This window comes from Lytechinus variegatus, chromosome 1 (genome assembly GCF_018143015.1).
Source record: "Lytechinus variegatus isolate NC3 chromosome 1, Lvar_3.0, whole genome shotgun sequence".
In the NCBI taxonomy this organism is placed as follows: Eukaryota; Metazoa; Echinodermata; class Echinoidea; order Temnopleuroida; family Toxopneustidae; genus Lytechinus; species Lytechinus variegatus.
The window spans coordinates 6946294-6998057 of NC_054740.1; the positions used below are offsets into that span (position 1 = coordinate 6946294).

The window sequence follows — 51764 nt, forward strand, 5'->3', positions numbered from 1 at the left end:
TATTCGTAATTCCATAGCTGAATTGAATTTCTGAAAAACAGGGAAGCTCTTAAATCATGCCTTGCCTTATTTGAAACCTGTGTGACTATAATTATCAATTATGAATTGGAATTTTTCTATTAGGCGTTCTTGTTCATTGCACAGTGTAAACAAATTTTTCATTTCATTTCATTTATTGGTTTCTGCAACACTTTTTCATGAACATATTAACAAAGAAAATACAATAATGATATACATATAACTGACAAGCAAAACATACAAAAAATAATAATAATGCATTTTCTATTAAAACATCGATTATTAGAAGGTTGCAAATTTCGACCCAGTACTAGAAAAACAATGCAACGCGTATACTGAAGGACTTTCAACTTGCTTTTATCTCGTATAGTATTTGACTCCGAACCTCGAAAGTCCTTTAGGATTTGAAGTGCAGTGTAATTGTGGTTCAGCATTTCAAAATCTTTCATTTTTTTACTCACATTGTCAGTTGCGGCACCAGGATTTTTAAAGGCTAATACCTTTTTCAGTAACTCTTTATTTTGGTCCGCATTACCTTAGCAGCCCCGCACTTAAATAGTACGCTCTGGCACATACCAGTAAGAGATCTGCGCTATACTTTTACGATGGCGCTGGTCTAGTGCTGATAAAAGCAACACTACATTGCTCGGGAATGGCGCGGGCGCCATTCGTAAACTCAAAATTTTACGACTTAGTCCAGGCCTGGTCTGGACCAACGAGGTACTGAAAGGGGTATTGAACAACTGGCACGATGGTTCGAATTGGGGGCATTATGTCCCAATGTCCACCTCCTCTTGGTGCCGCCATTGCGCATTTATATTCATCAGCATACAGTCATGATTGTTATTATCTTGAGAATAAATATCTGTTTATCTGCTCGCACAATAAAATGTATCAATATCACCTGAGAGTAATAAATTTGTATATATATTTGAACTCCGATATTGGTATAGATATTCTTCTTTTTCAAGTTATTTCCCCCGTTATACTAAATCGTATAATATTAGCAATTTTGGTATATTTTTTTAAATCAACGCAAAATAGATAAAGATATTTCATTTTCATGAAGAGTAGAGAAAAAAAAGCCGACTGTGACGCATGCCACGGTTTCCAATTTTGATGACTTATTTTGACCTAAAGTGATAGAATGTTGGAACCAGTGGCGTACCCAGGATTTTCCAAATGGGGGGGGGGGCAAATTCGTCCGCCAAAAAATTGACAAGCAAAAAAAAGTCCAAAAGAGGGGGCCGCTTGTGGCTCGTCAAGGGGGGGGGGGCGTCTGCCCCTACCCCCCTTATGGGTACACTAGTGGTTGGAACTATATGGAACTTTAAATCACCCTGTTGTCTTTTTTTCTGGATATCAGCCTTTTGCAGTTTTGAGATCATTTTTTGTAAAAGACGCTTTTAATGGTGAGTTTGCTGTGAGTTAAAAAAACTTAATGGGTTCTCTTGATTGATATACACGGGAGATCGCCTATACTACTATACATCATTGAATCTGAGTGGGCATTCTAAATACATTTTTTATCATTAAAATCGATAAAGTGAGCACGAAACGCGAGCTTAAAATATTTGATATGCCGATCTGAAAAGGGTCAATTTGAGCTCTGTATTTCAAGCACTTTGTAGGAAAATTGTAAGGTGGATATGGATCACATTAAAAAAAAGAGCTTATATGTTTCATTATCATTACTTTGAGTTTTGACATAAAACTATACATTCCAAGAACATTATGTCATCATATGAAAATTATGACTTTATCTTCTGATTTCTCTTCCTAAGCTCGAGATGAAACTTGTCGATATTCCAGTCTAAAAAAGGGGACAATTTTATTATTCAATTAATATCTTATTTATTAATCTAATAAGCCTAAAGTGAGAGCGTGAAATCTGTTAATATTATAGCCTGAAAACAGGATATTTAAAGCACTTTTGTATTTATGAATAAGATGCATGAGTTAATATATTTTCAACAATCAATGCGAGCGCAAATCGCGAGCGGGAATTTTAATATTCAGACCATAAAACAAAATGTTTTACAGAGCACTCTTTAAAGATCAATTTGCAAATCAAACAAAATAATGAAAGTTCGATTTCCGAGCTGAAATATCTTTTCTATGTTGACTTCAAATTTTTGATATTTCAAGCTCCGTATTTGTCAAGATATGACTGTATTCATTGTATGTATCATGTGATAATGAGTTTATAATTGTGTAATTATAACTGTGTATTAATTATAAGACTGTTCATATCATGTGTTATATGAAATGTTATTACTGCAAATGTATAACATTCTGTTATGTATTTGATTTTTTCTATATGTATCATCTATGTTATTGTATGTTCTATAATGTAGTAGTAAACATTCCAATGTTATGAATGAAATTCATAAGAAGGAAATAGAAAGCTTCCGGTGGAAGGTTTTCCCAGTAATTATGACGATGGTCAAACGTCATACAGGTACCACTTGTGAGTCAGGTTTTCTTAGCATTTATCCCTGAATAGGAAGCCTCATGACCATAAAAGGAGAAAGGCCCAACATCAATGGGGTAAAACGTAAACATTTACTGTTAGACGGGTCAGACACTTTCCAAGAAGAATCAGAGTTCTGTTTCTGACCATTTCCGGGGGTAGAGAGTAAATAGCTCTTAACCAATCAAATGCAAGGGACAGAATGAGTGACCCAGCATTAGCCAATGATATTTAGAGGGGCGTATACTTCAGAAAACTTTCCAAGAATATCAGAGTTCCAAACTCTTGACCATTAGGTCTATGGGATAAAATTATTATAAATTTAGCTAAAATTTGATTCTAAATCAGAAGCTGCTGTAATTCAACAGAGATACTACTTGTTAGAGATACTGCACAAAAGTATTACAAGTTTTCATCAGAATACTATATTCAGCTCTCGGTGAATACAACAAGGTGTTGTTAAGGACAACCTGATAGTCCGGGTCTTGGGATTCCACATTGGCAAAATTGGAATCGTTATAAATCAGTAACACCAACGAGAAGTTGGTGTTTAGATTTATGATCTGTAACTGGAGTTAAAGAGACGGGGACGGAATCATTGGTCTAGGTCTATATCCAGGAGACAGGAGCTGACGTCAGACAGATAGTCATCGTCAGGGAACTCAAGTGTGAAACCAAGAATCAAAGAAGAAGAAGAATAAGCTAAGCATCGTCATTATCATTGAATTGTAGAAACTGTTAATATTTCATATGTTTATACTTCGTTCATAATCTGTAACCCTTGTTAGAGTAGTTTGTTGTAATAAAGGTTTTCATAAACCTAATTACTGGTGTGAATTGGTATTCTGTTTAACAAGTTTATAAGAGTCTGTGGGGTGGAATAACACTGCAGTTAAAACGATCCCATCACAAGGTGGATCAAGTTCAAATTGAAAGTAGACCCTGTGACAGTATTGATGTGTTAATCACTAAACAGTCAGTGCGAGCGCGAAGCACAATCGATTTTTTTATAGTGACATGAAAGATTTTTGAAATTATTTTTTAATTCTTTCCCTTTATTGACTCGTCTTCCTCTTTTTGTGCTTCCTCTTCATTTTCTTCTCTCTTTCCCTTCTTTTTCCCCCCTTTCTTTCCCCCTTTTTCTTTTGCTCTGCCAATGGGGGGGGGGGGGGGATGGCTCGGTCCCCCTGGATCCGCCTATGTTTTTTTTATATACGTTCTGGCATGATCCAAAGGGTACCTTTTAAAAGGCTGGTTGCCGTTAGCCATGAAGATGATACATAATGCGAGCGCGAAGCGCGAGCTGATAATTTTTAACATTCCGTCCTAAAATGGACATTCTAAGCACTTTTTGAAATCATAAACAGGATATAGGTATATTTGTATAGCTAAACAAAGCAAACGCGAACGGAAAAAAGAGATTTAGATCTAAAAACGGGGCACGGCTATTTGTATTTTGTAAATCATGAAAAGGATGGGTAATTGGGTATCTCCCTACATTAATAGTGCGAGCGCGAACCGCGAGCAGAAGATTTTTTATATTCTGATCTGAAACTGGATAATTTAAGCACGTTTTAAGTAAAGAACAAGATGCGTATCTCAATATAGATGAACATGCGTGCGCGTGTTTTGGATTTAGACCTAAAATCTGGGCATTTTACGTGCATTTTTTATCATGAAAATCAATAATGCGAGCGCGAGTTAAAAATATTTGATATTCCGCTCTGAAAAAGGTCAATTAGAGTTTTTATTCAAGCACAGTGTAGGAAAAAACTGGATATGGATCGCACTTAATAAACAATGCGAGTTGATATATTTATTATTATTTTGATCTAGGACCAGGACATTTTAAGGACATATTGTTATCATAATATATAGGCGGATGCAGGGGGGCCGAGGGGCCTGCCCCCCCTTCCCCCCTTATTGGCGGAGCAAAAAAATAAGAAAAAAAGGGAAGGAAAAGAGAGGAGAAAAGAAGAAGGGAAAGACGAGTGAATAAAATAAGATGAGGGGAAGACCTGAAAAATTTAAAGAATCTTTCATGTCACTATATAAAATTTTTGCTCGCGCTTCGCGCTCGCATTGCCTGTTTGGTGATTTTCATATCTTGTTCAATATGGAATTTAAATATTCGGAAGTCAATACACAAAACATATATTAGTATTTCATCTCTGAAATCGAACTTTCATTATTTTGTGTGATTTACAAATTGATTTTTAAAAAGTGCTCTGTAAATATGTCAGTTTTATGATCTGAATATTAACATTTTCTGCTCGCGCTGCGCGCTCGCAAATTTTAATTCATCACGTACCTATTGTTTTCGTGTATTCCATAACGTTTTCAAAATATCCCTTCTCGGGTCTGATTGTCAAAACGTATCAGCTAGCGCTGCACGCTTGCCCTTTGATTGGCGAGTTATGTATGTCTCAATATTGATTATACAACAAATTACTTAACATCTCCTTTTCATGACAGTGTATAAAAAAATTAGGCTTGCAATTTGCGCTCACATTAATGGTTAAAATATATTAACTGATGCATCCTATTTATAATTACAAAAGTGCTTGAAATGTCCAATTTTCAGGACATAATGTCATCAGATTTCGAGGCCTCATTAGGCATTAATGAATAAGATATTGATGTAATGATTGAATTGTCTCTTTTGTTTCATCTCGCGCTTAGCAGTTAACAAGAATGAGAAGACAGTCATCATTTTCATATGATGACGTGTCCTAAAGGATGTCCCGGTCCTATGTCAAAAGTCAAAGTAATCATAATGAAAAATATTAGCTCTTTATTAAGTGCGATCTATATCCACCTCATCATTTTCCTACAAATTGCTTGAAATATAGAGCTGAAATTGACTTTTTTCAGATCTTCCAGTTTCAGATCACGATATGAATTTTTTTTTCTGCTCGTGATTTGTGGTCGCATTATTAATGTAGGAAGACATCCTATCACTCATTCTTTTCAAGAATTACAAAAACATGAATAGAGTGTCCCGTTTTTAGGTCTAAATCTCGATTTTTTTCCCGCTCGCATTAATTCTTTAGTTTAGAGGTATCTTGTTTACGATTACAAAATTTGATTGAAATTTTCCATTCTTTATGTAGAAATGTCATAAATCTTCTGCTCGCGCTTTGCTCTCGCATTATTTGATAGCTGAAATGTGTAACGTCTTCATGGCTAAGTGCAAGCAGTCCTTTTCGATCAGTTCAAAACGTATAAAAAAATTCTGCTCGCGCTTTACGCTCGCATTATCAATGTAAGGAAAGTCCCCAATTACTCATCCTTTTCATGATTTGCAAAACATAAATAGAGTGTCTCGTTCAGTAGGTCTAAATCTTGAAATATTCTGTTTAAGTTACAAAAAGTGCTTAGAATTTCAATTTTTTAGGTAAAAATGTCAAAAATTTCAGTTCGCGCTTCGCGCTCTCATTATTCGTTTTTAAAATATGTTTTCATGACTTACTGCATGCACTTTTAACAGGTACCTATTCCATCAATTCCACAAACATATTGCTCAGAATGTTCGAATTTTAGGAAAAAATACACAAGATTTCCAAAAATTTTAGCTTGTGCTTCGCGCTCGCATTATATATTTATACTGATTTATAAGAATAAAGCGAAAAAGTGACTATTAGGACTACCCCTTCAAAGAAACCCAAAACCATCTTCGAGTGGCCGATCGGGGAAAATATGGCTGAAAAAAATTCTGGGTCCCCCTATTGGCGAAGGCTGGATCCGCCCCTGAATCACTAATATAACTAGATATTTTCATTTGTCAGTGATTTATTGCTGTAATTCAAATTTCTTTGAGTTTTAATATTTTTGTATTTTTTGTATGAAAAACAAATTCACCTGCACGTGCATGTACGGTGATGGAAACATAGTAAAATTATCTTGAATTTAAATATGAAAATGGAGTTTAGACTAGGTATAGACAAAGCAGTAAAACTGATAATGAGGATAATGAACACTAGTGGCCACTTTGATTTGATATTAAATAGCAAAGATCCAATATTCAGTGCCAAAATGTGGATAAGGAAAAAGATTCTGTTTAGAATCCCACATTCTCATAGACGTAAGAAGCAGATATAATATGCCCAGATGATAATTTTCGTAGTTCTTGTTCGGCTGTTTGAAGCTATGACAACGGTCCTATGCACAATCCCACACACATAAATCTGGATTCTGGAGATCTTTAATCTCTCTTTTTCTTATTTCCTTTTCCATTTTAATTTCCCCTTTTTCGTTTTAATTTAACTATGCTCAAGTTGTTATCTTGATTTGTATATGCTATGTAATTACAAGAATATTTATTAGGAGGCTGCACTCTACAAGCTCCGCTTTTTAGCAGCCTCCTCCATTTCCAACCTGATATGTAATACTCATTGATTGTTGTACAGGGATACTTGAAATATGTTTTGGTATTTTTATGTCAAAATGTACAAATAAACTGTAATTGTTGAAAATGGAAATAAACGAAATGAAATCTGGAGATCGTTGCCATTTTTTATTCGATCAATTGGGAAAATCATGTAAACTACTTGACAAAAGCCCAACTCTCTTTCGGTCATTCAGAATCTAACTTAAACAAAAAAGGTTTATGGTGATTATGAAATGATAATGATCATTGTCACAGATAATACATTTTTATTTAAACAGAACACATTGCTGAACAAAAGGTTTATGGTGATAATTACGAATATCAGTAGCGGACCGTGACCCGGAGGAGACAAAGCATTGGGGGGGCACTGCATTGTTTGTGAACAATGCCGTGCCCCCCCAATGCTTTGTCTTCTCGGGGTCACGGTCCGCTACTGACGAATATGATTAAAGCGATATTGATCATTGTCAATTAAAAGACAATAAAGTTTGATTTATGTAGATCTGTAGCATGATTCATTTATAAGATTAAGAAATCATTACAAGAACCAAATTATTTCAATACATTGATCTATTTGTGTGTTTACGCTTCAGGTATGGAATACTTAGAACACCTACATAATAAAGGAGGCGTCTAGATTGTGATAAAATAAACATCATTGCTTTAATATATTATCGGCCTGTTAATCTGAGTAAAAATGGTAAACCTCATACAGGAGCAAGAATAATTTACCTATAACAATACAGTAATATCACTTCATGATCTTAATGAAACTGTGAATTTTATCCAGCTGGTTTGATGAGGCCAAGTTAAGTGTCAGGATTTCTAGGTAAAACTCATACATTACATGTAGGTCCCCAATAGGCGCCTGATAGTTTAAGCTTGTTCTTAAACTACCTCGTTAAGATTTGTTATTTCATGTCAAGAAGATCGCTATAATGTCAACTAAAGGTTGCTTATATTCAATGCTATTGGAAAAGTTTCGACATTTTCGAAAAATGCTCGAGAAATGTCTGACGTTAGATTGTCGATTCGTAAAAAAAACCTTAGTGAACACTCGTTCATTCGTTAATTCTCTCGTGCGATTGTATGTTTCTCGCTTGTAATCGTCATTCTCAACCGCTTAATATGAACCCGGGATATGAACATCATAAATCATCGATCGTATCGTTCGTTTGAAAGGTCGCAAAAAGTTTAAAATCATTAACACTTTTGAACATTTCTTTACTAATATAACTATACATATTTTCATTCGTTATTGATTTATAGCTGCGATTCAAATTTCGTAATTTGGATGTAACACTTTATGTAGAGCAACGTTCTCATGCACGTACATGTAATGCTGTGATGGAATCATAGTTCGTAGTAAAATCATCTTAAAGATTATGAATATGAAAAGGCCTTCAGACCAACTACATAAAAATTGCTCAATTTGATAATGATAATGAAATTAGTAGCTAGTAGGGACATTAATTTGACATTAGATTATACTTGCAGGTAGTAACAGATATTCAATATTCAGCATCAAAGGTAAATAAAAAGACAAATTCCACAACTTCATATATTTTAGGCCTAGATTTTTTTTAAAAGATGCTCGGATGTAAAATTTTCGCAATTCTTATTCGGCAGTTTGAAGCTACAACAGTCCCAAGCGCAGTCCCACACAGGTAATATAGAAATAAATAACGTTACTCGTGGATGTAGGAAAGGCCCAGGGGGCATAGAGAGGGAAAAACGATAACAATCATAGAGTACCTGACAAAAGCCTATTGGTTATTTAGAAGCTAACTGGAAAAGAAAATCTAGCAGAAACAAAAACCGATAATGAGTATTAACATGATTATGATTATTAATATGATGAAAGTAACAATGATAATCATTGTCAAAAGACAATGAATTTTGTTATATTCTAGATTTAGTTCATATTTCATTTATCACAATTATCAAAACAATGCTATGTCAGTAACGTTGATCTATTTGTGTGTTTATGTTTCAGGAATGGGATGCCCCAAATATCTACATAATACACTGATACAGGTGGCGTTTATTAAAAAAAGACATTGTTACTTCTGTTTCGGCCTGTTGACCCGAGTTAACCCCATGAATGTGTAGAACAATACAGTAATATCACTTTATGATCTTAATGAAATGATAATTTCATCGAGCTGGTTTACTGAGGCCATCACTTTATGATCTTAATTGTTGGTGTAAGGATTTCTAGGTACAATTCATATATTAGTTTTCCAATAGGCGCCTGACAGTGTTCTTAAAGCTAGCTCGTTAAGAGTTATTGTTTTATGACAAGAAGATAACTGTAATGTCACCTAGAGGTTAGGTGATTTGGATAGTTCAATTGCTTCGAATAAATTTGGAGGATGCGCCTTATTTAATATCGTTGGTGTTTTATGCGTTCTGACGTTAGACTTTCGGTGAGGAATCGAGCAAAAATTCCGTTGCTAACACTCTTTCATTCGTTAATTCTTTCGTGCGATCGTATGTTTCTCAACTGCTCGATATGCATATAAAAATCATCGATCGTCTCGTTCGTTTGAATTTTCGCGGTGAGTTTAAAATCCCTAACACTCTTTAGGATTATTTTTTTGTAAACACCGATTACTGCTATAAGTAATATCTTTGATTTGTTTCTTTTAATTCAAATCTTCGTAATTTTGGCTCGACATTTTTTTAGAACCTTCTTATGCACATACTTATAATGTAGTAATGGAGACATTGTTCTTAGTAAAATTATTTTGAATTTGAAACTAGTTATACAAAGCGCTTAATTTTGTAATGATGATTATGAATCTAGTAGGAACATTGATTGGATGCTAGATCTAGGTAACAAATAGAAATAAAGAGTATGCCAACAAAACATTATCAAATGACAACATTCCATGGAAGTATATTTTATATTCTAGATCTATATGGTATATCATATATGTAATTATATTTCAAGTGTAATCAAAATGCCACTCAACCATAAGAACAAAAGTATCTTATTTTCTTGTTTGTTACATGTTTTGAATGGAAGGTCACTACACCTTCGCTCAGTTTTGGAGAGAATTTTCTGCAATAATGTTGACGGGGAAAAAAGCTAGTGAAAATGAACCAAGCTCTGTGCAAGACACATGCCTACGGAACGAAAAGAAATGTCACAGCAACGCACGTATAACTGAACAGTTTATGAAATCTTTAAAGAGGAATTAGAAATAAGGGTATTGAGTAAAGCAATTGCATTTTATTTTGAGTATGATTGATATAAGGTTGTTACGATTATTTTCCTCGATATGATAGAGCATAGGATATATTGATTATTTTGTTTTATACCAATGAGCAGCACCTCATCTTTCTTCGTCGCCCTTTTATCATACAACAACAGGTTGCCTTTTCTCTACGACTCTTCATCACCCTTTCATCAAATATCATCAAGTCACTTTTCGGTACCATTTCATCAAAGAGCATTAAGTCACCCTTCGTCAACACTTCATCATAGATCTGCCACTCTTCGTCTCCCTTTCATTACAAAATAACAAGTCATCTTTCATCAACCATTCTTCGACACCCTTTCATAATATATAGCATCAAGTCGCCATAATCTCCAATTCATCAAATAGCATCAGTTCACTTTTTGTCCTCCTTTTACCGAAAAGCATCAAGTCACAATTCATCTTCCTTTCATCAAAGAACGTCAAGGCATCATTCGTCACTCTTTCAATAAAGGGCATCAGTTTCCTTTTTGTCACCCGTTGACAAAAGAGCACTTTCCCTTTTCGTCACAATTTCATCAGAGCACCAAAGTCAGCTTTTGTCATTCTTTCACCAAAGAGCATTAAGTCTTTTTACGTCATCCGTTCAACAAAGAGCATCATTTCACTTTTCGTCATCCTTTCATCAAAGAGCATCAAGTCACTTTTCGTCGTCCTTTCATCACAAAGCAACAAGTCGCCTTTCATCTACAAATCTTCAGCAACCTCTCAGCACTTTTCGTCAACATTTCACCAAAGAGCATCAAGTCACCATTCATCGCCATATCATCAAAGAACTGTAAGTGACTCTTTGTCACCCTTTTACCAAAGAGCATCGTAACTTTTTGTCACACTTTCAACAAAAAACATCAAGTTATTTTTCGTCACCCTTTCATCAAAGAGCATCAAGCTACTCTTCATCACCCTTTACTCAAAGAGCATCTTAACTTTTCGTCACCCTTTCATCAAAGAGCATCAAGTCACTTTTCGTCGTCCTTTCATCACAAAGCAACAAGTCGCTTTTCATCTACAAATCTTCAGCAACCTCTCAGCACTTTTCGTCACCATTTCACCAAAGAGCATCAAGTCACCATTCATTGCCCTTTCATCAAAGAGCATCAAGCTACTCTTCATCATTCTTTCATCAAAGAGCATCAAGTGACTCTTTGTCACCCTTTCATCAAAGAATATCAAAACACTTTCGTCACCATTTCACCAAAGACCATCAAGTCATCATTCACCGTCCTATCATCTAAGAATGTACGCTTCATCACCCTTTCATCAAAGAACATCAAGTATCCATTTGCCACTCATTCAATAAAAGGCATCAATTTAGTTGACATTATAGCGATCTTCTTGACATGATATAACAATCATTAAGTCTTTTTAAGTCAACCTTTCAACAAAGAGCTCCAATTTACTTTTCGTCACCCTTCTATAAAAAAACATCAAGTCACCCTTCGATAAAAGAGCAAGTCACTCTTCGCAACACTTTCAACAAAGAGCATTAAGTCTCTTTTCATCACCCTTTCATCAAACAGCATCAAGTAACTTTTCGTCATCTTTTCATCAAAGAGCATCAAGTCATTTGTCAAAGTTTCATTAAAGAATAAAAAAATCGTCACCTCTTCACCAAAAAGCATCAAGTCACCATTCATCACCCTATCATCAAAGAGCTTCATGTGACTCTTTGTCACCCTTTTACCAAAGAGCATCGTACCTTTTTGTCACACTTTCAACGAAAAACATCAAGTTATTTTTCGTCACCCTTTCATCAAAGAGCATCAAGCTACTCTTCATCACCATTTACTCAAAGAGCATCCTAACTTTTCGTCACCCTTTACTCAAAGAGCATCATTTTTTTTATCTCCCTTTTATCAGAGAACATCAAGTGTCCATTTGTCACTCTTTCAATAAATGGCATCAAGTTACCCTTCCATAAAGGAGCAAGTCACTCTTTGTCAACACTTTCAAAAAAGAGCTTCAATTTACTCTTCGTCACCATTTCAACAAACATATCAAATCTACTATGTGTCACCCTTTCATCAAAAAGGATCAAGTCACCCTTCCATAGAAGAGCAAGTCACTCTTCGTCAACACTTTCAACAAAGAGCATTAAGTCTCTTTTCGTCACCCTTTCATCGAAAAGCATCAAGTCACCATTCGTTTGTCTCATCAAAGAGCATCAAGTCACTCTCTTTCATCCTTTCATCAAATAGCATCTAGTCAGTTTTTGTCACCCTTTTATCTAAGAACATCAACACTCTTCGTCACCCTTCCAACAAAGAGCATCGGGTCATTCTTCCTCACTTTTCGTCTCCCTTTCATAAAAGAGTATCAAGTCCATTTTTGTCACACTTTCAACAGAGGATGAAGTCACTCATCGTCACCATTTCTTAAAAAACACGATATCTTACGTCATTATTTTCATCAACCGCCGACCTTTAATAAAGGCTCACCGAGTCGCTTTTCGTCTTCCTTTAATCAAGAACATAAAGACGCAGTATAATATAAGTCACCTTTCACAACTGAGCAAGTCAACATTAAGTCTGTATTCGTCATCCTTTCGTCAATGAGCATCAGGTCATTCTTCGTCACAATTTCATCAGAGATCACCAATTCACTTTTCGTCACCCTTTCATCAAAGAGCATCGTAACTTTTCGTCACCCTTCCATCAAACATTATCAATTCATTTTTTATCTTTTAACAAAGGGTGTCAAGTTATTTTTCGTCTCCCTTTCACCGAAGTGCATCAAGTAACGATTCATCACCCTTTCATCAAATAACAACAAGTGACCATTCGTCACCCTGCCAATAAAGGGCATCAATTTCCTTTTCGTCACCCTTTCATCAAGAAGCATTAAGTCACCCTCTTCACCCTTTCATCAAAGACCATCAAGTCACTCTTCATCTCCCTATCATCAAAGAGCATCATTTCACTTTTCGTCATCCTTTCATCAAAGAGCATCGAGTCACTTTTCGTCGTCCTTTCATCATAAAGCAACAAGTCGCCTTTCATCTACAATCTTCGGCACCCTCTCAGCACTTTTCGTCACCATTTCACCAAAGAGCATTAAGTCACCATTCATCTCCATATCATCAAAGAACTTTAAGTGACTCTTTGTCACCCTTTTACCAAAGAGCATCGTAACTTTTTGTCACACTTTCAACAAAAAACATCAAGTTATTTTTCGTCACCTTTTCATCAAAGAGCATCAAGCTACTCTTCATCACTCTTTACTCAAAGAGCATCCTAACTTTTCGTCACCCTTTACACAAAGAGCATCCTAACTTTATTTTTCATCACCCTTTACTCAAAGAGCATCCTAACTTTTCGTCACCCTTTACTCAAAGAGCATCCTAACTTTTCGACACCCTTTGTTCATTAAATTAAAAAAAATACTTTAAAATCTGAAAATATCAATCGTGCTTTATCAAGCTGTGTAGACTTCGTTAAAACGCAGAGTATATAACACAACGATTGTTTTGTTATGACGGGGGTTTTGGGGTGAAATTATTCTACAAGTAACTTTTATCTCTGGAAGAGGGCTGGGTAGCCATTATTTGCGTTATCAACCTTCATTTTGTTTACATTATGTCCGGAATGTTTACATTATGTCCGGAAATTCACGGAATGGAAGGGGAATCGTCCCTGCCGTACAAAATTGCAAAAATGAACGGCAATGTACACCCCACACGGTGCGCTGCGATGGCTACGGGGTATGAAAATGACCGTTTTTTAACAGGTTTTTGGGGTGATGTCTCAAGTAAAATCGGCTCTAACATAAAAACGGGCAAAACCGGGCAGCTAAATTTGGTATCGACTTTAAGCTTAGACACCGGGCGAAATGATGATGATACAATTAAAACGGAAATCTACAGAAATCAAAACGTTTCTCATGTAAATGCAAAAAACATGGATTATCAGCCCATTTCGAGGAATAATTATCCTACAAACCTCCTTAAATATGTCTTTTACCTGCTTTGAACTCTTTCACATGAAAAAAAAGAATATATCAGGATTATTGTGGGAGTTATTTCAGATTCTTAGTGAAAAACCTCCTGTGAAATGGTTTGTTTTTCAAGTAAGTTGTCATATACGCGGCATTTCGCAAAATGTCACATTTTACGATTTGGGTAGGAAATTAACAACCTTTATGCAAATTCACGAATGAAAATTTTTGCTAAAATATTCTTGTTGTCTTTCAGCTAGGCATGACAAAAATTAAAAATCTGAAATTGCCAAAAAATCTGGTACCGCTTCGACACCTCCATACCAACGCTAAACCAAGGTTCATCACCGCCCAGCACCGTTCCAGCAATGCCGTGTCCGCTGGGAAAACGCCTTTTGAACCGTTTAATCACCGGCCGGGCAACGCTGGCGAAGCAGCAGTTGTCCAGCGTTCAAGATTTCTGCGTTTGCCTAGCGGACCCAAGCGTTCACGAACTTTCGTCTAGCGGTGCCAAACTTTGACTGGACGTTGTTAGAGCAGTACATGAAGTCAACTTTGCTGGAGCGGAAAATTGCCCGCTCCTCACCGCTCGCAATATTTTGAGCAGCTCAAAACTTTCGGAGCGGTAAATAGGAGGGACCATCAGCGGTGGCCGAGCGTGTTCGGCGTTGCCTTAAAGGAGGCCAACTTTGGTTAAACGGTGGTGTGTATCCAATAACGCAGTGCATGTAAGTGTTTTTTTTAAGTTTTAATTTACATTTTTGCTTACAAGGAGCACAGGGAAAGTACCATGACCCTCTTATGCAATAGCAAAAAAAAGTTACAAATATATAATTTAAAAAAGGAAATGAATATATGAGTACAAAAAATATCACATAAAAAACCCCGCTTAATTGGTTATAGGTGCTAAAGAAAAAAACCCCGAACCAGTGACCCAAAGGTCTGTATGGTAAAAAACGGATACGTTTGGTTCCTCAACCGTTCATATAACAACGCTCAAAACTCAAACTCAAAAGATATATACTCAGGATGTTACAGCTTGAGATCATGAGATCGGGTTCTTGTATAGACCCGGTGAAGATCAGATTATAAGCTGAAATCAGTCACTGTTTACAAATCCTGGGTGTGACGGATAATACTGCATATTCAAACTAGCTTTTGAGTTAAAAAGAAAAGTTCAATGGAATCCAGGGTAAATCCAATATCTCTCTCTCCTATAGCTCTCTTATCCCTCTACTATCATTTTGGAGACTCCTTTCGGGTCAGAAGAAAACAGATTTGTTCCATGTGCATTATTCTTGTCTTGGAGGTTCCTTGAACAATATCAGAACGGTACGAATTTTGTACAGAAAGAATAGGAGTAGACTATTGTGTGTTTCCTGAGAAGAGTTTGGTTTAAGGGCCGACTTCTATAAAATAATGTAGTTTAACCGCGATAACCTATAATGAACAATAGGTAGTTCACTATATCCTAATCCCTGAAGAAATACACCTACTGTAAATCTCTTCAGCAGATAATCTGCGAATGAGGGCTTCCTTTGTCAGCGCATGTCGATGATCATCGTTTGCTATTACGTAGGCCATCTTTTTTTTGCCGGTTTTTTGTTGTTGAAAAGTCTGCATACGGTACGGTATATACCGTACAGGCAATTTTGTGATCGATGGGATCGAATCCCGGGTGTTGGGGGGATGTGCCGCTGGAATGGGTCGCTCATTTCTGCGGGCTTTTCTGGAAGAAATCCCTTAACATGGGGTGGGTTTTATGGAGGAAAAATCCCCAAACATCAGTGCCCTCAATTTTTAGATACTAGCTGGCCTTAAACATGGGTCCATATTCTCCAATTTTGGGTGACATACGTTAACCTTTTTTTTGCTTGTCAAATTTTAGATCCCTATTTTAACCCGAAATGACCCGTAAATATGGGTATGAGTTTTGAACCTTTAGCATCACACCCCCGGCATGCCCGGCCAACCCCCGAATTTGTTTCGAAGTTTCCCCAGGTTTTTCCATAATTCCAGGAGCCTGTCTTACAAAGAGACAAAGAGTAACTATGGAAAACCTTCAAAGTCAACTTATAAAATGCATGTTTGTTCAAAAAAACTTTTAGATATACGAATGTATATCTATTAATTCACTTGATTTCTTGAAAATTTGGTATGTACTCTTTTGTTGACAAAGGACATTTTTCAAATTTCCTGTAGACAAAACCCTAGACAAAATTATGACACTGATAGATTTCCATAGAGTTACAATTGTAATACGAGGCACGGGAGTTCATTATGCATCGCGTGCTCCAATCGCTCTCTTGCTAGCTCGAGATCGAGACGCTGCCACGCCCCCACGTGTTGCATGATGACTTGCCTTGCCTTAACCTGCTGTTTGATCTCGGCCGGCCGGCCGGCCGCGTAAACGTAATCGGAGCTCAGGGGCCGATTGCACGAAAGGGTCTTTGCAAGGACCGTCTTTCGTGTCGCCCATCTTTTATGATGCGCCATGTGAAACGCATTTTAAATAAATCACCTGCAAACATATTTCATTCGTCCGTTAAAATTAACAAAATATTTGTTTATAAAATGATGTGATATATCATGAAATTGTATAAAATTTGATTTGAAAGCAAGCTATAACGAATTTTATTCTTTATCACAAATTTCAGAAACTCCCCACTTATAGCGTATCATAACAGATGGGCGACACGAAAGACGGTCCTTGGAAAGACCTTTCGTGCAATCGGCCCCGGAACGAAATCGTATACCGGTATAATATAGGAAATCTCATGCATGTCGTGAAACTTGAGCGCAAGGAAGTACTGTTCGGGAGTCCTACCGTACACTGGTTGATCTAGACTGACATGTTAGAGTAGCAAGACGTGTTTAACCGTTTTCTAGATTTTTGAATGATATATTCTTCCTTTTTGATAATCAACTGAGGCTGAGAGGTCTGACTTAATAATAATGATGATCGGGGCTGGCATCGTTTCTCTGTTGGGGTATACCCTCTTCTTCGTCATGCTGCTCGCCCTAACTTCAGGCGTCACGTACTCTGCTTACGTGTTCATGCTGCGTAGGAAGTACGCGCATATTCCCTCCGCCAAGATTGCAAGGTGAGTGATACTGCTCTTGTCATTTAACTTTGGCTTTGGCTGAATGAATTTGTGTTTTTAAGATTTTACATGAAAAGAAATAATATTACCTGAAACTAGACAGGCGAAAAAGCTAAGGAAGGCATGCAAAATGACTTTGGCAGATTTTTAGAAGCACAGAAATTCACAATCTGAGGAGTAAGGGTGCATCTGAAAGTAAACATTGTCAATGAATATTTTTGCTCTAGATTGAGTGAGAGAGAGAGAGAGAGAAAAGGGGGCAGTTTTAATAGCTAAAATACCTTGGACTTGGAAGGTCTTGGAAAATCTTAGACCAAAAGCTTCGGTCTCTGTTATGTTGGTTGTTCAGCTGAACTCCGTTGGCTTCACTCACCAAATACAGAGACCGAAGTTCTAGCGCGATCTGTACAGGGGACTCAGTGGCCATATGTTTATGTACTTAAGATCGGATAAAACGGGGAAGTGAATTTGCGCAACAGCCGAGGTCACTGTTTTTGTTCCTTTCAAGTTCATTTTTATCTGTTTTTTGGCAATTAATGCCAAGAGGGAATATAAATTTGCATTTTGGTCGCGTTAATTTTCAAAATTTTTATTCATTAAAGACAAAAATTGAAGAGCCCCGACGGGGGGATTTTGCATTGCAAGTCCCCTAATGGTGGCTGCACGATAGCGAGCCGTCTGTGTACGAGGAGAAATTTAAAAAAAATGTTAGAAAACTCCTCGAAACAGACGGCTGCCAGCTGTCTAGGAAAATCTATGCCAATACGAGGCCAATTTTAGTTGACAGTATACTTAACTGGCCTATATTAGTAATTTAATCATGATTGTGCTACACTTAACCCAGACCAGGTAAACGGGTATGATTTTATTCCTTGAACTCATGCTCTGCTAAAGCCAGTGTAGCCCTTAGACACTTTATATGATAAGGTAATTAGTGTTCAGTGATAAATGTCAGACTACATCAAGTTACATACTGTATGCCAGTTGATAATTGAATATCTCATTATCTAGTTCATACATACTTTGAGTTGTCTTGATCATATTGAAATGGTTTTCAGGGCTATATAGGCTGAATATCTCATTATCTAGTTCATACATACTTTGAGCTGTCTTGATCATATTAAAATGGTTTTCAGGGCCCCATCTTACAAAGAGTTACGATTGATCTGATCAATTGTAATTCTATTGAAATCCTTCAGTGTTATAATTTTTTTTACAGGAAATTTGCACAATGTCCTTAGTAAACAAAGAGAAGCACAGTGAATTTTCAATAAAACAATGAATGCATGAATATAATTAAAATATTTTGAACAAACATGCGTAATAGATGTTGATGTTGCTGGCCGTCCATAGTTGTGATTGATCAGATCAATTGCAACTCTTTTTAAGACGGGGCCCAGGTTTAACTTTTGTCATGCCTCCATGGCTCCAAATTAATAAGGGTGAGTGGCTCCAAACATGGTATTGCATCTAGACTAGACATACGTGTACATGTATTGTAAAAAGCTTAAACCAAGTGTGAGTAGAGATTTTGGACTGAGCAATCTGGTATTAGTACTCCAAAATGGAAATGTAGCAAGCTCCTCATATTCCCAATTTTTCTTCATTTTGACCCCGTTTCCAGTGAAAAGGCCGAGATGAGCCTGGCCTAAAATCCACTGTAAATTGATAGAGGCCCAGCTGTGGATGCTGTCTTGGTCGCGGCTCAGCCTGGCCTTTTTCACTGTACACGCATGCAGGGCCTAATGAGGTACCAAATGCGACTCTGGAAGTGAAAGGATTGGTATGCCATAGCAAATTACTTTAAGCTTCACGTTTCGCCATTCGGTCTTTGTGCCTTTTCCCTCATCAGCGTGACCCCAGTGCACCACAAAATAATTGTTTGTTTAAAAGTAGAGCACCACTACGACAAAGAATTGAAAGGTTAAAGTTTAGGCCTGGCCGAGTCCGCCATTATAAACGCACAAAATAGGGAGGCCGAGTACCGCAATGCGGCCTGGGCTCGGCCTGGCCCTGCACTGTAAGCGGGGTATAAGTTTGTTTTTCTTCTTAAAAGTTTAAGGAAGAAGTGCTCCTCACATTCTCTTGATTTGTATTCATAACCTATTACTTCATCCTCATCGTTCTGTTCCTCATTTATCCTTATGTTGATATGATCATCAGCAGTGTATACACTGTACATTGCACTATTCTTTTTCTCCTCCAGGATCTACTAAATTAGTTTAATCCGGCTACCTTGGTAAATTGAATTTCAGTGCATAGATATTACAAATTTGTATAGGTTCATACTACAATTGTATTTGTAAAACGGGTTCAAGGATGTAGCCAATGGTGAGTGCATATTCAAGTCACGTGTTCATGCTTTAATTATGCGCAACCTTCCAGTCGTTCATTTTTTGTGCAGCACTGTGCAATTTTTGTGCAGCATTAGTTCCAATAGCACGTAAAAACTGATACGCGTTCAGTAAAAGAGGCTGGCTAGGATTTTGATGCGCTTAATTAGGCGCGCATAGTAGATACGCCTGTGATGTCATAATTGACAGTCTTGTGATCTCTTCGTCTGTGCGATCGTACAGCACTGTGCATTTTGATCGTACACAAGTTGGAGGGATTTGAACAAGATTTCCATGAAAAAATCATTTTGCCGACCCGTTTTATAAAACAATTAATGCACATTTTAAGATTTGTGATGTTAGTGAGGATGCGAGCAACTCTCGGGCATTCACAATTTTATGCAAAAGCACTCGGCGCAAGCGCCTCTTGCTTTCGCATAATTGTAAATACCCTCGAGTGTGCTGCATCGTCATAACACTCTCATAAAAGTGCATTAATTGTATGATATTTCTCACTCTTTTTTTCTGAACAGTTTCTTCATGGGCCACTACCCAACTGTCAGGGATTATATGAAGAACAATAATTGCCCTTTGGCTGGCATACTGTATGAATGGTAAGTTATTACTTTCTTTACCCTCAATTTTAATTGGCCTGGAGCCTGTTTCACATAGGACTTTTAACTTTGTCATTACAGGAACTACAATGGTAACAGGGCTCAGCAGCCAATCACAATCAAGGTTTCCATGGTAGTTTTAATGGCAAAGTTAGTTTTAACTTTTTTGAAACAGGGCATGAACTGGAAAAGCAGGGGGATCATGGTTTGGAGAAATACAACAATGATTTAAGGAATATAATATGTTTGAAAGGGAAAATATACCTTTTGCCATTGTATAAGCGTTCATGACGCTTGGGAAGAAGAAATTAATGAACTGATGTGGTGGTCTGTGCTACAGATTAGTTTCAAATGCCCGGCCCTCCTGAAAAAATCAAATCTTGACTTTCACAAGAATTTCAATAGGGCCTGGCTTCAGGCCATGCAAAGCCACTTTATTCAGCAACGGAAATCTATCTTGCAATTTGATTTGCAGATTTGAAGTGAATTATCAGAGAAATCCAGACTTTGTTATTGAAAACAAGATTTGTGAAAGACGCCCACAAATGAAAAATGTTGCAATTATTATGAGGGCTTTTATGGAATATGATCTGCAGGTTAATGTCAAAAATGGGGACCAAATAATATTTTGAAATGGCATATTTTAAGGGCTTTTTTGGGGATAAACTTTCTTCTCTCTATTTCAAAGAAAAGCTTTTGAGTCTCAAGAATCCCCAACATAAAGGTATACCCTTCCAGGATGCCTGAGCATTGTGTTCTGAATTTCAAGTCACATTCTGTCTGCAGGCATTCTTAAAGTTCACCCTCCCCTTTTTAACATTTTGGAGCCTTGAAGTTATGTTTCGTTGTTCCAAAAGTATATTCCCCTTCCAAATTGAAAGGTATGTTTAATCAGACTCCAGGTGTTGAAACTCTTAAAGTCTAGACACAAAGCATACAAAAGTCTGTTAGCATTGCTCTTGATATACATGGTAATTTGAAATGGTTTCACTTTGAACTGTCTTAGTTTTTCATGTTTGCACAATCACTCAGTTCTTTTCGTTGATAGTTTTGGGCAAGTCTCCTAGGAATAACATTGAGGGAGTTTATAAAATTCATTTATTTATTTCAATATACAAGTTTGTACAAATGAAAAAACATTTGAATTCTATATGCATTGTAGCATATAAGTATGTACATGTATGTGTGTATAAGATCGTCCTTGATTAAAAGGAATAAATAGAAATGAAAGAACAGGTGTAGCAGAAAGCTGGAAAGGTTTGAAAAAGGGATCTTTAGATGGTCGGTTTTATAAAATGTCTATCTTGTCATGTTGGAGTGGGTTTTCTTATTTCCTCCAGAAAATGATTTTTTTATCATATTAGGTTTGAAATAAAACACAGATGAGCTTATCACTCTATTTGCTAAAAATCAGTAATAAGTCTGCTGAAATACAAAAGTTGGGCCTCAGTAGGCGGTGCTGCATGAGCCTGAGTTTGCTCAATCTCGAGATTTTAGCCCGATTGGCCTCTCCGTGAATAAGAAACCAAGAAACCCCCGTCTCCACGATCACAAGAAGAGAAACCCTGCTTGAGTGAGGCATCGATGTATTATGGTCTGACGCCGTGAATAAATAATCCTGAGTGTGCCTACACCTGAGAATTAGCAGGATAATTCGTAAAAATAGCATGCTATTTTGCAAATAATCCCAAGTTGACTTGGGATTGTAATCTTGAGATTAATCCTACGAACTAGCGCGATAATTGCGTCTCCATTGCAAATAATCTTGAGATTGATCGATCGGGATAATTTGCCGGATCAGAAATAGCGCGCTAATTTGAAAACTCGGTCTGGTGCAGACGGCCCTATTGGTAAGCTTATTAAAGCATGAAAAGTAGGATTCGAGAGCTCTGTCTGGAGGGCCCCTGAAGTTGAGCAAAACTTGTAGCAGGGATCAGTAGTCATTAAGTGAACAATGATCTTTGACATTGTGCTAATAATGTGTCTGATTGGATCAGGGAGATTAAATGATTGATCTTAATACCATGAGTGGGTCAGTGTATACATTAAGCAATCTCAGATACATGTAGGTGTGGTGCGTTTACTGCTGATCCGATATTAAAGCCGTACAGGGGTCTACGAATATATGTACATGTATGTAACACAAGGTGTACATGTAGTAAAATATTTTTTAAAGAAGATATTTGCAGGCGAGGGAAGGTTAGGCTGTAGTTACTTCTTCTTGGTATGAATGATCAGATTCAAAGTACAAGTATTATCAGATTAGAATGTTTGCTATCAGATGGCCTAAATTTTCTTTTTCTCAGGCTCAACAACATGCACGTCGATCTTCATTAATGCATTTTACTACATTTTTAATTAGATATCTTTTACACACGCTAAAATTTCCTTAACCCTGTACTATAGGTGGGGCTAGATTGCCTACAGTACAGGGTTAAGCTTAGCCCACTTTCTTTTTACACAGCATTTTTGCAAAGTGGGCTAACCCCACCTTTAGTACGAGATTATTTGGGCCTGCAAAAAAGCAGGGTTATCCCAGCAATTGCGGTACTAAGAGCGATAGTACGGGGTTAAGATTGCTAGTGTAAAACGAAAGTCGGCTAAGCTTTAAACCCCGTACTATAGGTGGGGCTAAATGGCAATTTATCCCCACTTATAGTACGGGGTTTAGGAAAGTTTAGCGTGTGTAAAAAGGGTTCGAGTGAAGTACTATATTCATGAGCTACCACTAGTCCGGGTTGCAAGGTTTTTTTTTGAAAAGCAAGTATTCCTTATCCGGAGTTAGCAATAACAATTTGGCATAATTTGTGAAAAGGAATAAAAATAGTATGGGGTTGAGGATAATACTGGGTTAGCGATAGTCCGGGGCTAAGAAAATCTTGTGTAAAAGGGTATAAGTAGCATGCTGTATACTATGAATATTTACCTTTAAATAATGTACCCTCTTTATTACAATGTATACTACCCATGCATGTACATGATATGAGGGAAAAATTGTAATTTGTTTTCTTTCAAGTTTTTTCTGTCCGGATTGATTCTCATTTTTTATGATAAAGAGGGAGCTGATATAAGGAGAGGTACATGTAGTCCGAAGTTGATAGTTGAAGGACAAGTTCACCCCAACAAAAAAGTTTATTTGAATAAAAATAGAAAAGTTCAACAAGGACAAAACTTTAAATTTCATCAAAATCAGACTATGTAAAATAGAAAAGTTATGAAATTTTTAAAGTTTCACTTAGTTTCACAAAGCAGAACTTATATGTACATCCTGGTCAGTATGCGAATGAGGAGACTGATGACGTCTTCCACTCACTATTTCTACATGTATATGAAATATGAAAAAGTCTAATTCTCTCATTGTGAAGTGAAACAACAATTGATTCCTCTTTGAACATGTGGAATTAGCATTGTTTGATACTGTATGATTGAGACAAGATTGTCCTTATTGTCAAATCTGTAAAAAATGAAATATTTTTTTATTTTAACAGTAAAAACAAAAGAAATAGTGAGGGACATCATCGACTGTCTAATTTGCATGCCACTAAATTGTGAATCACTGTCTTGGTGAGAAATAAGTGAACATTTTATATTAGAATAACTTTCTTATTTTACATCAGATTTTGATGAAATTTTCAGCGTTATGCTATTTTGATTTTTCTCTATTTATTCAAATCAACATTTTTCTGGGGTGGACTTGACCTCTAGGGGAAACTATCCCAAAGCTTATTTACAGTGTAGTACTGAATCCTGAATCTGTATTCCCAGTGCCACATGCAATTCTCTCAACTGCGCCTTGCCAATTTAGTATCTGAAATTCTCACAGGAGCCCTGGAAAATCCACATTCATTTTGATTTTGAAAAGATTTCCCAGTGTTGCAACTTGCAGATTTGGTCAGCCAAAAAGAGAAATAAATTGCCAATTCACTTTAAGAAGTGGCGTTTCACCTTTTAAACTTCCTGCATATTCGATGCATTTCTAAGGTTTTTGTCTCACCTGCATAGCAGAGTGAGACTATAGGCACCGCTTTTCCGACGGCGGCGACGGCAGCGGCGTCAACATTAAATCTTAACCTGTTGTTAAGTTTTTAAAATGACATCATAACTTAGAAAGTATATGGACCTAGTTCATGAAACTCAGCCATAAGGTTAATCAAGTATTACTGAACATCCTATTAGAGTTTCATGTCACATGACCAAGGTCAAAGGTCATTTAGGGTCAATGAACTTAGACCATGTTGGAGGAATCAACATCAAAATCTTAACCTGAGGTTAAGATTTTGAATTGACGTCATAACTTAGAAAATATGTGGACCTAGTTCATGAAACTTGGACATAAGGTTAATCAAGTATCACTGAACATCCTGCATGAGTTTTATGTCACATGACCAAGGCCAAAGGTCATCTAGGGTCAATGAACTTTGGCCGAATTGGGGGTATCTGTTGAATTCCCATCATAACTTTGAAAGTTTATGGATCTGATTCATGAAACTTGGACATAATAGTAATCAAGCATCACTTAACATTTTGTGCAAGTTTCAGGTCTCATGATTAAGGTCAAAGGTCATTTAGGGTCAATGAACTTTGGCCGAATTGGGGGTATCTGTTGAATTACCATCATGAAAGTTTATGGATCTGATTCATGATACTTGGACATTAGAGTAATCAAGTATCACTGAACATCCTGTGCGCATTTCAGGTCACATGGCCAAGGTCAAAGGTCAATGAACTTTGGCTGAATTGGGTGTATCTTTTGAATTACCATCATAACTTCGCAAGTTTATTGATCTGATTCATGAAACTTGGACATAAGAGTAATCAAGTATCACTGAACATCCTGTGCGAGTTTCAGGTCACATGATCAAGGTCAAAGGTCAATGAACTTTGGCCATGTTGGGTTTTTTGTTGAATAACCATCATATCTCTGTAAGTTTATTGGTCTAGTTCATAAAAAGTGGACATAATAGTAACCATGTACATGTATCACTGAACATCTTGTGCGAGTTAGAGTAGTTTTCAAGTCAGCACTGCTGTATATTGAACTGCGTGATGCAGGTGAGACGGCCAGAGGCATTCCACTTGTTTATTATTTACATCCCATATATTTTTGGTTACTTTATCTCCCTTGTCAAAGTCTTATTACTTTCGATAGTTGAAATTCCAGTCATAATATTTCACCTGCTATTGTTGTACATGTACGGTTATACATTCACTATGCTTTCATTGTTCTTTATGGTTATTTATTCTTCCTATAAAAAGAAATTGGCCTATTATTTCGATTTTGTATGTACATGTATATCTGCTACTTGTTTATTCTTTTTTATAACTTTTTTGTTTTTTGCCAATCAGACAAATTTTGTGATTTCATATTGATTTCCTAATAAAACATATAATTATAAAAAAAAATAACTTTATGCAATTTAATAAACAAAAATCTTGAAATTTAATAAAAAATCTAAGTACGTTCACACCTTGGTGGACATTCAGTGAATAAAAATACCACAACTGTAAAGTATCCCTATATCGCAAGTAACTATGAAAAGGTTCAAATTTTGGATTTGGTCATATAAATTGTATTGAGTTCTCTTCGAATAGACAACTTATTAAATGAGCTGCAAAAAAAAAAAAACTTGCAGATTTGGCAGTAGGCTGTGAAAAAACCCCCACCAAAAATAAAACCAAATTGATTTTTTTCCCTGGTGTTAGCTCTTTCTCATCATGCTGAGACAATGCGAGTAAGTGCGCATGCAAGGGCAATTGTGGGACGACCACAAGTGGTCAGCTCGACCAACCGTTACAGCGATTTTGGAGTGCATGACACCGTTCTCATTACAAACCTCAAAACTAATACTGGAAACCGGTTCAGGAAACCAGTTTGGAAGATTGCTTTGCTAGCGTTCCCATTTGATCACCTGAAAGTGGTTTTCAAAACCACTTCATGGAAAGTGATTTTGTCGCTATGGTTATGCTCTAAGTTTTTTGTGCGAAATTTGAAACCGCAACATAGGCATTCTCCACACAACACATGCGAGCCGAAGATCGCTTCCTGAAGAATGGTTGTCCTCATTTACGATATAACCAGTGTCCAGTTCTAACGAGGCAAAGCGATCTTGAAAACTTCATCGCTAGGTGGTTTTCGGAACTGGTTTGGAAGATCACTTCTAAGGCCACTTCAACCTTTCTCAGTACATGTTAAACTTAAGAAAGACGATATTATCTTTTTGAAAAAATAAGTAAATAAATTATTTTGTAAATATTTTGAGGAAATAGTTTATAGCATTTGAGGACATATAAAATATACACTATTAACTTCCATGAGAATTTAGTCATTAGATGTTGGACTATGAAAATGGAATAATAGTATATATTTATTTGGTGATTTCATCGCATTTGTGGTCTTTTCATGTCTTTTATATGTCCAAACTTGCATAAGCAGATACAGGGGCCACACAAAATCCCCCCCCCTACAAAAAACAAACAAACACAAAAAACGAAAACATTCTTCCATGATCATTCTCTAGCTAATACATTTCTCATATCAAAAGACAGATTTCCTTTTTGCCAAAGTAATATAAAATATGACATATTTTATCATTGTGTGCAATGGGGCATGTTCATGAGCCAGCTGGCACATATGATAATAGGTTTATTCATATTCATTTCACACTCAATTAAATCTATTCTTAAAAGTCCATGTAATATGCAGTGCATGTTGGATTTGAGAGACCTGCACAATGAGGGGAAAAATACTTGTAAATAATTAGAAGTTTTCATGCCTCAAAATAACTTAAATTCATTTACATTGAATGGTAAGCAATAAAACACCCTTTTTACAGATGTTCTCACTCATAAACCTAGCAAATGAGGTTGATTCTTCTTGTGCCTCCCAGGCTCCTCCATATAAAATGAAATAATTACTTCCATGATCTATCTTCATCCTGAAAACTGATGGCTTTAATACCAAACAGTTCTCTGAAAATGTGTGAGTGGTTGTTCATTAATTTCATTGTTTCTCTTGTTTACCCCCATTCTCATTTATTAGGTATAAGGAGTTTGGATTGGTGTTTTGTGTCCATATTCTTCATAATACATTTGTGGTTTGCTTGGACTCAAAAGTGGTCAAGGTAAGAATCAGCTTATTGTAATCAAAATAATAATGAAAATATAATATACACTCTACAGTCTCATTACAGCTCATGTTTTCAACGTTTAGCTGTAGGGTTCCAAAAGGCTTTCAAATATCTAATAGCCTTGTTTCATCCTGACAAGCCTGCATAAAACACAAGCATTTCAAAGAATATTTTCTGCCAGGTAACAATTTACTTCACCTGAGTCAAGTATGGTAAATAGTAGATTAATGTCTTGCCAAAGAAATCACTGTTTAGTCCTTGGGAATGTCACTGTAAAATAGTGGCTGTAAAATGTACGGGGGGGGGGGGGGGGGGGTGGCAGCAGGAAGCAGGAAGCAGGTTGACAGTCCCCACCCCCAGAAATTTTTAATGCTTAACTTAACTTTCCCGTTTGAAAATGTAAAAGCACCCTAACGACATTCTTGCTTGCTTTGCTCTCTTGCTTCATAGTGTCTTCAAATATTTTTTTTTACTTGTCATGCTGCCCGGGGAATAGAATTCTATATATGACCATGTGTACAATAAACAGGAAATAAGATACATGTACAATTCACTTTGTGCATGCAATTAATAATTACATTGACCACACATGTATATTCTGACTGACCGTGTACAAATGTCACTAGAACGTTACTTGCAATTTTTTTCTATACTAACTGTTTATCCATTAATATGTACTTTGTCAACAATGGTGATAAGAATGAAACCAATAAAGTAGGTAATATCTAACCACTTAAAATATTTAGAGATCCTGATCAGTAGTCTGATGATCATTCGACCCAAACGTAGGAGATTTCGATCATATCAGAGGGTTAATTTGAAGTACTGAATTGAAATATTAGCGCATAAATGCAACTGGCAGCCTTTTGGGAATTTGTACATTTTGTTTGTATCTTTAATTGATTCATGACCTTGTACATGAAGCAAACAAGTAAAGACCAGTTTTAGATCTTTTATCATTGGAATAACATATGAGATTCAAGATTCAATGATATTGTAATTCTGATCTATGTGAAATACCAATAAAAATAAAAAGTATTTTTAGACAATAAAACTTGACAATATCTACAATGACATGTAATTAAGACCCTGATTATTGCATTCTTACGGGGGGGGGGGGGGGGGGGGGGTGTTACATGATACCTATGTTCCGAACCATGGACCTGTCCATGGCCATACCAGAGTAAAAATAGAGGGCTTCAGAACTAAATCTTGGTCAATGGGGTTTTCTGGAAAGATTTTGGATCAACGAATGCGCTGCTCTGGAACTGACCACAGTTGGGGCTATGAGGCGGTGGGGCGGAACTAAACCCCAATGTAAGTATGTAAGAGTAAAGCTGACATCCATTACATAATATCGCTGTACTTGTTTTGGGGTCAGTTCAGGGAAAATTAGTCAAGGGTACAGTTTTGTTTCCAATACTTTAAGGGGAAGTTCACCCTGAAGAAAAGTTTCTTGTAAAAAATGACAGAAAAAGTAAAAAAAAAATATTGGTGAAGGTTTGAGGATAATCCGTCGAAGATTAAGAAAGTTATTAGAATCAAAGTTTTGGATTTGTGACATCATATGAGAGCAGCATTCCTACATAGCGAATGGTAAAAAATCAATGAAATGTCATTTTCTCAGAAAATTGAAAATGGTTTTACTGTGCCTTTTGTATATATCAATAAACAAATCATTTCACACCCGATCATAAATAGAAAACAAAATAAAACCATCAGGAACCATACAAAATTTGAAATTCATTGATTTTTTACCATTCGCCATGTAGGAATGCTGCTCGCATCCCTGTTACCAAGTAGAGAGCTTGGATATGATCTATTTATGATAAGTTTATTTAGAATTATAAATTACCTGTCTTTTACACTCTGTACACATCATAAAAGTGGAACAATTTATTGCAAGAAATTATGTTTTGTTTTCAGTCTAATTCAAGTTTCAGTTAGCATTTATAATAGTTTGTTAAGCTTGTCCATAGGCATACATGTAGCAAGCAAAACTAAGACTGTTTTTGTCAAGTATAATGATTGAAGGCAAGAATAAGGAGATAGGAATTTTTTTACAAGATTGACCATCTGATATTGTGCTTTCAAAACATGACTGTTTTAAGGAATTTTATTGGAAGTTTTTAGGAAGCTTATTGGTTTTGTACTAGTATTTTTCACAGAAGAACAATAGTATGAAATTATGCAGTAAACTTACAATCGAATTGACTTCCTTAATCCTTCTCAAGTATTTCTCTTAAATTTCTTTGACTGGGAAAAGGAAGTGAAAATCTAGCTATTTATAACTGATGTTTTGCTTTGTAGTTTTGATGACAGTAATAAAAACAAAATTTATGCAAAGCTGAATGCTACATATTACATGTATATGCTCTGTATCTGTCAGTTGCTCCATGGTACTGTCTTATGATTTTTTCACAGGAAAGGTTTTTCTTGAAAACGAACAAGGAAATGAAATGATTTCATTGGGCAACATGTTTGTAAAATGTACATCTATTAAAAGCTTGACACAAACCTGAAAAGAAAACTGATGGTCCTTTGCAAATGTTTTTCTCATTTTTGTCTCACCTGCGAAGCAAAGTGAGACTATAGGCGCCGCTTTTCCGACGGCGGCGGCGTCAACATCAAATCTTAACCTGAGGTTAAGTTTTTGAAATGACGTCATAACTTAGAAAGTATATGGACCTAGTTAATAAAACTTGGCCATAAGGTTAATCAAGTATTACTGAACATCCTATTAGAGTTTCATGTCACATGACCAAGGTCAAAGGTCATTTAGGGTCAATGAACTTAGACCATGTTGGAGGATTCAACATCGAAATCTTAACCTGAGGTTAAGTTTTTGAAATGTCATCATAACTTAGAAAATATATGGACCTAGTTCATGAAACTTGGACATAAGGTTAATCAAGTATCACTGAACATCCTGCATGAGTTTCACGTCACATGACCAAGGTCAAAGGTCATTTAGGGTCAATGAACTTTGGCCGAATTGGGGATATCTGTTGAATTCCCATCATAACTTTGAAAGTTTATGGATCTGATTCATGAAACTTGGACATAATAGTAATCAAGCATCACTAAAAATTTTGTGCAAGTTTCAGGTCTCATGATTAAGGTCAAAGGTCATTTAGGGTCAATGAACTTTGGCCGAATCGGGGGTATCTGTTGAATTACCATCATAACTTTGAAAGTTTATTGGTCTAGTTAATTAAACTTGGACATTAGAGTAATCAAGTATCACTGAACATCCTGTGCGCGTTTCAGGTCACATGACCAAGGTCAAAGGTCAATGAACTTTGGCCGAATCGGGTGTATCTGTTGAATTACCATCATAACTTTGAAAGTTTATGGATCTGATTCATGAAACTTGTACATAAGAGTAATCAAGTATCACTGAACATCCTGTTCAAGTTTCAGGTCACATGATTAAGGTCAAAGGTCATGTAAGGTCAATGAACTTTGGCCATGTTGGGGTTTTTTGTTGAATAACCATCATATCTCTGTAAGTTTATTGGTCTAGTTCATAAAAAGTGGACATAAGAGTTACCATGTATCACTGAACATCTTGTGCGAGTTAGAGTAGTATTCAAAGTCAGCACTGCTGCTATATTGAACCGCGTGATGCAGGTGAGACGGCCAGAGGCATTCCACTTGTATGCTTTACTTATTGTTGGTGCTGACACTGTTGGTGTTGACGTTGCTGTTAGTGTTACTGTTAAGATTGGTGTAGGTGTTGTTGGTGTTGGTGTTAATATATGGGTCAATCCACATCAAATCAACCAATTTTCAGACAATTTGTCACCCGACCCTCTTCGATTTTCTTTAAACTTGCACCAAATGTTGCCCCAAGTGTCTGACGGAAAAATCTGAAATATTTTGCCCCAAGGTCAAATGGTTGCTAAGATACAGCCTCCCATAGCAACCAATGTGCACTCAAAGAAATTATTTTAAATAAAATTGCCTATTTTTGATTGACTACTGCAGCAAAGTTTGATTGATTACAGTCTTCATTTTAAGTAAATTGAAAGAACTTTTTGGTCTAAACATGCAGAGTATACTGTAGCGCGGACCTGTCAACCGGATTTCGCACAAGAGGTCACCGAAAATGGCGTTAAGCATCCGTGTCAATGATTTCAGAAGCATGTTTGGAGGCTCATAAATCCAAAACTAAATTAGCTTAGAACCAAATATTATGCACATTTATGGACTTTCATATACTCAACAGAATTACAAAAAATTGACGCAAGAGTGTGCGTCGTTTTCCTGTAGGGCGCCCTCAAAGTTGGATTTTTTTCAAAAGATGCCAAGTTCAAGGTCACGGATCACCTCCCGTCCCATCGAGGAGGGGGACCAATTTCTGTGTTTTGATAGACATTTACCCATATTTTCAAGTGTTACTTGAGAAATTTTGCTACCAGAATGTTTAGGGGCTGATTTGCGCATTCCAAAATGGTCGTAAACACCCTAAATTTGACGTTAATGACACATACATGCTTTTCAACACTTTTCAAATTGTGATAACTCAAAGATGAAATGCCAAGAGACATTGATATCTTCTGTGATGATAGTCTGTAATTGGTATTAAAAGGATATATCTTCAGAAATAGTTTTTGTTGTTGGTAATGACCTTGAAAACACACCTAAAATTCAATAAAAACAGTAAATTTGCGAATTTTCCAGAATCATATGGCATTCAAATGGTGTTTACATTGACTTTCAAATGGGTGTCATTTCAATACAAAGGGTGAGCTTAAGCCAAAACTTGAAAGACATGTACAACTTTTGTTCTACTTTAAGCAACATAAAATATTTGAACTCAAAACTATATCATTTGACCTTGAAATTATTCCAAATATAGCTAATTATTGCTTCATAAGTAGCATATTCAAATCGCGCGAGTACATTGCACTTTGCAACACATTTCAAAATGGATTTTCTCATAGAGAGAATACCTGATCAGGCTGATATTTGCAGTATTGGTAGTCTGTAATGAGTTCTTGGAGGATCTACAGATTAGGTACCTATTCTCTCATGACAATGACCTTGAAAATACAGCTGAAAATCATGAAAATCAATAAATCATACAATTTTCATTAGTAATCAAGTGTTTTTACCCACTTTTCATTGTGTGTTATTTCATCTTAGATTGTGAGCTCATGCTGATAATTGCAAATCATGTTCCACTTTTGGTCTACTTTAAGCTACATAAAATATTTGAACTCAAAACCTTATCATTCGACCTTGAAATTGTTCCAAATATAGCTATTTGTGCTTCATAAGTAGCATATTCAAATCACACGTGTACTTTGCAACACATTTCAAATTGGATTTTCTCAAAGAGAGAATACCTGATCAGGCTGATATTTGCAGTATTAGTAGTCTGTAATGAGTTCTTAGAGTATCTACAGATCAAGGAACTATTCTTTCTTGACAATGACCTTGAAAATACAGCTGAAAATCATGAAAAATCGATAAATCAGACTGAACTCAAAACCATATCATTTGACCTTGAAATTATTTCCAAGTATTGAAATGTGTTGCTAAGTACAATGTACATGCACGATTTGAATATATGCTACTTATGAAGCAACAAATAGCTATATTTGGAATGATTTCAAGGTCAAAATATATGGTTTTGAGTTCAGTCTGATTTATTGATTTTTCATGATTTTCAGCTGTATTTTCAAGGTCATTGTCATGAAAGAATAGTTCCTTGATCTGTAGATCCTGCAAGAACTCATTACAGACTACTAATACTGCAAATATCAGCCTGATCAGGTATTCTCTCTTTGAGAAAATCCATTTTAAAATGTGTTGCAAAGTACACGTGTGATTTCAATATGCTACTTATGAAGCACAAATAGCTATATTTGGAACAATTTCAAGGTCAAATGAAAAGGTTTTGAGTTCAAATATTTTATGTAGCTTAAAGTAGACCAAAAGTGGAACATGATTTGCAATCATCAGCATGAGCTCAAAATCTAAGATGGAATAACACACAATGAAAAGTGGGTAAAAACACTTGATTACTAATGAAAATTGTATGATTTATTGATTTTCATGATTTTCAGCTGTATTTTCAAGGTCATTGTCATGAGAGAATAGGCACTTAATCTGTAGATCCTCCAAGAACTCATTACAGACTACCAATACTGCAAATATCAGCCTGATCAGGTATTCTCTCTATGAGAAAATCCATTTTGAAATGTGTTGCAAAGTGCAATGTACTCGCGCAATTTGAATATGCTACTTACGAAGCAATAATCAGCTATATTTGGAATAATTTCAAGGTCAAATTATATAGTTTTGAGTTCAAATATTTTATGTTGCTTAAAGTAGAACAAAAGTTGTACATGTCTTTCAAGTTTTGGCTTAAGCTCACCCTTTGTATTGAAATGACACCCATTTGAAAGTCAATGTAAACACCATTTGAATGCCATATGATTCTGGAAAATTAGCCAATTTACTGTTTTTAATGAATTTTAGGTGTGTTTTCAAGGTCATTACCAACAACAAAAACTATTTCTGAAGATATATCCTTTTAATACCAATTACAGACTATCATCAAAGAAGATATCAATGTCTCTTGGCATTTCATCTTTGAGTTATCACAATTTGAAAAGTGTTGAAAAGCATGTATGTGTCATTAACGTCAAATTTAGGGTGTTTACGACCATTTTGGAATGCGCAAATCAGCCCCTAAACATTCCGGTAGCAAAATTTCTCAAGTAACACTTGAAAATATGGGTAAATGTCTATCAAAACACAAAAATTGGTCCCCCTCCTCGATGGGACGGGAGGTGATCCGTGACCTTGAACTTGGCATCTTTTGAAAAAAATCCAACTTTGAGGGCGCCCTACAGGAAAACGACGCTTACTCTTGCGTCAATTTTTTGTAATTCTGTTGAGTATATGAAAGTCCATAAATGTGCATAATATTTGGTTCTAAGCTAATTTAGTTTTGGATTTATGAGCCTCCAAACATGCTTCTGAAATCATTGACACAGATGCTTAACGCCATTTTCGGTGACCTCGTGTGCGAAATCCGGTTGACAGGTCCGCGCTACAGTATACTCTGCATGTTTAGACCAAAAAGTTCTTCCAATTTACTTAAAATGAAGACTGTTATCAATCAAACTTTGCTGCAGTAGTCAATCAAAAATAGGCAATTTTATTTAAAATAATTTCTTTGAGTGCGCATTGGTTGCTATGGGAGGCTGTATCTTAGCAACCATTTGACCTTGGGGCAAAATATTTCAGATTTTTCCGTCAGACACTTGGGGCAACATTTGGTGCGAGTTTAAAGAAAATCGAAGAGGGTCGGGTGACAAGCATTGGTTGATTTGACATGGATTGACCCATATTGGCTGTGGTGTTGGTGTTCGTGTTGATGTTAGTATACATGTAGGTGTTGTTGCTGTCATTGCTGAACTTGCATTGTTGTTGCAGCTGTTGTTGAGATTGGTGTTGAAGTACCAATAGCTTGGAATAGTCTGTCTACATGTAGCTGTAACTCATCATGTTAGCTATTCATAAACTGCCCCAACATGGACTAACGCCAGCTATTAACACTAAACTGTAGAATTACTCATGGTTAATACTTCATGCTATTCTTTTATTTTTCAGATGGTGATGACGAATAGCAAGCATACCAAACCTACAGTAGAGTATTCTCCTTTCCAATCTCTCTTTGGTACCAGGTTCGTAGGAAGATCATTGGTCAGTGAGACTGACCACTCACGATGGGCAAAGAGGAGGGCGCTCTTTAATCCTGCTTTTCACCGTCAGTATGTATTTATCCTGTTCTTATCCCGTATTGAGCCTGGGGGAAGGCAGAATTAGAGGGCAGAGACGGGCAAAAATCACCCCTATCATCATTTGCATAATATTTTGACAACATACTGTGAGGGAGGTGCTGCAGTATAGAGTACCAAAGCAATGACATCAATTGCCATGGTTGTCATGGCTGCCTGGTTCTAAACAAATGAACCCGGTGGGTGTTTCATAAAGCTGTTTGTAAAGTTACCAACGACTTTACGCACGACTGGAAGATGTTCTTAGGTCATAACTCAATTACATAGGGATATCACAGAGCACAAGAAAGGATCACCAGACGTTCATAAAGTCATTCGTATCTTAAAGGTCAAGTCCACCTCAGAAAAATTTTGATTTGAATCAATAGAGAAAAATCAGGCAAGCACAATGCTGAAGATTTCATCAAAATCGGATGTAAAATAAGAAAGTTATGACATTTCAAAGTTTCGCTTATTTTTAACAAAATAGTTATATGAACGAGCCAGTTACATCCAAATGAAAGAGTTGATGATGTCACTCACTCACTATTTCTTTTGTTTTTTATTGTTTGAAATATTTGGATTTTCTTGCCATTGTCATGTGAAATGAAGTTTCATTCCTCCCTGAACACGTGGAATTCCATTATTTAACATTTTGTGCTTCAGGCAAGGAGGTCCTAATCATCAAATTCATAAAAATTGAAAAATTGTATAATTCAAACAATAAAAAACAAAAGAAATAGTGACACATCGACTCTCTCATTTGGATGTGGCTGGCTCGTTCATATAACTATTTTGTTAAAAATAAGCGAAACTTTGAAATGTCATAACTTTCTTATTTTACATCCGATTTTGATGAAATTTTCAGTGTTGTGCTTGTTGGATTTTCCTCTTTTTATTCAAATTAAGTTTTTGTTGGCGTGGACTTGTCCTTTAAGAACAGCTTTATGAAACACCCTACCGGAATGAAAGCGTGTGTCTCATAGGAGAAAATGGCTGCTATCGGAATGATTGCATGCAACCTATTCAGTCCAGCCAAAATATGGTCAGACAAACATCAGATGCAACCCTGTGTAGAACCAGCCTGGAATGATCGCTTGCAACCTATTCAGATGAGCCAAAATGTGTACAGACGACCGTCAGGTGCGACTCTGTTTAGAACCAGCCCGCCATGACACCACGGCAACTGATTTCATGCTTCGGTACTCTATTTCATGACTATTTTCTTTCAAGTCTTGTACAACTTTTGAGACCAATTCCAACATCCATGCATGAGGTTCCGAAGTTACTCAACATTTTATACTAGTGAACCATTCTATTATGCTAATTTTTGATATATTAAGGAATTGTTCTGTATATAAATAATATAAAATTCTTTAGATAAAATAAAGCAAGGATACCATACTACATTATTAATGCAATATTTGCAAAGTCTCAATCAGCTCTCCCCAATTCCCCGGATTGGAAAGTCCAGTTTCTCATCTAGTCTAATATGCATACGGCGGCGTAGTCTTAACCCTAAAAAGACTGGGGGGGCTGATTCAACCCCCCCTCGACATTTTTCGTGAGACGACCGCGTTGCTCACTGACTTTTTACTTTCAAGTCTTGCGCAACTTTTGAGACCAAAATTGTGACCCCCGGGTACGCGGTTCCGAAATTACGCAACATTTCGTAAGTGCATGCAGACCCCAAATTACTCAAAAACGTGAATTTGTGTACAAATCCAATGCAAATAGTGTTTTTAGCCAAAATTCATAAATGTATCATTATTTTTCCTTTTACTGCTTAAAATCAATTAATTTTATCTTTTTTATGGTCAAAATAAAGTCCCCGACAATTTCCATTGAAAAAACAATAAAAAACTAAAAGTCGAAAAACAGAGAAATACATAAGAAATTTAGAAAACAATAGAATAGATAAGAAAATAAATGTGATGTTGAAATTTTTTAAATAAATTTGATCAGATGATTTTTGTGAAACATATTTTTGTGAAACAAAAATTAGCATTTCAGGGGCATGATTTTATTAATTAGAGCAAACTATGATTTTACGCTTAAATTAGTATAATTAATGAGACATGACATTTTTTGCAGAATTTGATGTTATACACTGTAGTTTTGTAGATAATGCTATGGGTAACGCGTGTGCCAATTTTCGTCGTGATCGTGCCATCGATGGTCGAGATCATAAGGGGGGGGGCTGATTCAGCCCCCCCCCCAGTCTTCTTAGGCGTCGAAATAGCCCAGTCTATTGAGGGTTAAGCCCCTCCAATACCATACCAATCATTGTTGTGTATCTATCAATAGTGGTATCCTCAAATACATTGTATATACTCACTCATATGGAAGATATTTTTAGTCTTTGTGGAATTATCATACAGTGAATACTTAGGCTACAAACCATTCGTTGAATAATATTTTGTGAAACCATGGTGGTCGTTTTGGCTGTTAACGAGTATAATTACATAATTTAAGAATATGAAATAAATGTAGTACCCTTTACATCGACCTACATGTAGTTTGTTTTCCTATGTTCATTTTATACGATGTAAAATGTTACTCTGTGTATATTGTTGGAATGTAGAATAAAACAAACAAGATATGTTGATTTACATGCAGATACCTAAAGGGATTAATGAACATCTTTAATGAAAGTGCCGATCAGCTAGTCCAGGACCTGATGAAGAGGTCTGATGGTGAGACTGTGGTTGCCATGGGAGATAAATTTAACATGATTACTCTAGATGTCATTGGTAAGGTAGGGAGAAGTGTTTAACTTGATAAAAACAAAAATACAGTGTCAATAGTTTCCTGAAAGTAGAACTTGACTGTTTAAAATTAATAATAAAGTCATGTATTTACCCAGGGTAGCCTCTTCAGTTCCGAAAATAGTCATCCCAGCCAACCATGCTTAACATGATAATGTCATTATAACTCCGGCTTTAGCTGGGCACTCATGTATTCAAGGAATTTTATCCTATTGGTTCCAATTTACTACACCTGGGTTGAGAGTGGCAAATGTAGATAAATGCCTTGCAAAAGGACTTGAGTTATTTGGAATTGCAGCAAACAGTGATTTCATGAAAAAGTCTTTAAAATCAAAGTCGATTGTTATCAAATAAAAATTTCTGGATGATTTACCCATTCACCTTTGTGTGAAATCATGAAATGTAAGCTTAAAATGATCACAATAAAGATAAAGTTCAGTCAAATCAGTTAAAATGTCAGTTTAAAAGACCATCATTTTTGTCTCGCCTGCGTAGCGGAGCGAGACATAGGTATCACTATTTCTGGCGTCGGCGGCGTGGTCGTCGTTGTCGTCAACAATTGTGTTGTACACCCAATAACTTTTATATCTTCGAGGTGGGATCACCAAATTCATACCAGAGGTCCATCTCCTGAAGGAACAAGTCAAGTTCGAATATGAGTCAAATTTGAATAAGGTCAAAGGTCAATGAACTTTCCATGACTGGCACAATTGTGTTGTACACCCAATAACTTTCTATAGCTTTGAGGTGGGATCACCAAATTCATACCAGAGGTCCATCTCCTGAAGGCACAGGTCAAGTTCAAATATGAGTCAAATTTGAATAAGGTCAAAGGTCAATGAACTTTCCATGACTGGCACTGTGCTATGTTGTACACCCAATAACTTTCTATATCTTCGAGGTGGGATCACCAAATTCATACCAGAGGTCCATCTCCTGAAGGCACAGGTCAAGTTTGAATATGAGTCAAATTTGAATAAGGTCAAAGGTCAATGAACTTTCCATGACTGGCACAATTGTGTTGTACACCCAATAACTTTCTATAGCTTCGAGGTGGGATCACCAAATTCATACCAAAGGTCCATCTCCTAAAGGCACAGGTCAAGTTTGAATATGAGTCAAATTTGAATAAGGTCAAAGGTCAATGAACTTTCCATAACTGGCACTATGCTATGTTGTACACCCAATTACTTTCTATATCTTCGAGGTGGGATCACCAAATTCATACCAGAGGTCCATCTCCTGAAGGCACAGTTCAAGTTTGAATATGAGTCGAATTTAAATAAGGTTAAAGGTCAATGAACTTTCCATGACTGGCACTGTGTTGTGTTGTACACCCAATAACTTTCTATAGCTTCGAGGTGGGATCGCCAAATTCATAATAGAGATCCATCTCTTGAAGGTGCAGGTCAAGTTCAAATGTGAGCCGAATTTGAATAAGGTCAAAGGTCAATGAACTTTCCATGACTGGCACTGTGCTGTGCTGTACACACAATCACTTTCTATATCTTCGAGGTAGGAGTGCCAAATTCATACAAGAGGTCCATCTATTGAAGGTGCAGGTCAAGTTCGAATGAGGGTTGAATTTGATTAAGGTCAAAGGTCAGTGAACTTTCCATGACTGGCACTGTGCTGTATTGTACACACAATAACTTTCTATAGCTTCAAAACAGGTATTAAAGATATCTGACTGGTACTGTATGTTCGGATGCTTTTTGCATCTGTTTGTTCCATTAATGACATGACCTATAGTTTTGACATGCAGTCTCTTCATGACTGCAATATGCAGGCGAGACAACGCTTGGCGTTTGCCTTGTTTATATATATGTGAAGTCCCCTGTTAAAGATGATACGTAATCATGAAATAAAACTCACTCGTATGTAATCATGTAAATAAACTCACTTCTACGACAGAATAAAGATAATTATTTTAATGTAGTCCTGAAATTGAAGCACTGAATAACTCCAATTTCAGTACATTTAAGATTATCATTTTGAATTTCATTGTAATTTTGTACAGGTTGGTTTTGGTCTTGAGCTTGACATTCTTGAAGATGCTAACTGTCCTTTTCCAAAAGCTGCTACTAAAGCCCTCCAAGGCTTGCAGAAATCACTTCTTGATCCGTGGTACTCGGTAAGATTCTCAGACAAATTTTATTTTTTATTTTATTTTCGCTACTGTTCTAAATATTTTATTCAGTTACTAATTGGCCTGCTGATGTACCACTACTATATATTTACATAGTACAGTATAGGGTACCTGATACACTATACTATGCATTTACTGCTGTTAAAGGATTTCGGGGAAAAACGAATTAACTGGATTTTATAGAAATTTGATTTCTTTTAATAGGCCCTTTTATTTTGCAGGAGTCTAGCAATATTCATTCACTGATATACTGTATCAGTAATGCTCACATTCGACTAGGACCTTATCCTTTATAATATAAAGGCCAAATTATCTTCTTTGTCTTGATTTATTTTCAACAGCTTTTCCTGTTGTGTATAATTGTTGATGTGATATGGCGATAAGTCTAGGCAGCTCCATAAAATAATCAACCTTTTTGTTCATCCATCCATTATTTGTCTCGCCCTCATGGCAGAGCAAGGCTATATACAACAGGGGTGTGAGAGTTCAGATTTTTAGCTGATTTCAGATTTTTTTTTATTTATAGCCTTAATAATTTCAGCTTATTTTGAAGACATGAAAGAAGCAAGTGGGGGAGAATAGTAGGGGCGTTGGGTTGAGGGGGAGGGGGGGGGGAAGGATGCACTGAATAGAGTAAATTAGAGGGAGGGGCTGAGGGTCATTTTGGTGATTGTTAAGGTGAATCCGGGGACTCCCTTAGAGATTAAGCTAGATTTAGATAGGAATTCTGATTTTTTTAAATAATTTTTTTTCAGATTATTTAATTTCATTTATTTTTTATGTGAAATATTTTGCCCAAGAACATTCTCATGCTGTTTTTACTCCTTTTTAAAGTCAAATGATAAAACTACCATGCAGACTCGCCTTGAAAAAATCATTTTCAATTTCTTTATTATGCAAGAGCTGGTAACCCTGAATTCCCCTGGTAACCCCGCCCCTGTCTTCGGCGGTGACTTAAAGTTCCTTGGCTATTTTTCAGATTTTTCTTCAGAGGGGAATATCATGATGTAACTGGATTGTTACTACTACTACTATTTTCTATTAATATGGTATTCTATTCCCTTCAGTTTAACCTAACATCCAATGCCAGGACTTTCCGTGAGGAGTCAAGGGATGCTTGCCGTCTACTTCGTCAGATTGGTCGTGACTGTATCCTACAACGAAAAGAAGCCAGAGCTCGCGGAGATGATGTCCCTCGGGACATTCTCACATACCTTCTAGATGCTTCTGAAGAACTCAAAGGAGATCAGGTCTTTGGTTTAGAGGAAATGATTGATGAGTTTGTCACGTTTTTCATTGCAGGTGAAAAGAATCTTGAAGCTCTTTCAAGAATGATTAATTCAAACTCAAATTCAATTCAAATTTGTTTATTTCACATCTCTTAAAACAGGGTACAACACATAGTGAGTTAATCAATAGAGTAAAAACAACAATGACAGTTGTACAATTTAGACAAAATTAACAACTGAAGATAAAACATAAAGTATATGAATGGGATGTGAGGGAGCAACAAGAAGCCATTGGCCTATCTAGGCTACTCACTTTTTACATTCATTACTGATGATAAAACAAAACAATATCTTCCAATCAACTTTTGAGATTGGAAAACAAAGATCTCAAGATCCAACCAATTCAGTAGATTGGTAGAACAGAAGAACAGCAATTAAAAACAAAAATAAAGAAAAAAAAATAATAGTGGGAAGTATAGAATTTAAGAACGGCTTTTGTCCACTTGAACATGAGTAGATGGATTAACCTCTCACTCACAGCAAAAACCCTTACCCCAGAGGCCATGGTTTTCTTTTATTTTTAAATAAAATGTCAATGTGTTCTTCTGTGTTCTACTGTTTTCATATTCAAATTGTACAGCACAAACCACACTGATTAATTTATTAGTTTATTAGCTTGAAAGACATTGTTTTCTCTGAATTTTGTCTTCTGTGATTTTTCAATTTTCCATATGATGGAAAACTGGGGACTGTAATCTGACCCCTCTTTCCGCTTTTGTATGTTTCAGTGCATCCACCATCATCAGCCCAACTCTCTTCCTCCAACAGCATCTTCCATTTCATTATTTTGAGAACTTATGTGCATAAATGAGCTCTCATGTGAAGCTGTTAATCAAATCTTGAACTACATGTATTCCCATCAGTGTATGGTGGTCATTTATGATGTCAAAGGTCACTTACAAACTCATTTGTGGTCACCTGTAATGCACAGTGTTGTATGAAAGCCTACTATTCAATCTTTCCACGCAGGTCAGGAAACAACAGGAAATCATTTATCTTTTACACTGCAACAAATATGTAGACATCCAGATGTCTTGAAAAAGTGAGTACAAGTGGTAACGACATTGAAACATAAATGATGTCTAGTCATTGTTTATGAGAATTGTAAAGACGTATTACCTACATGTATAGTGTAGTCACACCAAAAATGAATTAATTTCATTCTTGTGTACAAAGGAGAATCAGACGAGCATAAAACTAAAAATTTCATGAAAAAAGCACTGTGAAATAACATTTTTTTGGCACTTCTAAGTATAAGATGACTGGATTATTTCAGAGGAGGCGGTGACGGGGGGGGGGGGGGGGGGGGGGGGAGTGCTGTCTGTGCACAACTTTTAAAGGATAAGGCGCTCCCTGTGTATTGTATTTTGGATTAATTATACAAACATAGAACCACCTTACCATCACCTGCCATTTGTAATCTTGGGGTTAAATTTGCTTAATTTAAAAAACAATTTTCGTATAATGGGTAGCATCCCCCCCCCAAAAAAAAGAAAAGGCCAACTGTGTCATGTGTTTGCTGTTTTGCATTTCTTTTGTTATTTGAAATGTCAGATATTTAGTAGTCTAAAATATTGTTTGACTGCTGATGGGATGTAGAATTACCAATAGTGTAACTTTATTCAATTGATCAATTTTTTTATCATCAAATATACACTAGATTTTGTTTACACCTATAAAGTCGAATCTACTGGGACATGAATCTGTGTGACTTAGAAGAGGTTATCATAAAATGTGTTTTCTTCTTCTGGTCTCAACATTTGCTTTGACTTTGGTGAATGTTCTACTTGGGGAATATTAAAGTTTACTCCATATGATTCTTTGTTGCAGGATTTTAGTTGAGTTAGAGGAAGTACTAGGTGACCGTGTGTATGTAGAATACAGTGATCTGGCAAAGCTGGAATATTTGATGTTGGTAAGACTCCTCATATGTTTATGCCTCTGCTCACCATAGATGTGGATGGTGCTGGGGGTATGTAGTTTTCAAGTTGTAATGCTGACCCAGAATAGTGATGCTTAATCTAAATGCTGTCATTGCATGGACTATTCTACAAGATTTATATTAAAAGGAGATGAAAGATAGATAAGCAGGGCTTGAATTAACTCATAACTTCTAAAGTTTTGAATGAGCTGTCGATTGGTCTCAGTGAATTTCTTAATGGCCTTTGATACTTTTGTGTGTCTTCTTTAAATTCCGATCAGGGGGAAGTGTTGAGTAACCAAAACTTTCGCACCACTCCTTTCCCAGGAGTCTCTAAAATATATCCACTCCACATTTTTTCTAGCAGTTGTTGAAGAGAAAACAAATTCTAAAATGTCAAAATTGCCCCCTCCTTCAACCCTCATATCATGTCCCCCTATGTTTAATACATGATGCAAATGCAAACTTATGCATTATGCGCTATATTGAGTATCCAGTCTTCACCTTGCAGTGTCTTTGATCCTGTTCATTAAAACGTTTTTTTTCTTCAAATTGTTTTGAAGGTGATGAAAGAATCAATGCGACAGTTTCCTCCAGTGAGTGGTGCTTCAAGAGTATTAGCCCATGAGATAGAATGCTGTGGATATACCTTACCAAAAGGAACCAGAGTTAGGGTAGGTCTAATGAAGAAGGGATGGATTGACAAGATTGATAAGATAGATAAATGGATGGATGGATGGTTGGATGGATGGATGGATGGATAGGTGGGTGGGTGGGTGGGTGAATGGATGGATGGATAGATAGGTGGGTGGGTGGATGGATAGATAGATGGATGAATTATTCTTATTGGCCATGAGGTACATGTAGAATGCTGTGTATATACCTTACCAAAGGGAACCAGGGTTAGGATAGGTTTAATGAAGAAATGATCAGATGGATGGATAGACAGATATATGGATGGATGGATGGATAGACAGATATATGGATGGAAGGATGTATGGATGAAGAATGGATGAATGGATTGTTGCATGGGCAGATGATTTGATTGGTGGACATCTGGAAGGAATGATGAATGGATAGATGAATGGATGGAGAGATGAATGGAATGGCTGATTAATGGAGGGTGGATTAATAAGAAGAATGTGAGGATGAATAGATTGTAGGATCGTTAAATGGATTTATTGGTTGAAGGAAGAATTGATGGATTGATGCTTTAGAAGTCAATGGATAGATTGATAGATTTATGCACAATTAAATGGATTTTTGTTGGTTTCAGTTATTTTTTAAACGATTGGATGAATAGTTTTGGTGCCAATCTTTCAAATCTGTTGAACGTTAATGTACAGTAATTACTATGATTCTATTTAGAACAGCAATGAGCTATAGGATATTGATTTCTATTAACATGAGTTACATACAGGTTGGTTGAATTATGGACAGATATACACCATATATATATATATGGTGCTCAAAACTTAGTGAACCCTGCCAGAAAAATGAAATATATTTGAAGTTCTGCCATGTTTTAAATGGTTAGTTATGAAGTCAGGTCATAACATATTACATTCATTAAAGTTTCTTTCACTGGGCTTGCCAAACATAGTGTTATCTACATTCAACACTCTGCATGAAGGAGTGCATTTTGGAGTGGGGTCCACTAACTTTTTAGCATAATTTTATGTAAGAATCAAGACACCCAATTTTCACTTTTAAAGTGAAAATTAAGTGACTTGTAGATAACAAAATATATATCACTCTGTGAAAATACTGTTTATTTCAGGTGAATAATTTTATCATGGGTAAGATGGAGTTATATTTTGATGATCCTGATGAATTCAGACCAGAACGATTTAAATCCTCAGATGAAAAGTAAGTCTGCAAATCCTCTTTGCTGATCCTTACCCCTCTCCCCCTACCTCCATATCTCTTCTTTCTTTCTATACATAACTTTCTCTTCCTTTGTTCCTCGCTTTCCTGTTTTACATTGATATTTCTATGCATAGATTTTTAGACAAGTGTAAAGGGTGTTGCCATTTCATTTTTATCATCAACAACACCATTTTGTGGGATGTAATATATCAAGTGTGAAATACCAAATCCTTTGCAACAACTTTATAAAAAAAAACATTCCAAACAAATAAAACCTTTGATGTATTCTGTTAGTAATATTCGTTTTGTCAAATTTGTATGTTTTTAATTTATTCATTTATACATCTAATTGATTTTATCACTAAACGTGTTCCAGAATTTGATTTTTATCAGTTATTAATGATGATGAATTATAATGCAATTGCAAATTTGGAATTAGCAGTGTTTTCTGTCATTTGACAGAATCGCCGTTTGGTTGTACACAAATTCTTGGAAAACGGTTACGGAGTGACATTCAGAAACAAGTTTTTAGCATTCAAACAAAGATATCACCATATTTCAATAGTTATTTGCAAAGAAATGGTACCTGAAAGTATTTGCTGAAACCCAACTTTTCAAAATAAAAACATTTGTTATTTTGATCCACTGAATTAATGAGATGAATATTCATAATCATGGTTACAGAGTGACGTAAAATAGACATGCATATTTGAGGAGAAAACATATTGCTTAAACTCTGAACTTTAAATGGCTATCACCATTCTATGTTGTTCCAGCTTTAATATGCTGCATTACATAAAAAGATTTGTGTATTTCTTCATTAATTACAACTTAAAACATAAACCCATACCTGGTTTCGGAGTGATGATTACGGAGTGACATCTGAAATATGCACACACGGGCAACATAAACGAACTTATATTTTGAAATTTTCTTTTGAAATGATGTAAAATGATGACCTTCAGATTATCCAAAAGAAAATATTGCAAAACAAGCAATAGTTTACTGTTAAATTGAAATGTAGTGAGAACAAAATATGTATTCCCATGTGTAAAATATTTTGTATGGTTTCAGTTCTCCTATAAGGAGATGCGTAAGAAAAAAATTGGGGGTAATCATGTTCCCCTTTTGTATTTATGAAATCCAATTCAATGCAATTCAATTCATTTTAAATCCCATATGAGTTTTAATAGAAAATTTTGATTGAGATTTAAAATAGAACCAATATAGAACCAATATAAATATTTGGAAAATATCCACTTTTGCTTTGAATTGCCCGAATGTAGATTTTTTTATTTGATTACCAAATGATCATAAACGTGGTCGTAAAAGATGCACAAGACTTGAAAGAAACTACTTGTTTACGGGCATATCATAATGGTCTGCAAATGTGGCGTGTTTTCCTTCAAAAAGAAATTTATCCACACTGTGCTGCACTCAACCCAGGTGAGGTAAATGGGTACCAGCAGGAAATAATTCCTCAAAAAGCATTTTGCACCTAGCCTAGCCTAGATTAGCTGGGTTATGATGTGAGTGACTACATCATAGGCTGTACTTGTTCAACAATAATAATAGCAGCGCCCGCTGGGACAACAGTTTTCAGAACTGAAGTGGCTACCCTTGGTAAATATACCATTATTATTATTATTATACCTAATAGAGGGAAGGACAATTTGACCCCCCCCCTTGTTGGTTAGGGAGAAACTGTATTTCAGCTTGCCAGTGATGATGATGGAGCAGTTTGTCTTTTCTTACTACAGATATTTTTTTCTCCTTTCATCTAGGCCTCGTCACCTATATGCATACTTCCCATTCTCACTGGGTCAAAGGACGTGTATTGGTCAGCCAATGGCAATGGTAAGCTTTATTTTTTTTGCGCATTTATGTCTTATTAATAGTTCAAATGTAGAGGAGAGAAATTAGAAGTAAATCATTAGCAGTGACATCAGACCCATCATCACTATTATCTTAATCAACATCATTACCACCTGAATCATAATTATTTGTTGTCATTTGACCATCATCATCACCATCATCATCATCTCCATCATCATCTCCATCATCATCACCATCATCATCTCCATCACACCATCATCATCATCACCACCATCATCATCATCAACATGGCCACCACCATCATCATCTTCATCACCATCATCATCATCATCATCATCATCACATCATCATCACCATCATCACCACCATCATCATCATCAACAACATGGCCACCACCATCATCATCATCATCAATATTATGATCATCTTCACCATCATCATCTTCACCATCATCATCATTTCCATCATCTCCATCATCTCCATCATCATCTCCATCACACCATCATCATCAACAGCATCATCATCATCATCACCATCATCACCACCATCATCATCAACAACATGGCCACCACCATCATCATCTCCATCTCCATCACCATCATCATCACATCATCATCACCATTACCATCATCATCATCATCAATATGGCCTCCACCATCATCATCAACATGGCCACCATCATCATCATCATCAATATCATCATCATCTTCACCATCATCATTATATTGTAATTGATTTGCATGTTAATCCTTGTGTAGGAGTTGTGGGAGGGAAGGACTGCAGGGCGCAATGGTAAGCTAGGCTATGTTTCCTGGTTGGTAGCTTAAAGGCAAACAAAGTATTTCTATCCATTATGGTCATTAATTTGCATTGTGTATACTGTTGTCTTGAAAGTGTCAAATAGAATAGATGTGATGGTAGCAAATAATCACCATTGATTGGTGAAGGTGATGGGCAAACAATCATTTTCGAGACATTAAGTCCTTGTGCAATTGTCACTGAATGTGATGAAGAATGATGCAACAAAAAATAAAAATGAGTGGCAAATGACTTTCATTTTGCACATCCTCGAACTATGTCACAGTGCGATCAGCAAAAAACAAAAGGTTCCATTGCTGCGATTGATGATTGATGGGACACCATCCTTTATCATGTGACCAACTTGTGACCATGAATCACTGTCCTACACTTTCACCATCATCAAGCCAGTATCAATTATTCTCATGTTTGTACGACAATTCCAATGCAGACACTTTTCTCTGCATTTTATCCTCTGTAGATGGAGACACGAGTTATTCTTGCCAAGCTTCTTCGCCGATTCACCTTTCAACTGGTACCGGGTCAAAGGTTTGGCCTAAAGACGGAGCTGACAAACAAACCTATCGATGGGTGCAAAACGTATATCTCACTCAGAGAGTGAACAGCCCTACACATAAGATCGCCCACTCAGCACCAATCTTCCCCCATTACCCACCTACAATATGGTCCAGTTCTAAATTGTTGTAGGTGGGCGCTTGATGGGCGGGCTTGTGAGTCTCCCTCTATGGTAGGCTTTGGGAAAGGTTCCCTATGCAGGGGCCATGCTGGACTATGGTATATTTTGTTTGATTCCATGTATGTTGGTCTGAGGCTGCCCGCTGTCGGAGTGATGATATCAACATGACATGGAAAGAAACTTGAATGAATAGATATATCACCTTTGGTGATATTGTAAGCAATTGGCGGTTTCAATATCTTCAAAATCTGTGTGGAAATTAAATATTAATTTAAAAGTATAAAGGGTCATAAAGAGTCAACATTCACATCCACCCCTCCCTCCCTGAGCTAATGCAACTTTTTTATATGTTAGCATAATTTGAAGAATAAAAAGTGGTATTTTGATGATTACCATATTGTGAAGTTCCAGCCAGCATATTTGCATTATTATGCAGCGAGCCTTTGCCAGACAGTTTATGATGTACTTTGGAACGGGATCAAAAGAACTCTTTATGCAGAAGATTCCCACTTGAATAGCTTCCCTCGATTAATCTTTCCAGAGGATTTGCTAGAGAGAACATTTCTGCCAATAAAAACCCATTCAGTCTCAGTATAAGTTGTCTTCATGCCACTCTTATGACATGCTACGTAAAGAGTTTTAGTCGAAAGAAAATGAGAAAATATCCTAATTTAAAAAGAATGAACGACACAGACATCAAGTTCATTTGAACTAATTCATAGTTTTTTTTATACAATTAAAAAGGTAGTTGTCTGTGTGCCATAGGTTCCTGATTTATTGATATTTGATTTGTCAAATTGTAATATTCATAAGTCTGTATGATAATCTGTTCACATTCAGGTAGATCATGGGCTTGCTACTACTGTGGTAGGTCCATGGGTATATGTACTAATTTGTTGCAATATATTTGATTTTACAGCATTCTAAGTCAAGCAATATCTGATTGAGCTACATGTACCTTCTTATTCCTTAATGAATTAATGTACTTATTGAGAGTTTTTTTTAATGCTACATTCCTTGAAGCTTATGATGTGAAAACCAAAAAGAATATGATATACCTCTATACTTATTGATTCAAATTTATGAATGTTTCTTTCCTTGAAATTTAGTAGTAACAAAGAATTTCTTTGAATTGTAAGGACAAAGTCTACCCCCAACAAGAGCTGATTTTAATGAACAGAGGAAGATCAAATGGGCACAACACTGAAATTTTCATTAAAATCAGATGTAAAATAAGAAAGTTTCAGTTACTTTCATAAAACAGCCATCCTGGTCTGTATGCAAATCAGAGATTCAACAACATCATCCACTCACAATTTCTTTTGTGATTTATTGATATATGACACATTTTATATTTTGCCTCATAATAATTCAAAACAAGGCTTGGTTCTTCAATGAATATGTTTAATTGCCATTTTTGTAATATATTTTGATTCAATGAAGGGCTTCCATATTGTTAACTCTAAAGATATTCTATAATTCAAAGAATAAAAGCCTAAAGAAATTGTAGGTGGGTGACAAAATCGGCACATTTATATGAATATCACCTGTGAAGACAGTGTTTTTGTGAAAATTAGTGAAATGTCACAATTTTCTTATTTAAAAACTGAATTTTATTAAATTGTTAGCAATATGCTTGTTTGATTTTTCTCTATTCAAATCATTGTCGTTTTGGTGAACTTGTCCTATATTAAGTACTTAATGAAATTAAATAATTGGAATCAAGGGGGTCTTTCACATCTTTCATGTGCACGGTATGCGCAATTCTCCGTATCTATCAATCACATTGCGCATTACATATCATGTGCACATTGGCACCAAAGTGCGACTCTAAGTCATACTTAAATCTTTGTGAAACACCCCCAAGGTTTTACATACCGTACATTTATGTGTTGCTGTGTATGACACACCTGTGTCAAGTTTTTTCCTTTAAAAAAAACCCCTCACAATTGTTGAAAAATAATTTAAACTGCAAATCTTTCATATTGAAGTGGTATTCTGCTTTATAGGCAATATTATGCCTTTTGGATTCTTGAATCGCAATTCATAATGTGAAGGAATTCTGTTATAGGAGAAACATTGTTATTGAATTCTGAAATAACAATGCACTTTTGATCATTTGATCAATTTAACACCATTTTCGTCATTTCATTGTATCATTTTTGCTTCGCTTGCATAGCAGAGTGAGACTACAGGCGCCGCTTTTGTGGTGGTGGCGGCATTGTCAACATTGATATCTCAACCTCAGGTTAAGTTTTTGAAATGTCATCATTACTTAGTAAGCATATAAATCTAGTTCATGAAACTTAGAGCGAAAGGTAATCAAGCATTACTGAACGTCCTATCAGAGTTTTAGGTCACATGACCCAGGTCAAAGGTCATTTAGGATTAATGAACTCAATACCATGTAGGGGAAGTCAACATAGAAATCTTAACCCAAGGTTAAGTTTTTTTCATGTCATAACTTCAAAAGTATACAGAACTAGTTTATGAAAATTGGACATACGGGTAGATAGTTGAGTATTACCGAACATTCTGCCAAGTTCCAGGTCACATGACCAAGGTCATCGGTCATGACCAATGAACTTTCACCGTGTTGGGGGTATTTGTTGAATTGCCATAACTTTGATAGTTAATGGATCTAGTTCATGAAACTTGGACATACGCGTAATCAAGTATCAGTGAATATCATGTACGAGTTTCAGGTCACATGACCATAGTCAGAGGAATGATGTTTTTTGTGAGTAAATATTCTGTAGTCAGAATGCAGGCGAGATTGCCAGAGGCTCTCCACTTGGTTTGTCTTTGAAAATAATATATTCAAATAATTTTTCAGGCTTCTTTACTTTTACAATGATTTTGAGTGACAAGCAATGTATAGGATAGTAGTAAACATGTTATGATCATCATGCTCACCTCTTGGCATACTAGAATTCCATCCTATAATATTTGCTTTCAACTAATTTAAAGGCATGAATTCAAATAAGTTATTCCCTTATGATGTCTTCTATTCTTGTGAACATCTTTTATTGTGGATACATTTTTATTATGTCAAGATATATACATACAGTACATTATTTGATTTGAAATGTTTGAATATATTGTATTTGAAACTTCCAGAGACAGATGTGTGTAAGTAACCAAAGAATATTTGTGTATAAACTACTTAATTTCAAAATCATTTATTGCAGTCTAATGCTTTGCATTGGATTCAGTACAGCACATTTTCATACAACAAAATCTGTTTATGTTACTTTAAGGTTAAGTAGAAAAGAAGGACATTCTACAGGGATGAGTATTATAATGTGTATGGGTAAGCATACACTCGGGGGTAATGATATATACTTCTGTAATATGCTTAGATTGCTATTGATGTTTTG

General features: G+C 36.1%; 1 protein-coding gene across 1 annotated transcript; it reads left to right on the plus strand.

Moving 5' to 3' along the window:
* The first annotated feature begins 16825 nt into the window (after positions 1–16825).
* Positions 16826–49493, plus strand: LOC121416788 (cholesterol 24-hydroxylase-like). Its single transcript, XM_041610308.1, has 13 exons — positions 16826–17184; positions 20051–20131; positions 27171–27252; positions 34891–35051; positions 37677–37815; positions 39846–39959; positions 41042–41276; positions 42233–42305; positions 43094–43178; positions 43748–43858; positions 44965–45053; positions 46838–46910; positions 48169–49493. The coding sequence occupies exons 1-13, from the start codon at positions 17036–17038 to the stop codon at positions 48307–48309; spliced, it is 1533 nt and encodes a 510-aa protein (XP_041466242.1). The 5' UTR covers positions 16826–17035; the 3' UTR covers positions 48310–49493.
* The last annotated feature ends 2271 nt before the right edge of the window (positions 49494–51764 follow it).

Coding starts and splice junctions, on each gene's coding strand:
- LOC121416788 (XM_041610308.1), top strand. CDS start 17,036: ATGATGATCGGGGCTGGCATCGTTTCTCTGTTGGGGTATACCCTCTTC. Junction 17,185..20,050: donor CCCTCCGCCAAGATTGCAAG/GTGAGTGATACT, acceptor TTTTCTGAACAG/TTTCTTCATGGGCCACTACC. Junction 41,277..42,232: donor TGTCACGTTTTTCATTGCAG/GTGAAAAGAATC, acceptor CTTTCCACGCAG/GTCAGGAAACAACAGGAAAT.